This window comes from Bufo bufo, chromosome 8, assembly GCF_905171765.1.
Source record: "Bufo bufo chromosome 8, aBufBuf1.1, whole genome shotgun sequence".
Lineage (NCBI taxonomy): Eukaryota > Metazoa > Chordata > Amphibia > Anura > Bufonidae > Bufo > Bufo bufo.
In genome coordinates this window covers 121,675,668-121,747,756 of record NC_053396.1, presented here as the reverse complement: position 1 = coordinate 121,747,756, position 72,089 = coordinate 121,675,668, and the positions used below count along the sequence as shown (strand labels likewise).

At 42.8% G+C, this 72,089-nt stretch overlaps 1 long non-coding RNA gene across 1 annotated transcript; it reads left to right on the top strand.

The window, feature by feature from the left end:
- Nucleotides 1-16,639: 16,639 nt before the first annotated feature.
- On the top strand, nucleotides 16,640-37,948 carry LOC120977754. The gene is made up of 3 exons (XR_005773955.1): nucleotides 16,640-16,650; nucleotides 19,650-19,656; nucleotides 37,831-37,948. It is a non-coding gene; the product is annotated as an uncharacterized LOC120977754 (long non-coding RNA).
- The last annotated feature ends 34,141 nt before the right edge of the window (nucleotides 37,949-72,089 follow it).

Sequence of the window (72,089 nt, the reverse complement as noted above, 5' to 3'; positions counted from 1 at the left end):
CATTGCCAGCATTGTTTTTTCAAGGAGGCATAGAAGTGGGATAGTAACGCTGAGAACGGCATTATTGACACTGGCTATGTTGGTGGAGTACTCGAAACAGCGCAATAAGGAACACAGGTCTCGCATGGAGGCCCAGTCATTGGTGGTGAAGTAGTGCTGTTCCGCAGAGCGACTCACCCATGTGTGCTGCAGCTGAAACTCCACAATCGCCTGCTGCTGCTCGCACAGTCTGGCCAGAATGTGCAAGGTGGAGTTCCACCTTATGGGCACGTCGCATATAAGGAGGTGAGCGGGAAGGCCGAAGTCACGCTGCAGCGCTAACAGGCGAGCAGCAGCAGGGTGAGAACGCCAAAAGCGCGCATAGACGTCCCGCACTTTATGCAGCAGCTCTGACATATCGGGGTAATTTTTAAGGAATCTCTGCACCACCAAATTCAGCACATGTGCCAGGCAAGGGATGTGCATCAAACTGGCTAGTCCCAGAGCTGCTACGAGATTTCGCCCATTATCGCACACTACCAGGCCAGGCTTGAGGCTCACTGGCACCAACCACTCATCGGTCTGTTGTTCAAGGCCCGTCCAGAGCTTCTGCACGGTGTGGGGTTTGTCCCCCAAACAGATATGTTTTAAAACTGCCTGCTGTCATTTACCCCTGGCTGTGCTGAAGTTTGTGGTGAAGGTGTTACGCTGACCAGATGAGGAGGCGGTAGAGGATGAGGAAGCGGAGTAGGAGGAGGAAGCAACAGGAGGCAAACTGAAGCGCCCTGCAATCCTCGGTGGTGGAAGGACATGCGCCAAACTGCTTTCCTCCTCAGGCCCAGCCGCCACTGCATTTACCCAGTGTAATGTTATGGAGATATAACGGCTCTGACTGTGATTACTGGTCCACGTATCCGTAGTGAGCTGCACCTTGCCACAGATGGCGTTGTGCAGTGCACACCGGATTTTGTCCCCCACTTGGTGGTGCAGGGAAGGGATGGCTCGCCTGGAAAAGTAGTAGCAGCTGGGCACGACGTACTGTGGGACAGCCACCGCCATAAGGCCTTTAAAACTCTCCGTCTCCACCAGATGGAATGACAGCATTTCAAAGGCCAGTAATTAAAAAATGCAGGCATTCAGGGCAGGGGATCACGGGTGGGTAGGTACTTCCTCTTCCTCTCCAGTGTTTGGGAGATGGAGAGCTGAACGCTTCCGTGGGACATTGTGGAGATGCTTGGTGACCTAGGTGGTGGTGTTGCTGGCAGATCCTCTGCGTGGTAGGTGGCACTGTCACTCCAGAGGTGGATGAAGAGGCCGAGACTGCAGCAGAAGAGGAAGCAGGAGGAGCCAGAGACCTTTGTTGGATTTTAAGGTGTCTACTCCACTGCAGCTCGTGCTTTGCACTTAAATGCCTGGTCATGCAGGTTGTGCTCAGGTTGAGAACGTTTGTGCCTCACTTCAGGCTCTGATTGCACAGTGTGCAAACCACTCGTGTCTTGTCGTCAGCACATTTTCTGAAGAACTGCCATGCCAGGGAACTCCTTGGAGCTGGCTTTGGTGTGCTCGGTCCCTTGCTGCGGTGGGCAGTAGCAGGCGTACTGTCTAGGGGACGGCCGTTCTGCTTTTGCACCCTGCTCCCTCTTCTGCTGTGCTGGTGGCTCTGTGCGACCACAGCCTCTTTCTCCAAACTACATAGGTCACTCGCATGACCTTGATTCCATGTGGGGTCGAGGACCTCATCGTCCTCCACATCATCTACCACCCATTCTTCACCTTTGCCCTCCTTGTCAGTCTGCACACTTTCGAAAGTCCCAGCAGTTGGCACCTGTGTTTCGTCATCATCCGAGATGTGCTGCGATGGTCCTCCCATGTAATCATTTTAAAACATAAGTGGTTGGGTATCGGTGCACTCAATCTTTTCCACTTCTGAGGCAGGGATAGTTGGATGGCCCTGGAAAACACTGCTAACAGAGTCATCAAAAAGCAGAAGAGACTGCTGCATGACTTGGGGCTCAGACTGCTTGGCTGATTTGCAAGGTGGTGAGGTGAAAGACTGATGGACATCTGCTGCAGGTGCCAACTCTGATCTTTCAGCAGGAGACTGGGTGGGAGACAATGTGAAGGAACTGGAGGCACTGTCAGCAATCCAATCTACTATCGCCTGTACTTGTTCTGGCCTCACCATTCGTAGAGCCGCATTAGGCCTGACCAAATAACGTTACAGGTTCTTTAGCCTACTCACCTGAGGAAGGGGTTTCACTTGTACGTCTAGCTGGCACAGATCGACCACGTCCTCTCCCTGCAACAGGAGCTCCGCCAGCAGCACCACGACCTGGGCTACGTCCCTTATTTGACGCTCTCCTCTTATTTCTCAAATTTAGGATCTTGCCCTAAATGGGTGTTTAATTAATAGCAGAATAGAACCACAGTATGCAAAGGCTGTATCTCACACGTCCTGATACAGACTAGGCCGCAATTAAAGTTTTTTGCCCAAAATGGATGTCTGTTTAATAACTCAATAGAACCACAGTATGTAAAGGGTGTATCTCACACGTCCTGGTACAGAGTATGCTGCAATTAAAGTTTTTTTGCCCAAAATGGGTGTTTGTTTAATAACTGAAAAGAATCACAGTATGTAAAGGGTGTATCTCACAAGTCCTGATACAAACTAGGCCACAATTAAAGTTTTGTGCACAAAATGGCTGTTTTTCAAATATCTGAATAGAACCGCAGTATCTAAAGTGTGTATCTCACAATGACATATGCAGCAAATCTAAAAACTCAAGATGGTGGCTCACTTCAGGCAGGGTTCTGGATTCGGTGCTTCTAGCCCAGTATAGAGGAACACCCACCCTCTAGTAATAAATATAGCACAAATCAAAGTTAGGGCGAGCACTCAACACTTGGACCACAGTAGCAGTGTATTTAAAATTTAATTAAATCACAATAATACAACGCGTATATATTTATACCATAAAATCTACAATTGACATAAAATCTATAAGGTTAAAATAAATGATACTGAATTCCACAGATTGGAGTGGTTATATAGTGTCAATCCCTTGTATTCAAAAAACGCTGGAATGTAGATGTATCTGGATCATAAGATTTGTTAGTATTGTTGCGCTTCAGAGTCCAGTGCGCACACTTGAATTGTTAATGGAGTTACAGGCTCTTGTGCACTAGTCCAATGTTAATATAATCTGGCAACTGGCAAATGAACCATACAACTCCTGCTCATGTAACAGCACGTACCTCAATGTCCTTAGGTACAGGTTATAAAATGGAGTTGTCGCACTCGTTCGAGTAATAAGCCCGTCACATAACGTTCAAGCGAGACACCGGAAGCGTTCCACGTACGTTCCGCTTACCTACCTCTCACGTCCATAGAGGCGCTTACGAGATACATCGATGGGAAGGTAGGAAGACTCCGGTTGTGAACTTTATATGACGGGCTTATTACTCGAACGAGTGCGACAACTCCATTTTATTACCTGTACCTAAGGACATTGAGGTACGTGCTGTTACATGAGCAGGAGTTGTATGGTTCATTTGCCAGTTGCCAGATTATATTAACATTGGACTAGTGCGCAAGAGCCTGTAACTCCATTAACAATTCAAGTGTGCGCACTGGACTCTGAAGCGCAACAATACTAACAAATCTTATGATCCAGATACATCTACATTCCAGCGTTTTTTGAATACAAGGAATTGACACTATATAACCACTCCAATCTGTGGAATTCAGTATCATTTATTTTAACCTTATAGATTTTATGTCAATTGTAGATTTTATGGTATAAATATATACGTGTTGTATTATTGTGATTTAATTAAATTTTAAATACATATGCAGCAAAGGCTGCAAAATTAACTTTTTTGCCCAAAACTGGTGTTTTTTTAATAACTGAATATCACAGCAGTATATAACCCTTGAATTTCACACTTGTTGATGCAGCAAGGGCTGAAAATTTGTGTATTTTGGCCCAAAAGTGTGTTTTATTGATAGAAGAATGTAACCACAGTATCTAAAGGGTGTATCTCACACCGACTGATCCAGACTAGGCCGCAATTAAATTTGTTTGCCCAAAATGGCTGTTTTTCAAATAACTGATTAGAACTACAGAATCTAAAGGGTGTATGTAGTGTCCCACTAGGTAAGCGTGGGCACTACACAAGGGTCAATTGGTTCACGTGTTACTCCTACTCCTAAGGGACAGTGACATTATATTTAACTGTGCATTTTAATGTATTTTCTATGTGCTTTTGTATGCAATGTTTCCCCTGTGTCATACATAGCAGGCCTATGAGGGTGTAGTTAGGCATCCTAGACACTAGAGGGAGATAGGGAGCCCTTAGTATAAAGGTTCAGGCCCAGACAGGGAGGAGTTAGGTCATAGTCAGGAGTCTGTGGAGACAGAAGTGAGAAGGCACCAGCCAGAAATATGCTGAGGGCCTCCTCCTGACATGCAGCTGGATAGTCCAGGCTGTTAGCTACTACCAGGAGGCTAGTGAAGAACTCTAGCCTGCCTGTAGATAAAGTGAGCCTCAGTTAGCTCAGAAGATTACCTCAGTAGTAGGAATGAACCTCCTGGGAGAAACCTGCAGTTACCCTCAAACCAAGCAATGTCATTTCATCCGACTAAGATAAGTAACCTGATGAGCAGAAGTGCTATGAGTTAAAGTCAAGAGTCAATACTGGAGGAAGATTTATATACCAAGGATTAAAGCCAGCATTTAGGCATCCGGGCCTTGGGATCCAGCCAGCTAGAATAGCTGAAGGGGATAGTGCAGCATAGGTCTGCTAATCATTAACTGTTTACCCTCCAAGTATCTTGCAAGATTTATACCTGCCATATTGAGAAGTAAACCTGCTGTGGCATTTGTGATATAAGGGACTGCATCATTATCAACTGTAAACTGTCTGTACAAAGTTGGACTGTTTTCCAAAGTAAAGCAACGCTTGGTTCACTATACCACCTGTGTACCTCAATTACTGCTGCTAGAAAACCGGTGTGCCACCGTTACAGGCACTGGCGTCACGATCCTGAAAGGGACCTTGCCTCAGGCACTCAAAACACCTGCAACATCCAGGGCACCTCACCCAACATCAGGCCAGGTCTCTCCATACAGAGTGTGCCCCAGAGGAACTTGTGTCTACCTCTCCTTCACTGCCGTATGCCTGCTCAGGGTCCTCCAAAAAGTGAGTAACCCTCGATTGCCCATAACCGTGACCTCACTTCGCAATACCCTGCAGGTCTGGCGTGCTGCATGTATCTCACACGTCCTGAAACAAACTAGGCCGCATTTAAAGTTTTGTGCCCAAAATGGGCGTTTGTTTAATAACTGAATAGAACCACAGTATGTAAAGGGTGTATCTCACACGTCCAGATACAGACTAGGCCGCAATTAAAGTTTTTTGCCCAAAAAGGGTGTTTGTTTAATAACTGAATAGAACCACAGTATGTAAAGGGTGTATCTCACACGTCCTGATACAGATTAGGCCACAATTAAAGATTTTTGCCCAAAATGGGTGTTTGTTTATTAACTGAATAGAACCACAATATGTAAAGGGTGTATCTCACACGTCCTGATACAGACTAGGCCGCAATTAAAGTTTTGTGCACAAAATGGCTGTTTTTCAAATATCTGAATAGAACCACAGTATCTAAAGTGTGTATCTCACAATGACATTTGCAGCAAAGGTTGCAAAATTAAAATTTTTGCCCAAAACGGGTGTTTGTTTAATAACTGAATAGAACCACAGTATGTAAAGGGTGTATCTAACACGTCCTGATACAGACTAGGCCGTAATTAAAGTTTTGTGCACAAAATGGCTGTTTTTCAAATAACTGAATATAACCACAGTATATAAAGTGTGTATCTCACAATTACATATGCAGCAAAGGCTGCAAAATTTACTTTTTGCCCAAAACTGGTGTTTTTTTAATAACTGAATATCACAGCAGTATATAACCCTTGAATTTCACAAGTGCTGATGCAGCAAGGGCTGAAAATAAGGGCAGTATAAATACCCCACATGTGACCCTATTTTGGAAAGAAGACACCCCAAGGTATTCCGTGAGGGGTATGGCGAGTTCATAGAAGTTTTTTTTTTGGCACAAATTAGCGGAAATAGATTATTAATTTTTTTTCCTCACAAAGTCTCCCTTTCGGCTAACTTGTGACAAAAAGTTCAATCTTTCATGGACTCAATATGCCTCATCTCATCACCAGGCCTTTATTAGTCAAATGTATCGCCCACTGTCAGTCCCTTTGGGATCCATGCCTCATTCATCTTAATAAAGGTGAGGTAATCTAGACTTTTTTGACCTGACCTAGGCGACTTCTCTTCTCAGTGACAATACCTCCTGCTGCACTAAAGGTCCTTTCTGACAGGACACTTGAAGCAGGGCAGGCCAGAAGTTCTATCGCAAATTGGGATAGCTCAGGCCACACCCACACCCTGCACACCCAGTAGTCAAGGGGTTCATCGCTCCTCAGATTGTCAATATCTGCAGTTAAAGCGAGGTAGTCTGCTACCTTTCAGTCGAGTCGTTCTCTGAGGGTGGACCCCGAAGGGCTGTGGCGATGCGTAGGAGTTAAAAAGCTCTGCATGTCCTCCATCAACAACACGTCTGTAAAGCGTCCTGTCCTTGCCGGCGTGGTCGTGGTAGGAGGATTACTTTCACCTCTTCCCCTGTTAGATTCCCATTGTGCTGTGACATCACCCTTATACGCTGTGTAAAGCATACTTTTTAATTTATTTTGGAACTGCTGCATCCTTTCCGACTTGCGGTAATTCGGTAACATTTCAGGCACTTTCTCATTATACCGGGGGTCTAGTAGCATGGCCACCCAGTACATGTCGTTCTCCTTCAACCTTTTTATGCGAGGGTCCCTCAACAGGCACGACAGCATGAAAGACCCCATTTGCACAAGGTTGGATGCCGAGCTACTCATGTCCCGTTCCTCGTCCTCAGTGATCTCACTGAAAGTCTGTTCTTCCCTCCAGCCACGTACAATACCACGGGTACCAGATAGGTGACCACGAGCACCCTGGGATGCCTTCTGTGGTTGGTTTTCCTCCTCCTCCTCAAAGCCACATTCCTCCTCTGACTCCTCTTCCTCACACTCCTCTTCCAGCGTTGCCGCAGGTCCAGCAAGCGATGCTGATAAGGCTGTTTCTGGTGGTGATGGTGACCACAACTCTTCCTCTTCACGCTCATCTACGGCCTGATCCAGCACTCTTCGCAGGGAACGCTCTAGGAAGAAAACAAATAGGATGATGTCGCTGATGGTGCCTTCGGTGCGACTGACTAGGTTTGTCACCTCTTAAAAAGGACGCATGAGCCTACAGGCATTGCGCATGAGCGTCCAGTAACGTGGCAAAAAAATTCCCAGCTCCGCAGAGGCTGTCCTAGCACCCTGGTCATACAAATACTCGTTGGTGGCTTTTTCTTGTTGGAGCAGGCGGTCGAACATTAGAAGTGTTGAATTCCAACGTGTCGGGCTGTCGCAAATCAAACGCCTCACTGGCATGTTGTTCCGCCGCTGGATATCTGAAAAGTGCGCCATGGCCGTGTAGGAACGCCTGAAATGGCCAGTGGCCACACACCTTCCTGGCCTGCTTGAGGACGTCCTGTAAGCCTGGGTACTTATGCACAATGCGTTGTACAATCAGATTCAACACATGTACCATGCACGGCACAGTTGTCAACTTGCTCAAATTCAATGCCGCCAACAAATTGCTTCCGTTGTCACACACCACTTTGCCGATCTCCAGTTGGTGCAGAGTCAGCCACTGATCTACCTGTGCGTTCAGGGCGGACAGGAGTGCTGGTCCAGTGTGACTCTCTGCTTTCAGGCAAGTCAAACCCAAGACGGTGTGACACTGTCGTATCCGGGATGTGGAATAGCCCCTGGGGAGCTGGGGGGGTGCAGTTGATGTGGAGCAAGACGAAGCAGCAGAAGAGGACTCAGTCGAGGATGTAAGAGGATGGAGTAGGAGGAGTAGAGGAGGTGGCAGCAGGCCTGCCTGCAAGTTGTGGCGGTGTCACCAACTCCTCTGCAGAGCCACACATTACATGCTTGGCAGCCATCAGCAGGTTTACCCAATGCGCAGTGTAGGTGATATACCTGCCCTGACCGTGCTTTGCAGACCAGGTATCAGTGGTCAGATGGACCCTTGCCCCAACACTGTGTGCCAGACATGCCATGACTTCCTTTTGCGCAATCGAGTACAGGTTGGGGATTGCCTTTTGTGCAAATAAATTTCGGCCGGGTACCTTCCACTGCGGTGTCCCAATAGCTACAATTTTTTTGAAGGCCTCAGACTCCACCAGCATGTATGGTAAAAGCTGGCGGGCTAAGAGTTCCGACAAGCCAGCTGTCAGACGCCGGGCAAGATTACGATAGATAGCCGTAATCTCGCGAAGCGCGAGCTCGCACATGCACAGTTCTTTCCCTGAGGCTGATGCCCGCACAGGGAAGGAACACTATACCGGCACTGCGCATGAGCGAGCTCGCGCATCGCGAGATTACGGCTATCTATCGTTGAAAATAAGGAGGCTTGAAAATAAGGAGGCTTGCCTCCTCAGCACTCCCTCAGTGCGCCTGCGCCGATGACGTCTTCTCTTTCGGTGACATCATCGGCGCAGGCGCACTGAGGGAGTGCTGAGGAGGCGAGCCTCCTTATCTCAGAGCAAATACAAAAAACAGAAAGTCAGTCCTGTGTCCCAACACGGACAAGTTACTTGCGCTGCTGCAGGTCCCGAAGTAGTGTGGTAGGTCGTTCACACCGATATAAGCAATTCAAAAGGGTTTTGGAACCGCGCTGCTAGAGACTATGTCTCCCGGTCATCAGTGAATAAAAAAGGGTGTCAGCCCCTCTCCTCAATACCCGCCGGATCCAGTCCTCCCCAGAACTCTCTCACTGCAGGGTTGAAAGGAAATGGGCAGAATAGTGAAGCACCCTTTACACTCTTTTTATAAAAGGTTTTATTCTACTCACAAAGGTTCGTAGACAAAAGGCATAAAATCAATATCAGTCGTCACATTCCTGCCCGACCCGGGTTTCGCTACCTTGCTTCTTCAGGGGCGATAACTGCGCATGCTTGCAGTCAAGCCTCTTAAATAGCCCAGCTGATTAAATTACACAGGCCGGTCTAATTTCGGATCATCACATGATTCTAAAACATCATTAACATAACATGATCTAAAGGCATCACTCACAATTCATACATAATAAAAATACCATCAGTGATCCTTTGACACAATCACATTTCAAACATAAAAAGCATATACAATATAAAACTGCGAGAGGATTTTTTCTCTCTCTTACCAATTAATACACAAATACATATATCTCTCTACCCTTTCGGGTTACCGCAATTCCATATATTCAATCTATGTCTCTAGCCTCCTTATAGAAACTCTTATCCCATATTCTAATCATACCATCCAATATCTCAAATGTCATATATTAGGACCACAGTCTCGATATTATACCTTGATATCGGTCTGTTCTGAGGACATAGTTCCTATGTTCTCCACCCACCTCTGGGGCGTTTCTTCAGGTGTAATCCACCTACTCCCGTGGCGTCACTCGGGTGTTCCCGACCTCTCCTCCACCCAGACATCCACATCACAAGGCTCCACCGTTCAATCAGACAGTCAAGCCAAAGTGACGTCACTCGAAGGTCCTTAAGAGGTCAGGTAGGGAACAGCCAACTTCACCATCGGTGAGAACAATATTTCTCATGCATTTATCCCAATATAGGTGCCACTACTCCTTAGTTCCCCTCCCTCTCCTGGGGTACCACTTGGATGTCCTTCCCCATTATGTGTCACTCAGGTGTTCTCGACCCCGCCTCCACCCCGTCACCCACTTCACAAAGTTCCACCGTCCAATAGGACAGGCAGGCCAATACGACGTGGCTCAAGGTCCTTAAGGGGCCAGGTACAGAACAACCGGTTACTCCACTATTTGGGAACATTTTATACTAAACACTTTATACCAAACATGGTTTTAGGTCAAATTCGATGTTAAGACCACTGGGTTGTAGGGTCCCTAATTTATAGATCCACTCTACCTCTTTTTTGTTGATCTGTGCCAATGAATCCCCCCCACGCCAGTGCGGTTTAATTGTTTCCACACCAGCAAATTTTAAACCTTGCGGGCTTTTTCCGTGCACCAATTTAAAATGTGCTGATACGCTGTGGGTCATCAGGCCTTTCTTGATGTTCCGTAGGTGTTCTTGTACCCTAACCTTCAGCTTCCTGATAGTCCTACCCACGTACTGGAGCCCACAAGGGCACTCCAGTACATATATGATGCCCTCATTTTCACATGAGCAATTATTCCTTATGCGGAATTCGGCCCCTTTCTTTTTGGATACTATAGAGTTAATACTCCTCTGTCTTTCTTTTTGATTACGGTTTTTACAGCCTGCACAAAATCCGCACCAAGTGAATTTTCCTACTTCTTTTTTCACTTTTATATTTACAGGGGGAATGGCACTATGCACAAGTTTTTCTTTAATGCTAGCCGCTTTTTTGAAGATAAAAGGGGGGTTCACTGGTATTATTTTTCCTATTATCGGGTCGTTTCTTAATACTCCCCAGTTCTTTTTTACCATTTTCTTGATGTTACCAGACATGGAACAGAACTTGGTCACAAAGGAAAACCTATAATCCCTATCCTTCTTTTCCATTTTTTCTTTTGTGTGTTCCCTTCTTCCCTCTCTTTCTCTTTCCACATTTTGTATGCACATATCTAGATTGGCCTCATCATACCCTCTTTCCACAAACCTGTTTTTGAGTACCCCACATTGTGTTCTGTAGTCACTCACTTCTGTACAATTACGGGCCATTCTCTTGAACTGACCTTTCGGTATGTTCTTGAGCCATGGGCCGTAGTGACAGCTCTTCATATCAATGTAAGAGTTTACATCTGTTTCTTTGAAGTATGAAGTTGTTAAAAAGATACCATTTTCTATCCGAATACATAGATCCAAAAAGTTAATACTACTGTTGCTGATCTCTCCCACAAATCGTAGATTCCAATCATTGACATTCAGCTGGGAAATAAAGGACTCAAGTCCCTCTCTCTCCCCTTCCCACACTAGGAGACAGTCATCAATATACCTCCTCCAGAAGGTCAATTTGCCCCCTGGGGTATCTGCTCCTAGTGTGGGAAGGATCGAGTTTTCCTCCCAAGCCCCCATGAAAATATTAGCAAAACTGGGGGCGAATTTCGCCCCCATCGCCGTGCCAATGCACTGAACATAATGCGAGTCTTTAAACCAAAAATAATTGTAATCAAGGCAATAACTGAGGCACTCCAAAATAAAGGTTCCTTGCTGATCTCCTATTTTTTCATCCCTCATAATTCTGTTCTCCACCGCCTTCATTCCTAATTTTTTAGGGATAACTGTATATAAGGATGCCACATCGATTGTGGCCATCCATGTATTAACAGTAGGGGGATTCAGATCTTTAATAAGGCTTAGTACAGACCCGGTATCTTTTAAGTGTGAGGGATTCTGCAGAACATACCCCTGCAGGTAAAAATCGATATACTCCGTGATCCTACACGTCAGAGAGTTGAGCCCCGAAATAATTGGCCTCCCTGGGGGATCCAAAGGATTCTTATGGACCTTAGGTAGGTGGTATATCACCGGTACCAGGGGAAATGGAATAGTGAGATATTCATACTCTTTTTTGTTCAGTATTCCTTTCCTAAAACCCTCAGTTAATATACCATCTAGAATCCGTTTGTACTCCTGGGTGGGGTTGCTCTTTAGTTTTCTGTACGTTGTTGTATCAGAAACTAATCTTGACATTTCGGTCTCATATTTTTCTTTACTCATTACAACAACCCCCCCCCCTTTATCTGCCGGCTTTATAATAATATCCGGATTCCTTTCTAGGTCTTTAAGGGCTTTTCTCTCTTTATAGGTGAGATTGTACACCACCTTATCTACATCCATCTCCTCCAGCTCTTTTAATAACCCGGTTTTAAAAGCCTCTACGCATTCATTATTAGGGTTTTTCGGGAAGAATTTGGATTTTTCCTTCATTTTTGTGTGTAGGATCTCCTCTTTTGTGTTTGACCCATTAGTTATCACTGCAGGGTTAGTATTCTGTACTACCGGGTTATTAATCCAGTATTTCGCCATGTTTATTTTCCGGATAAATTTGTGTATGTCCTGAAATGCCTCAAATTTGTTAATTTTTTGACTTGGTGCATACTTTAGGCCCTTCTTTAGAACGTTCACTTCCCCTTCTGTTAAATTATGATCGCTCAGATTAAAGATTCCTTTTAGGTCTCCTTGCACCTTTTCATTTTTGGGCTTATTTTTCCTTTCTCCCCGTTTTCCTCTATCAGACTTCTTTTTTGTGGTGTCCTCGTTGCCTGTTCTTTTATTTCTCCCTCCCTCTGTACTCCTTTTATACTCTGATGGGGAAAATTCTGTTCACCTTGTTGTTTAAAATTTGGTCTATTTCCCTCACAGTTATCTCTTTTTAGATCTTCTCCATAACTACTATTTTCATATTGGGCCCCTTTCTCAGGATAGCTTGGACCATAATTCTCATTATAATTGAGAGAGTTCTGGGGAGGACTGGATCCGGCGGGTATTGAGGAGAGGGGCTGACACCCTTTTTTATTCACTGATGACCGGGAGACATAGTCTCTAGCAGCGCGGTTCCAAAACCCTTTTGAATTCCTTATCTCAGAGCGCCTGCGCCGAATCAACACAGGCGCGCGATTTTTGAAATGCTGACAGGGCTGGCCGGAGGAGGAGATCGCGGCTGGCCCTGTCAATCAACAGAAGGAGGGGGCGGTTTTCTGCGGCTGCTACCAGCAAGTAGACACCCTACTTGCTGGTAGACAGGTAATTAGCATATTATAAAAGTAAGTTTTTTGCTAAATCTACTGAACGAAAATGAATAATAACATAATGTTTGGCAATATGGCAGGATAGGGATTATAAGTACACAAAAAAAAAAAAAAAATGAGTTTAGTGGGGTGACAGAGGCCCTTTAAATGTAATCTACTGTGACACCAGATATGAGTTGTGCTGGTTACACTATGCACTTGCAGGGCCTGAAACACACACACACGTGCAGGCAACTGACTGCTATTATTTTACAGTCAAAATTGTTGTTTTTTTTTAAATGTAATCTACTGTGACACCAAATATGAGTTGTGCTGGTGACACTATGCACTTGCAGGGCCTTAAACACACACACACACACGTGCAGGCAACTGACTGCTATTATTTTACAGTCAAAATTGTTGTTTTTTTTTTAATGTAATCTACTGTGACACCAAATATGAGTTGCGCTGGTGACACTGTGCACTTGCAGGGCCTGTAAAAAAAAACGCATGCAGGCACGCAGAGCTCACAGCCTGGGAGGTTTTTTTCTCCCAGGCTGTGAGCTGTGCGCTGCGATTGGCCAGCGCTGCAGCCTAGGAGAAGGAGACGCCCACAGGACAAGGGAAGACCCGCCTACTATAACTTAAAAAGCAAAGGTACCGCCGCCTATAGCGGGAGAACGGAGCGGCGCCCGGGGATAATAGTAAGTGCAGTGAGATCCCCGGGCGCCGCTCTATATGGCAGCATACTCGGTTCACATAGTTTATACAGGTGAAAGGTCCTCTTTAAAAAAGAGAGGACTGCCAGGGTGGAGGACTTGCTTTCCAAAATACAACATCTAGAAAGATTCCATAAAAAATCCCTTCTTGATCCACCTGACTGAACTTACCGAATTGAGAGTCTCCTTAAAGAATCTCCTGAACGTAACTTCAGCCAAATACTACCTCCATTCACAATTTAAATACTTCGCCCCTGGAGACAAAGCCTTCAAATTTATGATGCAATGCATCAAACAGAGAAAGTCTCACAACTATATTCATAGAGTCAAAACCAATGAGGGCAAAGAGGTTTTTGCTACCCCCGATATTGCGCAACAATTCCAAAAATACTACTCCTCATTATACAACTTAAGAGAAGTTGGAGGTGAACTTCACCCCCCTCTCTCCACCAAAGACACAATAACATATTTTCTCACCTCTCTCTCACTACCCACCCTTTCAACACCACAAAAACAAGCCCTACAAAACCCATTTTCTATGGAGGAATTAGGAATGGCCATCAAATTGCTACCCAAAGGGAAAAGTCCAGGACCTAACGGTCTGCCATCCCTATACTACTGCACATTTTACAACGCTGGGTCCACACCTTCTATCACTGTGTAACAGCTCTCTTTCCGGAGACCCACTTTCTGGTGACACGACGAAGGCTCATACCACTTTGATCCCTAAGGAGGGAAAAGATGGTTCTCAATGTGCAAACTACCACCCAATTTCCATTTTAAACTTAGACCTAAAGCTACTAGCTAAGATGCTGGCCACTAGATTATCTAAACTCCTCCCACACCTAATTAATAGAGATCAGGTAGGTTTTGTTCAAGGCAGGGAGGGCAAGGAAAATACAACAAGAGTCTTGAATGCCATCTTCTATGCCAAAAAGACAAAACATCCTTTTGTGCTTATCAGTACCGACGCCGAAAAGGCTTTTGATAGAGTTAACTGGGACTACATGAGAGAAGTGTTGAAAGTGTTTGGCATTCCTGAACCATTTATTAAAGCCACTTTCTCCCTTTACACACATGCCTCAGCTTCAATCATTATAAATGAATCTTTATCCCCTTCCTTCACTATACGAAACGGCACTAGACAAGGCTGCCCCCTCTCGCCCTTACTTTTTATATTGGTGATAGAATCCCTGCTGCAAGTAATTAGGAGAAATAGAGAAATTGAAGGACTTCTCCTAGGACAACAGAACCATTAGGTCGCCGCTTTTGCGGACAATCTACTCATTATGACCACCAATCCAATCAAGGCCCAACCACACATTTACAATTGCCTTAACCGATTTAGCCTTCTTTCTGATTTTAAAGTTAATATGAACAAATCACACATACTAAGTATTAATTTCCTGGAATCAATTAAGACAAATCTAATGACCAATTCCCCGTTTAATTGGAATACACCTTACATTACCTATCTTGGTGTGAAGATAGGCCCAATTCCTTCCTCATTCTTGCAGCTCAATTACACCCCCCTCTTACACTCAATTGTAGACCAAATGTCCACCTTACATCACTTATAATTCCCAAACTGACGTACCTTCAACAGGTCCTACCAATTTCTATCCCGAGGTCTTATTACTCCACAGTGCGACGGAAGATTAGCATTTTTATTTGGGCTGGAAAAAGAGCGCGCCTAGCTTACTCCACCCTCAGTAGACCTAAACAACATGGTGGGATAGCCCTCCCGGATCCTGAATTATATGGCAGAGCTAGCCTTCTTAGAGATTGGTCTACTGGCTTGATACCTCAGAGGAGAAATCCTGGGTCTCTATGGAACAGACTGATCTGAATTTCCCTTTCTCAAGCCTACTAGTTGGCCCTGCCATTACTCGGAACCTGGACAAGCCACCCAACTCAACTATTAAAGTTACTCTATCAGCATGGAATTGGCTACAATCTTCCAAGCTTGCTATTCCCCTCCCATCACCTCTAATACAAATAATTTGCCTCCTCAACCTTATTAAAAAGTCTACCACAATCCATTTGAAATTCCCCAATGGGGGTAATATCGTTATACAATGACAAATTAGACCTCCTGAAGGGAGAAAAGATCTCACAACTTTTCCCAGAATGTAAGTTTCCTCCACCCCTGGTTTCATTCCTCAGATCATTTGTCATTAAAAATATCCCTAGAAGTGCGCTCCTACGACTTCTAACATGGTTCGAGAGTCTCATCTCAGACCACGCCAGAAGAGTTAAACTGAGATCCAAAATATATAAAAAATGGGGGCAGAGCCTGGCTGCTGGTGTGGATGGCTGTGTGAGAGAACTGCTCCTCCACGTCCTAACATCCTATAAACAGCGGTGACCGGACCAGAAATGGTCAAATATGGCAGAGATAGGGGACTAGACCCCCCAGATACCCCTCGGTCCCACAAAGGCCAGCAAGACATGCAAAAATTCTTGAAAAAGAGAAGTTCTCACTCACCGGGACCTGGCGCCAAAATGGCGTCGGCGCGCATGAAGGAGACGGAAGCTGAGGGGAAGACAGCGAACGCTGCGGCATAGCTGAAGAACAGGATCCGACACCAGTGACCAAATCTTTCCTCACTAAAGTCCTTAGCCAAGCGCTAGACAAAGCGCTAAGACCGGTCCTAACTGAATTGACGAACATTAAAACAGAGATATCTCAAGTGGGACACAGAGTAGAGGCTCTGGAGCAAGCGACACAAGATCTAAGATCGCATGCAAATGGAGTGGCCGAATGCCTCAACGGCCACACCGAAGAGCTTAATAGAGCCTTCTTATTATTAGAGGACCAAGAAAACCGTAGCAGACGGCACAACATTCGCATAAAAGGGCTCCCTGAATCTTGGGCGACTGAATCTCTACGTACAGTAGCCATGGAGATATTTGCAGACATATTGGAGTCTGACTCTGCTACATCAATCGTCATCGAACGTATTCACAGAGCACTAAGACCCCAGCTGAAACCGAATGAGAGGCCAAAAGATGTGGTCTGCGGCCTGCTGTCCTTCGTAGACACGGCGCGGGTCATGGAAGCAGCTCGTGCTAAGGGTCGGATTACATATGGCGACGCAGAAATTGCCCTATACCAAGAAATTGCTCCATCGACACTGGCGAAAAGGCACATACTGAAGCCCTTGCTGGATTCGCTGCGAAAGAAAAAGATCCCATATACCTGGATGTATCCGTTCGGACTTTCCATTAATAAGAATGGGAAACGCATCGTCATTCATACGCCGGAGGATTTGGATAAAGTGTGGGAGCACATAGATATACAGCCCATCGACATACCTACCTGGTTACCGGTGAACTACCCGACGACGCTTCCGAACCTGCTGCACCTGGAGCCTTGGAAAAGAGTCCATCGCCTCAAGCCCGGGAAAACATCCAAGCACCTGACGGGACCGGCAGATCTCCCACCCTGAGGACTTCCACACCGAGTTCGGGTCCAGTATTAATGGGACATGGGAGGGCTCTTGAAGTAGCCCTATCATGTTGATAATATGTACACCCTGATATACACTCACCTAAAGAATTATTAGGAACACCTGTTCTATTTCTCATTAATTCAATTCTCTAGTCAACCAATCACATGGCAGTTTCTTCAATGCATTTAGGGGTGTGGTCCTGGTCAAGACAATCTCCTGAACTCCAAACTGAATGTCAGAATGTGAAAGAAAGGTGATTTAAGCAATTTTGAGCGTGGCATGGTTGTTGGTGCCAGACGAGCCGGTCTGAGTATTTCACAATCTGCTCAGTTACTGGGATTTTCACGCACAACCATTTCTGGGGTTTACAAAGAATGGTGTGAAAAGGGAAAAACATCCAGTATGCGGCAGTTCTGTAGGCAAAAATGCCTTGTGGATGCTAGAGGTCAGAGGAGAATGGGCCGACTGATTCAAGCTGATAGAAGAGCAACGTTGACTGAAATAAGCACTCGTTACAACCGAGGTATGCAGCAAAGCATTTGTGAAGCCACAACACGCACAACCTTGAGGCGGATGGGCTACAACAGCAGAAGACCACACCGGGTACCACTTATCTGCACTACAAATAGGAAAAAGAGGCTACAATTTGCACAAGCTCACCAAAATTGGACTGTTGAAGACTGGAAAAATGTTGCCTGGTCTGATGAGTCTCGATTTCTGTTGAGACATTCAAATGGTAGAGTCCGAATTTGGCGTAAACAGAATGAGAACATGTATCCATCCTCTGATGGCTACTTCCAGCAGGATAATGCACCATGTCACAAAGCTCGAATAATTTCAAATTGGTTTCTTGAACATGACAATGAGTTCACTGTACTAAAATGGCCCCCACAGTCACCAGATCTCAACCCAATAGAGCATCTTTGGGATGTGGAGGAACGGGAGCTTCGTGCTCTGGATGTGCATCCCTCAAATCTCCATCAACTGCAAGATGCTATCCTATCAATATGGGCCAACATTTCTAAAGAATGCTATCAGCACCTTGTTGAATCAATGCCATGTAGAATTAAGGCAGTTCTGAAGGCAAAAGGGGGTCCAACACCGTATTAGTATGGTGTTCCTAATAATTCTTTAGGTGAGTGTATATATGTGTCGCACACTCTAGCGCGCATATTATACAGTGGAATGTTCTACCCCTTAAGAAGTAGATTATGCGATTAAATCATGATATACATCATGAGGCCCATGATAACCACTACTTCATATAAATGTTCCGGTACACTTTGTTCCCTGTTTTATTATAACTCTAAGTTAAAGTTTCTTGGCGAATCTTTGCACTACCTTGTACTGCTTGTTGATATGGAAAGTCGCACGCATGGAGTATGGGAGAATGTATTTTGGCTGGTAACCGCTGGAAGATCTGGAACAAAGAGCTAGCTAAGCCTTGCATTGTCCCTGAGCTCCATGTCTCCGACTCATTTAATATTTCTAGAAGCATTACCGCATTCAATATACTTGCTGTGTTCAATATAACAGGTATAGCCCGCAAAAGCAGTTTGTAGGATATGTAAGTGCTGGATATTAATGCTACTGTCTTTACCCTACCTGAGAAACTGAACTAGAAAATTGTCAGAGACAAGTCCTTATTTAAAGTCCTTTAAGTGCCGTCATCCAAAAACAATAGGCTGATGAGGAACCTTCTTAAATCGCGCTTAATGTCTCTCCCAGAGAATAATCGCTGAGGATTTGCATATAAGTATTTACTGGGCAATCAGTTATATTCGACCTTGATATTTCCCTATTTAATGCGCTCAGCACACTTACTATTAATGTGAATAAGTTCCCCCCCCCCTCCCCTCCCTCTTACCTACTGGCCTCTAGCCTTATTCCATTTACTTGCCTATACACGCAAATGTAATTGCAATAAGGACACCTCTTGGATAATTGCACTCAGTGCTCTCTGGAAGATCTTGATGGGTGGGTTTAATGAACAGTAGGTCATGTCTAATGCCAAACGTTTAGCACTTATGATATATATAACAAGCCCAATATATCCAACTGCTCTCAGGCTTCCCGCTTAACAGATATGCTCAGAAAAAGAGGATTTAATATGCATTTGCATAGAACCCCCCCCCCCCTTTTTCAACCCCACTTCACTGCCTCTGCCCATAAGGTCTATTAGTCAAGTATAGGATATAGGTCACCAAATACAGTATTATATTATTTAGCTGTGATGTCTAGGTAACACGTCCAGGCTAGAAATATATTTGTGTTCTACCCCCCTGCTATCTACACACATAACTGGTCACTCCTGTTGTGATAGTTCACTCACTGGATTTAATCCAGTAACAGTTTGGTTAACTGATTGTTGCTTTTTTTTTTGTTGTTTTTCCCCCCTCTCTTTTACTTTTCTCTATTTCTTTTCTCTTTAGCTTTTCTCTCCCATCCTCTCCCCCTTATCCCCACCAATTGATATCCCTTTTAGATTAATAAAAAGTCTCATAAGAGGATAAAGCAGGTCCTAATTCTGCACTAGAAAGAAATAACTTATCTGCTAGGATGACTGATATAAAGGTCTCGACATTTAATGTAAAAGGTTTAAACTCACCACAGAAACGAGGTCAAGTTATGCTGGCTCTTAAGAAAATGGGCTCTCAGATAGTGTTTCTTCAGGAAACCCACCTACGCCAGAAGAGAATGCCAAGGCTACCAAAACGTCCATTCACCCACTGGTTTCATAGTGTACAACCAACTTCTGCCTCCAAAGGAGTAGCTATAGCAGTCCACCAATCCATTCCATTCACTGTATTACAGCAACACAAAGATGCAGATGGTCGCCTGCTTCTAGTCAAGGGCTTAATAGCAACTCGCAAATTCACTTTAGCAAACCTATATGTCCCGAATAAGTCCCCTGTGCATTGGCTTTTACAAGCTCTAGACACGCTTAAAATCTTTGCCGAAGGACAGATAATTCTAGGTGCTGATCTAAACTTAGTATTGGACCCCGCCATTGACTCATCTTCAGCTAAATCCCGAGTAACACAAAAACTTCTCAGCAAACTACATAAGAAACTTCACGAATTGCGTTTGATAAATGTATGGCGTAGGACTTCTCTTTCTACTCATAAACCAACACTGTTTCCTTATTTTAAATAAGTAAATGATCCATAATCACTCATTACAAAACCAATAAAAGATATATGGATCTATAGGTACCAAATCACAACTCAAGCAATGAAATTTTATACAAAATCACAGATGTTTTTATTGGTACAAAATAGAGTTGTGACCACTGGCCACACAGACATTTAAGAACACTTAAAATGCCATACAGACCGCAGATATGTGGTAGTTACAATGATTATGCGTAAAGTGCAAGTGCTAAAATTACTTTACAGCAAAGGAGATTGGTCAGTGCCTAACACCGAGTTTGGTCCTGTCTATACTATATTGCAAAAGGTCAAAAAATGGACCGTAGACTAAAAGGACCTGATACTCACATCAATGACTCTAAACAAATAATAACATAAATGAGAAAGCATACTGACCAAAATCTCTACCACGGCACTGACAGTCTGTGCCCCGACGCGCGTTTCGCCGTCAGCTTTTTCAAGGGGTAATGACAAACAGCTTCCTAGCCGGGTATATATGGTTCACATAGTGGGCGGACACATATTCACCTAACCTATAGATGAAGGGCACACTGATAAGGAGGCAGGTTCCACAAAGTTCCTCACCTGCATAGTATATTGTGCTCGTCTCGTGTGTTATGGCGCACGAACCGCCGCACACCGCCGATGCCCGCGTACCCGGCCGTAGCAATGACGCAGGACGGCTACGCTCACCAGAGCACAGAACGTCCTACGTCAGAGACAGGGCCGCGTCAGCGCGCCCGCGGCTGCGCAGAGGGACGTGCGCACTACGAGCTCCATGCAGGTTAAGGGCAAAACAATGTCATAGATCTATTACTCCAACAGTGCGCTCTCCATCCTAAAACATACATATATACGTATGTGGTTATGTTATTTTCTTTTTCTCCCTACAAATGTTTAGTTCATCATGTATCTCTAAAAACATATACATCAACATAGATATGCATAAATGTCACACATTATAGATTGAATTCTAAAAGAACCTCCCACATTAGAAATATAAGAACCCACAATAACAGTGATTAGTGTCACTAGTGATAGTGCTATAGACAGCATATATATATATATATATATATATATATATAAAATACACATATGTTGTGAAAACATTTATTATTATGTAGACAAATATACAAATCAATATCTGCATGATTACCATTCCAAAGGACATGATTACCATTCCACAAAAATACAGTTTGACTTGATTAAATAAATAAATAACATCGTGCAAAAATACAAATAAACATGATCATAATATTAATAATTGTCTTGTGCACAAATACATATAATAAAAATAGATATATTGTCATGCATGCCTTATCAAGGTACAACAACACCGGCATGAACGAACAATACATGTGTTATAAAGATGAAGGAAAGACATGTATTTAAAAAAAAAAATATATATATATAAAAAAATATATTAATAATAGGAGCACATGATTACACCAACACGTGTCTATAATATACAGGCATTTCATGACATGATGTATATACATGACCCATTGATCGCAGTTCACCAAAAGATCCAATGGTTTGTAGGCCCTATCTATGTTTATTCTTATGGAGAAAAAGATTTTCCGATTCCACAACCACAGTATATATATATCCTACATGTGTAGACAAAAAAGAGATCAAATTAGTGGACATAGTTCATACATCACACCATGGGAACCCGGCTAGAGATAACCTAAAAACATAGACATCCTAACTATCTAAAACACCACACATCAGGGATGATGCTGCACCCTACAAAAACGAGGCAAATGGAATTTTATCATTCAGGCCAAATGGCACCTGAGTGTTCAATTTCACAATCCACTTGCTTTCAACCTGCTCCAACCGTTTAAACAAATCTCCGCCACGCGCACCAAGGGAGACCCTATCTATCCCCCTGAATTTTAAGTCCTGCCAACAGTTATTATGTTTCTGACGGAAATGTTTTGCAATAGGTTTTAATTTTACAAGTTTGTCTCTTTCTCCATCCGCAATTTTGGCAGCTGCCCGAATGTCTTTCTGATGTTCCTGTATGCGAACCCGAAATTCACGAGTCGTCATACCAATATATATCAGGCCACATGGACATGTGGCGTGATATATAATTCCTGTGACACTACAATTGATGAAATGAACAATATTGTAGCTCATTTTACCTGAGGAGTCTTCAAAAGTCTTGGTTTTAGTAATTGCTCTACATGTGGTACAATGACCACATGGTACGCAACCCCATTTGGGTCCTTTGGATTCAAAGATGAATCCAGATTTAGATGGTATATAATGGCTCCTCACCAGAATATCCCTGAGATTCTTGCTACGTTTGGCCACAAATTGGGGAGTAGAGGTAATTATTTTCCCCAAGTCCACATCCGATTTAGGATGGGCCAAAATCTTTTGAAGATTTCTCTCATATTGTACCATTGAGTATTGTAGTTGGTTATCATACGTGTGACAGGAGTTTCTGGGTTGACCTGAGCCTTGGGAGATAATAGGGATTCCCTTGATGCGGCGGCGGCACGCGTATAACCACGTTGTATATCACTCTGATTGTAACCCCGTTGTGTAAATCGGTTTTTTAAGGTTTCAGATTCCCTTTCAAATTCGCCTCTTGATGTGCAGATCCGTCTTGCCCTCAAGAATTGACCAATCGGTATTGAGTTTTTTTGATATTTGGGGTGGAATGAAGTCGCATGAAGCAAAGAGTTAACGGCAGTTGATTTCCTATGGATCGAGGTTTCAAGGTCACCATTAGTTGTTACTTTAATGTTGATGTCTAGGAAATCAATTTCTTTCTGACTTACCACTTTGGTTAGAGTGATGTTCCAATTGTTCGCATTTAGTTTCTCCAAAAATAAATCCAAAGACACCCGTGACCCCTGCCATATAAACAAAACATCGTCAATAAACCTCATCCATGATATTACCTCCCCATCAACTTCATCCATGGATGACTGCACACACTGTCGCTCCCAATTGCCCAAAAATAAATTTGCATACGAGGGTGCGCATTTCGCACCCATCGCCACTCCTCGTAGTTGTAAATAGTGTTGGTCTTTAAACAAAAAATAATTATGCCTCAATATGTAGTCTAGAAGTTTCATCAAGAGATCAATCAGATCCTGTGGAAGATTTCTTGTGCGTAAAAAGAAAAGAGAGGATTCCAAGCCTATATCGTGTGCAATACACGTATACAGCGATTCCACATCACATGTTATTAAAAACATGTTATCCTCCATTTTGACATTCTCCAGTAGATATAAGGTCGGAATAACCGGATGTTTAATTAAAAGGCTCTGATATACCGATTTGGTAATAATGTTGTCTTCCACCCCTCTTTATAGGATGTCCTCCAATTGGAGTTTAAAACCAATGGTTGGATTGGTTGACAAACGTTCATAGCACATCCTATCCCGCAGTTGCCTATATACTTCAGTTTCATACATATCCGTAGGCCAGACAACCACGTTTCCACCCTTTTCAGCTGGTTTAATCACCACATTTTTCATATTCTTTAATTCTGTTATGGCCAGTCGCTGATTTTTCGACACATTGTCATATGGCCTCCTCGCTGGTAGTCTGTACAACTCCTGCACCACCATCTTGACAAAAGTCTCGATGGCGGAATTACATGACAAGGGTGGAAACGTGGTCGCCCGACCACGGGTAAAGGGCGGGAATTTGGGCATGCCTACCTCTTGTTCCAGAAGCAGAGATTCTAGCGCTCGAAGCACCTCCAATTCCTCCGGGGCTGAAAAGACATCAAGATCATTTTTAGAGAAGTGTTTTTTATATATTAGTTTACGTGCAAAAAGGAAAGTATCCTTTATTGCCGTAAAATTGTCATAGGTGGACACCGGACTAAAGGTTAGTCCGAATGATAACACCTCAATCTGTGCCACAGTAAGTGGTATGTCAGACAAGTTAATTACCTTTAGTTCCCCACCGTGGTTCTCCTCAGGGTTGTATTTACGTTTCACAGGTGTTCGTGTATGGTATTGTCTTGACACATCCTGGGGTGGAATGTCTGATCTTTGTCCATCCTGTGATCTTGTTTGAGATCTCGTTTGGGATCGATGGGATTGTTGAGATATCCCACTATGATTGGATGCTGAGGAACTATTGCCAGAGGCTCCAAAACTACGTTTATATTGCCAGCGGAACACTCTGCTTTGCTGGTGATCCGCAATATCCCGCTGGAATTTCTTGGCCTTCATATCCTGAATTTCCTTATCCCAACGTGCATGGTCAGAATTCAGTTCTTGTTCAGGAAACCCACCTACGCCAGAAGAGAATGCCAAGGCTACCAAAACGTCCATTCACCCACTGGTTTCATAGTGTACAACCAACTTCTGCCTCCAAAGGAGTAGCTATAGCAGTCCACCAATCCATTCCATTCACTGTATTACAGCAACACAAAGATGCAGATGGTCGCCTGCTTCTAGTCAAGGGCTTAATAGCAACTCGCAAATTCACTTTAGCAAACCTATATGTCCCGAATAAGTCCCCTGTGCATTGGCTTTTACAAGCTCTAGACACGCTTAAAATCTTTGCCGAAGGACAGATAATTCTAGGTGCTGATCTAAACTTAGTATTGGACCCCGCCATTGACTCATCTTCAGCTAAATCCCGAGTAACACAAAAACTTCTCAGCAAACTACATAAGAAACTTCACGAATTGCGTTTGATAAATGTATGGCGTAGCCTTCATCCCACAGTTAAGGACTTCTCTTTCTACTCAGTTCCACATGGAACGTACCAAAGGCTAGACCACATTTTGACCTCTGCATCTCTTCTTCCCTCCTTCAGATCAGCGGAAATAGGAAATATCACCTTATCTGATCATGCTCTATGCTTGGCGACCTTCACCCTGGCCTCTCTACCGCAAAGGAACTGGAGTTGGAAGTTAAACGAATCTCTGCTGAACAACCAATTACATGTGGATCAGGTCAGGACTCAGTTGACAGAGTACTTTGCACTTAACTCCTCCACACACAGCTCACAACCTATTGTCTGGGAGGCTCACCAAGCATTTATTAGAGGTTGCTTCATCTCCCTAGGCTCCAGGGTAAAAGGAAACAGCAGCAGGCAATTGATACGCTCTACAGCAGCAGGCAATTGATACGCTCTTAGCAGACATAGCGACAATTGAGAGAAAACATAAGGCTTCACTGCGCAATGAGCACCAAAAAGCGCTGATAGAACTCAGACTTAAACTCAGAGACCTTCTTAACCATAGGGTAGCGAAGCAAATGATGAATTTTCAACATAAGGTATACGCTCATGGAGACAAAGGAGGAAAGTTGATGTCATCCTTGCTTAAGAAAGCTAAGAATGTCACCCATATCTCCTCTATAAAACAGCTAAATGGTAACGTGACTAATGACACCCCGGAAATAGCTGATGAGGAACTCCGAAGAGAGAGCCACATCAGAGACTTTTTAGATTCCCTACATCTCCCAAATATAACACCAGAAGACTCAAAATACCTCATTAAACCAGTGTCACCCGATGAAGTAATTGGTACTCTCAAAACCTTCCCACCTGGAAAAAGTCCGGGACCTGACGGTTTACCCTTACTATATTATAAAAAACTCCAAGATATTCTCATCCCTAGGTTTACAGAGGTCTGTAATGCACTCATGCAAGGGGACTCCCTACCTAAACAGACGCTCAAATCTCACGTCACCCTGATCCCTAAAGAAGGGAAAGACCCCCTTAGTTGCGGCAGTTATCGCCCGATTTCCCTCTTGAACCTGGACTTAAAATGGTGGGCTAAGATTTTGGCCTGTAGACTAGGCAAGTTCCTACCAGACCTGATAGGCCATGAACAATCGGGGTTTGTCCAGGGCCGAGAGGGAAAAGACAATTCCCACAGGATATTCCATGCTATACACATAGCACATAGGAAAAAGATACCTCTAGCTCTACTAAGTATAGACACCGAAAAGGCGTTTGACAGTCAACTGGCTATTCATGAAGTTGACTCTGCAACGCTTCGCCTTTCCAGACAATTTCACGAGGGCAATATTTACTTTTTACCAAAACCCATACACCAGACTAAAAGTTAATGGTACGCTATCACCATCTTTCAATATAACAAACGGAACCAGGCAGGGATGCCCCCTGTCCCCCTCACTCTTTATTTCAGTAATAGAGACGCTATTACAATTAATTAGGCAATCCCCAGATATACCAGGAGTTCAGTATGACGGAAAAGAACTAAAATGTACTGCGTTTGCAGATGACTTATTGTTCTTGGTGGTAGACCTGGAGAAGGGACTAGACCCACTAGTAAAATGCATAGGCAAATATAGTTCTTTATCAGACTTCAAAGTCAACCACACCAAATCGGATATATTGAATATTTCCCTACCGGAACCCAAGGTTGCCCCCTTACGAGCCCGATTTCCATTTCATTGGGCTAAAGGGCCTATTAAATACCTAGGAATCTCAATTCCTAGTGATACTAATGACCTATACCAGCACAATTACACCCCCCTTTTAGGAGATTTACAACGCATATTACAAACATATAATCTCCCCTATCTGTCTTGGATGGGACGTAAAAATATTTTGAAGGTCTATGTAATGCCAAAAGTTCTCTATGTTATGCAGTTAGTCCCGATATGGCTCCCCAAGACTTTTTTCAAGAGCGTCAAGAGTATGTTCTCTAGATACTTGTGGAATAGCAAGAAACCCAGGATATCTCATGAAACCTTAATTAGAGGTAAAGAGAAAGGAGGACTAGGCCTGCCGGACGTATCTAGATATTACAGAGCAATACAGCTTAATAGGTGGCTTGAAATGGTAGATCCAAAAAGACGCCCAGATGTTCAGGCCATCTGCCGTCACAGTATAGGAAAACACTTTCAGAAACACTTATGGCTCCCTGACAGGTTTATACATAGGGACATAGTTATAGACCCATTATTGCGTGGCTTAGGAGAGGTATGGAGGGAAATGCGGAAAACGTTAGCACCTGAACCATCCCCTCTGCTGCCAGTGAGCCTACTACCAGACCTCCTAAACCATGATACTTTTGTCAAACCACATTTGTGGAACTCCTTAACATCGGTAAAACTCGGGGAAATCACCCCTAATATGGAGTCCTCCATTATAGAGGCACTCCCAATCTCAATCACAAAATCTCCAGGGTTTTTCCTTGCAAAACCTCATATTAGAGCTGTGTGTGGGGAGTTGAAAGTAAAGTATCCTCTCCAGAGGCCCTTGACTGATTGCGAGAAATTAATCCTATCGCCACTCATCGCTGCTAAAAAAGTGTCAAAGCTCTACCCAATGGTGGGAGGCGAGGGTGAATCTCTGAAGCCTATGTAGGGAGTGGGAAAAAGAGTTGGATAGGACTATAACTGACACTGAAGTGAAGCAAATACTGAGAAGTTCACATGGCTTCTCCCGCTGCATTCGTCTACAGGAGAATCATTACAAACTGCTGACAAGGTTGTATAAAACTCCAGACTTTCTCTACAAGAGGGGTCTAGCATCTACGAGGGAATGCTGGAGATGTGGAATTGGCGTGGGTTCCTTATCACATATCTGGTGGCATTGCTCTCAGATTAAGCCCTACTGGAAGGGAATTGAAGAGTTGATTCAAAAACTAACGATCCCCGACTTTAAATTAACAGTAGAGATAGTGGTACTTGCGCTTCCAACCCCTCAATATCTCCCTTCAAAAAAGAACTTGATTTTATATATCATAGCTTCAGCTAAAGCATTAATCCCTTTACATTGGCTAGATGTTAACCCCCCTACTATACAAGAAATGAAAGCTAAGACGACACAAATTTGCAGGTTTGAAGAAATGACTAGCTGGATTGATAGGACTCATGATAAATTCATCAAGATATGGAGCCCCTGGAGATCTCTGACGTAGATGTATCCTAGCTAAATAATAGCAATGATACCTAAACTTGAGACTTAAATATATCTACGCACACCTCCTCCCCCCCACCCCACCCTCTCTCTTCCTCTACTTATTCTTCTTTTTCTGCTTATATTTCTAATTTTTGTTTACTTCTTTCTTCCTCCTTTATTATATTCACTCATAATATTGTGACATATACGAGATCAGTCTAGAGAACGTTGTAAACGGTCTTGGGGAAAGAATCTCCTATGCTCTTTTACATCTCCCTAACTACAAAAAAAAAAAAAAAAAAAAGAAGCTACACTGATAAAGACAACCGTTATATACCTATGTCTAATATTATTTGACTTTGGATGCTAGCATTATTATGTTCCTTTTACATTTATGTAACATCCTAATGCTTCTTTGTTACATGACTATACAAAAAAAAAAGAAAAATAAAGAATTTACAAAATATATAAAAAACTAATTACCCCAACACTTTTGCCTAAACCAGCATACATTGGTCTCTGTGAGAGAGACTTGGGGACCTCTTTTACCCACACAAACTTATCACAACTCCTTTTCACACCTCACAAGTCGTCTAGATGTGTACGAACACAGGAGAACGGATACAAAATCCTAACCCACTGGTACAAGACCCCAGTATTAACGTGCCTCTATAACTAAGATAACTCGAACTGCTGTTGGAGATATCTGACCCAGAGAGGAACCTATTTTCACATTTGGTGGACCTGCCCCTCCATACAATCCTGGTGGTCGGAGATTTTCAGTAGAGCTAACAGTATTTGCAATCTTAATATCAAGATGACACCTCATCTGGCCCTACTAGGCACCCCTCCTGGAGACGACTCAGGAAACCCCCCACCTCTTTATCAGTCCCTATTAAGTGCTTCTCATTTACTATTTCCCCAGATTTGGCTGTCCACTGACCTCCACTCTATAACCCAATGGATCAGCAAAGTGGACCAACTATATAGATTCGAGGAAATAGCTGCCTGGGAAGATCGCAAGATCCATCAGTTTAGATCCCTCTGGTAAAAATGGGTCATTTACAGAAAACTTTGACAGAAATTAAGAGTTTATCCCTTCCTCCCATTTACAAGCTGAACAAGCTCAACAATTCAGGTACCCTCGCTTAATACCTCCTGAGTGTTACAATGACACTAGCATAGAATCTGGGCTTCTGTCTGTGTTAACTCAAATTTTTAGAGTTATATACTGTTTGCATATGCATTGGCAATGTGTTAACTGCTCATTACATCATGTATGTATACTTTAGACTTTATTCTCGAATAAAGAAATAAATAAAAAATAATAATAAAAAAATAAAATAAAAAAAGAAGCAGGCATGGATCCCACAGGACTTGTCCATACCTTGTGTTGAGTAGACAAGTATACCGGCCGCACCCACACCAGCAAACGTTCTCTTTGCGTTCTCTTTTATATTTCTAAATGTTTTAAAAAATAAAGGAAAAAAAATCTAAATAAAAAAACAACAAAAACAGTGTTGGCTACCTCCACCGCCGCTTCCACCTACCGCCACGTCGACCGCCTCCTCAACCTCCTACTCCACTTTCCACCTCCGCCTCCTAGTTTTTTATTGTTTTCTATTCTATGCTATTTTAAGTCATTTCCCTATCCACATTTGTTTGCAGGGCAACTGTCCTGCTCCTAATCCCATTTCTCAGCCCTCTAGCCCTTACTACGACTATTTTACAGCCATTTTAATGCACCAAAGTTCAGGTCTTCAATTGGGGTTCTGGTTCGACTTCAGGACTTCAATGGGGTTCTGGTTCGAGTTCGGGTCAAGTTCGGGTCTCGGACCTGAACTTTGACCACGAAGTTCGTCAGAACCCGGTGAACTTGAACATCCACGGGTCCTCTCATCCCTAAAACAGAGCTTTACCTTTATTGGAGTCTAAAGCAGTAAATTGTGCAATTAAAGCCCTATCAACTTATGATGGCAGTTCAGTCCTTTCATAGCAGTTTTCTATGCATTGCATTCCACTCTTACTCTCTGAATTATTCCAAATCACAAAACTGGATAAACATATCCACTTTACTTGTAAAGTAAGACCTTCTTTATATAATGATCTCTTTAGCTGGAGATAAAAGGAGTGGGATTTGATTCTGTATGAGATTTGTGTGCCATGGCTATCATCTGCCTGTAAAATTAGAGGCTAATGTACTAATGGGTTCTTGTTGAAGGAAAAGTAACCATGACATTTAGAAATTGGTTGAAAATAATTTACCTTAATGTTACTTCAGTGCTAAAAGGTCACAAGATAATCATTTCTGCAAGTAAAATGAAGCTTTTGTTTAAAAAATATGTTGATCCAGTTGCATTCTGTATTCCTCTGCCTGTTATGCAACAGATTGTTTCATTATCCAGCAGTGCCATTAATCTTTTTTATTAGCACCTAAAAAATAAACAAACAGTAATTTGGTGATGTTTGACACAAGAAGAACATTTTAATTTTGTGGTCCTGCAGCACAAATTGAAAATTTATAAATAACTAATGCAGCAGTTCTGGCGGAAATATTACATTCTGGTTCCTGCAAATATGAAAATGCCATTCAAAAATGCAGAAATATAATAACATCTGCCTCGCATATTCAATTAAGCACAATATTACCATACCATTTATGTGCCACAAAACATGTATTGAAAGAAATTGTTAATTAAGGATGAAAAATTGTGATCATTCATAATTCCCCATGTCATTAACAAATGCAAATATTGCAGTTTAACTATTGAAATGAATTTGACACAAAAAGCAATATTTTAATGGATTGCTTTGTTTTACAACCAGGTTCAATTAGAGTTGTTGTTTTTGTGCTTCTTGATTAGTTAACATGGCAATCATATTAGTGAAGACTTTCAGTCTTTTGCAACTTATCTTGGCTTTACCCATAGAAAAATAACTCCTTACTGGCCTCAGGCCAATGTTGAAGTGGAAGGGTTCATGAAAATGAAACCAAAAAATTCCTTGGATTGCGACAATGGAGGGCAAGGATTTACAACATGAATGATACAGATTCCTTAGACAGTAGAGAACTACGCCACACTCCACAACAGGAACTCTGCCTGCTACTGTGCTTTTTAACAGACCTTTTCTCATCAAGCCTCTGAACTTCCTGGTAGTTTCTGATCACACACCATTTGTTCTCAATTATTACATCTCAAATGAAAAGATGAATAGTGTTGATCGCGAATATTCTAATCGCAAATTTCTATCGTGAATAACCTCACTTTGAGAATTTGCGAAGATCTAGAATATAGTGCTATTTCTTCATAATCGCAAATATTCTAGTTTTTTTTTATCAGTACCCTCCTGCTTCTTGCTTGTGGGCCAATGAGAAGGCTACAATATCTTTGTCTGAGCTTAGCAACATCCCTAGCAACCAATAGGAAAGTTGCCTACTAGCATTAGTTGAGTACCAAAGTGCTCATGTGCTCTGGTGCTTGAGTAGAACACTTTCCCGATGCTCGGGTGCTCTACAGAGCACCCAAGCACAATGGAAGTAAATAGGAGAACCTGAGCATTAAACCAGGCACCCCCTGCTCTGAAGACTCTAGTTCGGCTTAGGAGTCCCTGCTCTGACTACATTACAGCCAAGAATTTTAACCACTACACTTTAGAGCTGCATGGCCAGTTACAAAAAAAAAAAAAAGAGACTTCTGCTGTATAGGAATACTTAAGTATTCCTATACAGCAGAAGTCTCATATTTTTTTTTTTTAGTAACTGGCCATGCAGTTCTATAGTGTAGTGGTTAACATTCTGGGTTGTAATGTAGAAGGTTGTGAGTTTGAATCCCGTCATAAACTTTTAAGAAATAGAGACAAAATTTAATTTAAACATATATATACGTTTTTAGCCATAATATATTTACATATATTATTATATATTTAGAATATATAACCTATTATAATATATGTAAATATATTATGGCTAAAACATCAGTAGTAGTTTCCCACATATTATGCATTCATATATATCAGAAGTATGATTTTATCTATCTATCTATCTATCTATCTATCTATCTATCTATATATATATATACACTCACCTAAAGAATTATTAGGAACACAATACTAATACGGTGTTGGACCCCCTTTTGCCTTCAGAACTGCCTTAATTCTACGTAGCATTGATTCAACAAGGTGCTGATAGCATTCTTTAGAAATGTTGGCCCATATTGATAGGATAGCATCTTGCAGTTGATGGAGATTTGAGGGATGCACATCCAGGGCACGAAGCTCCCATTCCACCACATCCCAAAGATGCTCTATTGGGTTGAGATCTGGTGACTGTGGGGGCCATTTTAGTACAGTGAACTCATTGTCATGTTCAAGAAATCAATTTGAAATGATTCGAGCTTTGTGACATGGTGCATTATCCTGCTGGAAGTAGCCATCAGAGGATGCATAGATGTTCTCATTCTGTTTACGCCAAATTCGGACTCTACCATTTGAATGTCTCAACAGAAATCGAGACTCATCAGACCAGGCAACATTTTTCCAGTCTTCAACAGTCCAATTTTGGTGAGCTCGTGCAAATTGTAGCCTCTTTTTCCTATTTGTAGTGGAGATGAGTGGTACCCGGTGGGGTCTTCTGCTGTTGTAGCCCATCCGCCTCAAGGTTGTGCGTGTTGTGGCTTCACAAATGCTTTGCTGCATACCTCGGTTGTAACGAGTGGTTATTTCAGTCAACGTTGCTCTTCTATCAGCTTGAATCAGTCGGCCCATTCTCCTCTGACCTCTAGCATCCACAAGGCATTTTTGCCCACAGGACTGCCGCATATTGGATGTTTTTCCCTTTTCACACCATTCTTTGTAAACCCTAGAAATGGTTGTGCGTGAAAATCCCAGTAACTGAGCAGATTGTGAAATACTCAGACCGGCCCGTCTGGCACCAACAACCATGCCACGCTCAAAATTGCTTAAATCACCTTTCTTTCCCATTCTGACATTCAGTTTGGAGTTCAGGAGATTGTCTTGACCAGGACCACACCCCTAAATGCATTGAAGCAACTGCCATGTGATTGGTTGACTAGATAATTGCATTAATGAGAAATAGAACAGGCGTTCCTAATAATTCTTTAGGTGAGTGTATATATATATACACACAATTTTTTTTGGTAATTACACATTTTTTACAAGTACTAAAAAAAATATAAAATATATAAATTTAATTTAGCCTCTATTTCTGAAAAGTTTCTGACGGGATTCAAACTCACAACCTTCTACATTATAGCCCAGAATGTTAACCACTACACGGAATATTTACTACTAGTAAGTATTCCTATACAGCAGAAGTCTCATATATATTTTTTTTTAAACAACTGTCCATGCAGCTCTATAGTGTAGTGGTTAACATTTTTGGCTGTAATGTAGATGGTTGTGAGTTCAAATCCTGCCAGAAACTTTTCCGAAATAGAGGCTAAATTAGATTTAAATACACTGACTCGAGCATTGCGCTTGAGCACACGTGATATTCGGCCGAATACCACGATGTGCCGAGTATAGCAATGCTCGAGGCGAACTGGTGTTCGGCCGAGCATTCTCGCCCAACACTATTACCTACCCCTTACTATATAGGAAACTCCCCAGCAGCCATTTTCTGCTGATTTTTGCATTTCTGATAGAGAGAGCAGTATTATTGCTGTGCTCTGTACTTTGCTGAGTCATATTGATCTTTATTCAATTACATTAGATAGTTAATTAGTTAGCTCATATATATATAATACAGAAAGTTAGTGGGAGATAGTAGTGTAGGTTAGATAGTGAAATAGTATAGCTGATACAGTGCAGAGTGTTAGGTAGTGTGATAGCAATTACTGTGCTGTGATAGGGATTAGATTCCTCCTGTCTTAGGAAACTTCTAGCAGCTTAAAAAATGGAGCAAAAGTGAGACAAACCTCTATTGCGTGCGCAATACGCGCATATTACATTGCTGATTTTCGCAATTGAAGGAAATAATGACTGGAGCTCACAAATTCTAGAATTTATGGCGAATATTAGGCCAAAAATTAGCGAAATATCGCGAAAACAAATATATTGCCGATGCTGCTCATCACTAAAGATGAAGAGATATGCGGATAAGGGCAGCCATCAATGAAAACAGCTGGAAGAGGGGGATTGGGTCCTTGTTAAAATGTTGAGACATAGTGACAAATTATCATCACCATACAATACTGAACAAGAAATGTTTCCAATTTTAAAAAGCTTTGTAGATATAATCCAGGTACAACCAATACAGATGAAGTAAATTAGAATGAAATCCTGACAGATACAACAGGTTCAGCAACACCAACAAGGGATAACTCAGATAATTCAAAGACTTTATCTTTAGAGATGAGCGATTCGAAGTTGATGAAGTGGAATTCGATCCAAATTTCAGGAAAGATTTGATTCGCAACTAATGCGATCGCGCTTTGTGGTAACGAATTGCAATTTTCCTAAAATGGCAGCTACACGTGTGAGGACATGGGGCAAGGAACTCTGGGAAGGCGGGATCACCCAGATTGACATGCCTGCATGCAGCCAATCAGCAGATGAAAGCAGGTTCACACTGAGCACATGTGACAGACGTGACAGAGTCTGGAGACGCCGTGGAGAACGTTCTGCTGCCTGCAACATCCTCCATTTCTTTGGAGGGCAGAGGTAGCCTGACTGCCATTAGGTACCGAGATGAGATCCTCAGACCCCTTGTGAGACCATATGCTGGTGCGGTTGGCCCTGGGTTCCTCCTAATGCAAGACAATGCTAGACCTCATGTGGCTGGAGTGTGTCAGCAGTTCCTGCAAGACGAAGGCATTGATGCTATGGACTTGCCCGCTCGTTCCCCAGACCTGAATCCAATTGAGCACATCTGGGACATCATGTCTCGCTCTATCCACCAACGTCACGTTGCACCACAGACTGTCCAGGAGTTGGCAGATGTTTTAGTCCAGGTCTGGGAGGAGATCCCTCAGGAGACCGTCCGCCACCTCATCAGGAGCATGCACAGGCGTTGTAGGGAGGTCATACAGGCACGTGGAGGCCACACACACTACTGAGCCTCATTTTGACTTGTTTTAAGAACATTACATCAAAGTTGGATCAGCCTGTAGTGTGTTTTTCCACTTTAATTTTGAGTGTGACTCCAAATCCAGACCTCCATGGGTTGAAAAATTTAATTTCCATTTTTTATTTTTGTGTAATTTTGTTGTCAGCACATTCAACTATGTAAAGAACAAAGTATTTGAGAAGAATATTTAATTAACTCAGATCTAGGATGTGTTATTTTTGTGTTCCCTTTATTTTTTTGAGCAGTGTATATACACACTGCACTGTTGCAGTTATTTCTGGTGAAAGCGTATAAGGGCGTATTACAGTAAAAAAAGAAAAATATATACACACTGCACTGTTGCAGTTATTTCTGGTGAAAGCGTTTAGGGGAGTATTTCAGTCCAACAAGAAAAATATATACGCACTGCACTGTTGCAGTTATTGATGGTCAAAGGGTATAGGGGCGTATTTCAGTACTACAAGAAAAATATATTCTCAGTGCATTTCTGCAGTTATTTCTGTTGAAAGCGTATAGGGGCGTATTACAGTAAAAGAAGAAAAATATATATGCACTGCACTGTTGCAGTTATTTCTGGTGAAAGTATTTCTGCATTTCTGCAGTTAATTCTGGTGAAAGCGTATAGTGGCCTATTTTAGTCCAACAAGAAAAGTATATTCTCATTTTACTTCTGCAGTTATTTCGGTTAAAAGCGTATAGGGGCGAATTACAGTAAAAAAAGAAAAATATATACGCACTGCACTGTTGCAGTTATTTATGGTGAAAGCATATAGGGGTGTATTACAGTAAAAAAATAAAAAATATATATGCATTTCACTGGTGCACTTATTTGTGGCAAAAGCGTTGAGGGGCCTATTTCTGTACAGAAAGAAAAAATATATGCACATTTCACTGGTGCATTTATTTATGCTGGAAGCGTTAACTGGCCTATTTCAGTACAAAAAGATAAATATATTCTCAGTTCACGTCGGCGGTTATATGTGTTGAAAGCATGGCTGGGAGTCAACAGGGTGGCAGCAGTGGGAGGTCGGGAGCCAAACATGCCCGGGGTAGAGCACCTGCTTTGCAGCTGCCTATTAGTGATGAGCGATATATTTTTTTTTTTTTGCGATATTTCGCGAATATTCAATTGAATATTCGCCTTATATTCGTCAAAATCGAATATTCGTCATTATTCCATTTATCGCGAATAATATGCGATTTAATTAATCGCGTATTGCGATTTTTCTTTTGACAGTATAAGGCAATGTTCCTATGACTAATTGACTATGGCTAGGCTAATATGTGTATTTTACGAATATTCTTAATATTGCTCTAACTTCGTGTTTTTGAATATTCGTAATATTCTAAAAGACGAAGTTAGAGCAATATTACGAATACTCGTAAAATATATACACATATAGATTGTAATTTAGCTAATATAGTGCTATAATCTTTTTTTTTTTGTCAATTTATTTTTGCCTCTTCTGAACTTCAGTTTTGGAAAATATGTACACTATTAAAAAAATTACTATAGCACTATATTAGCTAAATTGCAGTCTATATGTGTATTTTACGAATATTCTTAATATTGCTCTAACTTCATCTTTTAGAATATTCGTAATATTCTAAAAGACGAAGTTAGAGCAATATTACGAATATTCTAAAAGACGAAGTTAGAGCAATATTAAGAATACATTCGTTATTTAGAATATTCGTCTTTTTTTTTTTCCAATGTGTAGTTATTCCACTTTGGCATACTGCTCCCCGATAAGCGTCCCCGTAACCATGGCAACGCCTGTGGGTTAGAATATACCATCGGATTTGAGTTTTTACGATCTCAGGGAAAACTCAGATCCGATGGTATTTTCTAACCCACAGGCGTTCCCATGGTGACGGGACGCTTGTCGGGGAGGTGTATGCCGAAGTTGATTAAATAACGAATATATTCACTATATTGCTATGTATTCGTTTTTTCGAATATTCGTGAAATAATCAAAATCTTGATTTCGATTTTTTTTTTCAAATAATATTAGATTTTTTATTTATTTATTTGATTTTTTTATTTTAATTTTATTATTTGCTATCGCTGTCCCTAATTTAAATAAAGCGGGTAAAGTAAACGTGCGTGAAAAAGCGTATGACGTACTTTACAGTACTAGAACCGCCCAGTGACTGTGACCAGTGTCTATAAAGCATTCATCATCACTATTTGAACTTTACAACTGAACGACTACAATGGCTACTGGAAGTACGTCAAAGTTCAGACACATACTTGAGAAAGATGAGGACGACATCATATTAACTGTAAGTAATATTCAGTTAAAGCATATATATGTTGTTTGTGTAGATATTGCTTGCAGCACAATGATTGTTCTGTAGATCACAAATTCTGAAATATTCGTAGATGCGATTATTATCTATATTGATACGATTTTATTTTTTTGACTGTATGTCTCGTAGGGCATACGGTGGTGTGCAAGTGGCGTAAGTGTCTAAAATAGCTAATAAATATAACTACCCAAAAAAATAACATTAACTGTATCCGAACTATCTCTAATCTAAAAAACACTATAATGACCATAAACATGTGTAACTTTTGGATTTAGAGGTAAATCTTAAGTGTTTATACACCTACTCCACACAATGCACTAATTCTCTGATAAACTAAATTGCATTAATATTTTCTTTTCTTTTAAACATATAGTAATCAATAAATGCCATAAACGAATGGACAAGTACCAGAAGGAGCAGGAAAAGGATCGATTGGCTCTACATAAGCTGCTGCGGTGGGTTTCAAAAAAGGTTCGGAGGATGGATCAGAGGAACCGTAAAATAATAAAACATATGCATTTCATGAAAAAAAATAAAAAATAAGCCAAAAATGACTGTTATTGTTAAAATGTTATTAAAAACATTTATCTGCCACAGACTTGATGTGTCCGATCTTGAAAGTTCTCTCAGTCAATGGAATGTGTCGTGTCATGTGTAGCTAATTTTTTACTTCTTTTTCTTGTTGTTTAAAAAAATTATTTTTTATTTAAACAAAAATTTTAGAAAGTCAAATAGTGCAATTTTTTTCATGTTAGCCGATTCCTGCTGCACACTTACAACATGATGCTGTCAGAGGTGTATTGGTTTATTTTTGGTGTTGTCCTGGTCTGGTAAGGGCCCATTCCTGTGAACAAATTCCTGCTGCACACTTCGAACGTGCTGCTGACTGTCGTACAGAGTTAGGCCGAGCTATGTGTAGGCCTTATACTGGACCCTTAACATCTACCTGCTGCGGATGATGAAGTCTGTCCTGACCATGATACCTTATGTGTGGGCCTTATACTCCACCGTTACCGATACTTGCTGTTGCAGGTCCTGACACTGCTGATTTATGTGTGGGGCGTATACTACAGTGTTACCGTGTACCTAATGCTGTCTGTTCTGCAGTCTGTCCTGAACCTGGGATAAAGGGGCCTTACAACAAATGTCTAAAATTACACCGTAACATTACATAAAAAAAAAAAAAAACACACGTTATCAAACTGTAAAAAATGTATTTATTATAACAAAAATAATAAAGCAAGCCTCTATGGCAACTTTTTTTAGCTCCAATAATATTTTGTTGAGTTTTCGGAGCTGGTGAAGGTTTTTTTCCTCCATTTGCTGCATCCTCTTATTAAAGCGATGCTGCATTTTCTTGAGCTTCGCAACATCTTTACTAAATTCCTTTTTGGTGGCCTCCAATTCTCTTATAGCCATGTTGACTACTGGTAAACCAAACAACAGTTCGGAAATTAGATAAGGGGTTATTGGATGGTGTTATGTTGGGTATATAATTTTTTTGTGGCTGCCAGCGTTAGACTGTCTGCTAAGCCGCATTTTGAAGATCTGCAGCCAAACCGCCCTCCCTCCCTGTTGATTTAGTTGTCAAGGTAACTTTATAATTAGAAGGAGGCTTAAAGTCTCCCCTTTAAGTGTCACTTTGATGGTGACCGCCCCTTTAACAGTGACTTTGATGGTGACCGGCCCTAATACACAGTGACTTTCACGGTGAACGCCCCTTTAACTGTGAACTCCACAGCTCCCGTCAATTGGCAGTTAGGATTGAAGTGAAAGGCTGGCAGGCTTGTATTGGATAATACAGGTAATTTTTTGGGAATATCTCGTGTACGTCGTAGAGAGCCGAGACCCTGCAAGATTTCTTTCCAGGTAGCAAGGGATGTGTCTACCAAGTTTCGTTTAAATCGATGGTTGCGTTTTTAAGTTTTTGCGGAACATACATACATATATATAATCTTGAATCCCATGCAAATTAAGTGGGGGATGTATGTAATGGTCATGGACGTTGACCGGAATGCTGAATGATGTTTGCAGTTTATGTAGATATAAACGTGTGAAACGTATGAAATCATCCGGTGAGATCATACATCTGTACCGCGCTGTGTGTATAACAATATATATACAATCTCAGCGAGGTAGAGATGTATGATGTAACCAGAAGATTTTGTACATGTCACAACAGGTATTAAGTAATAATTTGACAAGGGATGAAATACGGATGTAGTAGAGTTAACACACATGCTTTATGAGATGTGTTATGCAACTTAATGCAATTAAATACGTTAAGATATTTTAAAAATGCCTTTTGTTTCAAGATTACGTGATGAGTTAAGAAATTTGAGTTAAGAGGTTGTGTGTTAAGGGTACTTTCACACTTGCTTTCGGTGCGGATCCGTCTGGTATCTGCACAGACGGATCCGCACCTATAATGCAAACGATGGTATCCGTTCAGAACGGATCCGTTTGCATTATATTTAAGAACAAATATAAGTCTAATTGTTAGTCAGACGGATCCGTCCTGACTTTGCATTGAAAGTCAATGGGGGACGGATCCCTTTGAAATTGCACCATATTGTGTCAACGACAAATGGATCCGTCCCCATTGACTTGCATTGTAAGTCTGAACGGATCCGTTTGGCTCCGCACGGCCAGGCGGACACCCGAACGCTGCAAGCTGCGTTCGGGTGTCCACCTGCTGAGCGGAACGGAGGCGAAACTGAGCCAAACTGATGCATTCGGAGCGTTCGGGGGCGCTTGTGATAGCCTTCAAACGGAACTCACAAGCGGAACCCCGAACGCAAGTGTGAAAGTAGCCTTAGCAGCATAACTGAATATATACATTACTGAGTGTTGTAGAGAGAAATACAAAAATCATGTAAGCATTGTACCTGGGCATAATCGCCGACTATACTCATCGACCTGCTTTGGGTGTAGGCGCTTCAGGTCACAATACTTTTTTTGAATGGCCTTGTGGTCGTGCAATATGCCACTTTTTAATTTTAATTCGGTCCGAACAGACCGTACGATGGCCAGTTTTTTGACCCTTTTGCTGGTCCAAGGGTATCCCCGCTCCAGAAAGTGCTGAAGGATAAAGATGAAAGCATATAATCACAATTTTTTTATTATACAAATATTCAAAGAAATATCCCCAAAAAAAAATTATCAAAAAGTAGTTACGCCTTTAACCCCTTCACACATTATCACGTAAAGGTATGTCATTGCGTGACAGGGGATGTATGGAGCGGGCCTCTGCAGTGAGCCGCTCCATACGCACAATCTGCCGGCTGTATGATACAGCCAACATCCGGCCGCACTAACAGGAAGCGGCGATCGCGCCGCCCCTGCCATTCAACACCTCAGGTGCCGCGATTAAGGCTCATCGCGGCACCTGTGACGTGATGCGCCTCCATCTTCCTTCCAATCGGAGCCCCTGCAGTGAAATTGCGGGGCTCCGATCGGTTGCCATGGCAGCCTGGACGCTGCTGAAGCTATTCAGGCCTGCCATGGATTTCTCCATACTGAGCTATGCACGAGGCGTAGCGCAGAATGGAGTGTGTAAAAATCCTATTCACCGTAATAGATCTCTATTATCGTGAATAGGAGACGGGATCAAAAGATCCCATGTACGAGGCCCCTATGGGGGCTAATTGCTGTAAAAAAAAAGTTAAATAAAGTTTAAATAAACACCACTATATTAAAAGTTTAAATCACAGAGGAACAACTCAAAGATGTGGTCATGCATAGTCTTGGCAGCGATAATTTCTCCTCTATGTTTCAAATAGAAAGAGCCCACTGAATCCCAGGAGGGAAACCTACTCCAGGGAGGCCGCCGCGTGCAATTTTAATGAAATTATTATTGTCCGTTGACAGAGACATGATATTGAGAAGAGCAAGAGAATGTACACCCATTGAATATCAGGGTACTAAATTGCTCTTCTTTCCTGATTTTGCGCGGCAGACCCAGGAAAAAAGAAGAAATTTCATAGAGATAAAGAAACGCTTGGCGGCTAAGGAGATTAAATATTCTCTACAGTATCCAGCAAAACTAAGAGTGATTCACAACGGGACTCCCCTTTTTTTTGAGACACCACAACAAGCGTTAGATTGGATGGACCAAATGGGCATTTGAAATTGTGCACCATCATGATTGAAGGGATGGATGGGAGGCGGGGCTAGGATGGGGGAGAACGGCCGGAGGTTAGAGGTTCGCTGATTAGATCGGGCGGATCAATGGAGAGGGGGGGTGGGAGGGAAGGGGGGTGAGGGAACCCACCTTGCAGGTATGTTTTTTTTTTTTCTTTTGTCGTGATTGATGTCCACTAGAATGGTATCTTGGAATGTCAGAGGGCTCGGGGAAAGGGTTAAAAGGCAAGCGATTATGGATGCATTAAAAAGATATCTTCCAGCAACTATTTGTATAGTAGAAACTCATCTAACTAAAGAAACCTTGTCCCGTCTGACAACGGGATGGCAGTCTCAATCTTATCACTCTACCTTCAGCGGCTCCTCTAGGGGCGTCTCAGTTCTTATTCATAACTCCATAGACTTCACCCTTATAAAATCCCACATAGATGATCAGGGTAGATTCATTTTCTTGCATGGTAAGCTGTATGGCTACAGCTATATCCTCGCTTTTTTTTATATACCCCCGCCATTTTCAATGTACCCACTGATCCAGTTAATGCTTTTTTTGAAAAGAGACCAGAATGTCGGTTAATCTTGATGGGGGATTTTAACGCGGTTATGGACCCCAACAAAGATAGATTCACATCAGATGCAGAAAGGGGGAGGAATTCTTGCAATTCCCCGCTGTCCCAGTTCTGTTCGGAGGTGGGAGTGGTGGATATATGGGAACATCTTGGCGGAGGAAAGAGAGTATATTCCTGTGTTAGCAGGGGCGGCAGAGCAATGTCTAGGATCGATCTAGCATTCACCAACGAGAGCAACTTGAACAATATCCGGAAGATGCGATACGGAGTAAGAACAGTTTCGGACCACTCACCCGTACTAGTCGAGGTTCGCACCGGGGAGAATAAAGATACTAGGGGGCTAGGATTTAAGTTGAATCCATACTGGCTCACTATTATGGACAATATTCAGTCTATCAAACTACTGATATCATCCTTTTGGGAGGTGAATCTACCCTCTGCTAACATCAATATAGTATGGGATGCTTTGAAAGCATACCTGAGGGGGGTTTTTATAAGTGAGATTGCTGCAGCAAAGAGAACATTTAAGAAGAAAGAGGAGGAATTGGCCAAGATTGCTGCATCTACAACTGAGCGATTTACCAGTCAACCCACTGAGTATAACAGGGAAGAGATGCAGAAGGCTAGCTGTTCTTTGGAGAAATATGTAACAGAGAAAGCAAACCACAGGGTATTCTTTAGGGGGCTCAACTATTTTTTCGAGTCTGGACGTCCGGGTAAGCTTTTAGCTAGAATAATTACACAACAAGACAAGAAAAACCAATCTATTATCTCGATCCGTAACGCAGAGGGGGAAACTATAACAGATTCAGAAGGAATTAGGAATACCTTTCTACAATACTTTGCTCAGATATATAGATCCTCTCCTGGTCTGTCATCTGAACTGGCGATGCGGTTCTTGGAGAAAATTCCACTCTCTACCTTAAATGAAGCTCAAATAGAATATCTGGAAGAGGAATTGTCTCTCTCGGAGCTGCAGGAGGCCCTTGGGTCCATCTCGGGGAACTCATCGCCAGGACTAGATGGCCTTCCATACGAGGTTTATCGCAAGTATAGCGATGTGATTCTCCCTCAGTTGTTAGAGGTTTTCTCCCAAGCAATACAGGGAGGGGGATTACCATACTCTATGATGGAGGCTCTCATTGTTTTAATTCTAAAAAAGGATAAAGACCCGGCAGAATTGAGCTCCTATAGACCAATCTCCTTAGTAACACTGATGCTAAGTTACTTTCAAAAGTTCTGGCTAGGAGGCTTTCGCGGGTTATATCCACCATTATCCACCCAGATCAAAATGGCTTCATGCCAAAAAGGGGTACCCATCACAATTTGCACAGGCTATTTATGAATATTCAGTCCCCGGGGTGTGGCGCCCGCTCCATCCTGTCGCTGGACGCTACTAAAGCCTTCGACAGGGTGGAGTGGACTTTTCTCTGGGAGGTAATGAAAAAAATGGGCTTTGGCCCAAGATTTATGGCGATGGTCCAGCTACTATACAACTCTCCAGCTGCCAGGATTAGGATCAACGATACGACGACAGAGAGTTTTACTCTAGGAAGAGGCACCCGTCAAGGCTGTCCCCTTTCCCCCCTTTTATTTAATATTTACATTGAACCTTTAGCGGCTAGTATAAGGCAGGACCCGAAGGTGGTCGGTTTTGGCATAATGGGGAAGCATGATCGTGTATCCCTTTACGCAGATGACATCCTGGTTTTCATTCATCAAACAGACACCACTCTCCCTCGCATAATGGACCTGGTTGGTCTTTTTTCCGATCCGTCTGGCTTGGAGATCAACTGGGAGAAGACCAGTTAACGATCTCTGACTCAATAAAGTACCTGGGGATAACAGTTTCTGCCAAACCTCAGGAATATTTACAACTCAATCTGATTCCCTTGCTGATGAAGTTGAGGGCTAAAATTAAGATATGGCAAAAAAATTCTACCTGCTAGAGCGGACAGAATTTCATTAATAAAAATGGTAGTGCTGACCCAGGTTCTTTATGTCCTGCGCAACTCGCCTGTATGGATCGCAGATAAGTACTTTAGATTGATAGAGCGGATGCTCAATGATTTATTATGGGGGAGGAAGCGCGTGAGACTGAAGGTACTCTATTTTTCTATGCCCTACAATCGGGGAGGTCTCAACCTCCCCTATTTTAGGGGCTACTTTGTGGCCTCCGAACTCTGCCTTTTTAACGACTGGGAAAATAGCCCTTTCTGCAGCAAAGTGGTGAAAGATTCAGGTTTCTCGGATTTTTTTACCGTACTGGAATCTGACTGTTTATCAAATACACTGAGTGGGTACACACTTTTCTGCAGAATGGCTACAAAGACTTGGCTGGCTATAAGGAGTTGGTGCGGAGTTAAGGCATCACTCATCTGCACCCCATTATGGCATAACTCAAAGCTTTTTAACTTAAATGATTTAAGCTGCTGCCAGTATTGGAGGACCAAAAATGTTCAGTACCTACATCAAGTGGTCAGTGGTGGACAAATTTTGCCCCTCATGGAATTAAAGCAAAGGGCAAATTTAGGTGAGGTGGCTTGGTATGCATACTTTCAATTGAGGTCAGCACTCTCTAGCACCTTTTTATTATAGATACTCCTGTATTTTTACATGATTTAATTTGTAAGAAAATTGTCACGAGAATTAAAGTATCACATTGTTATAGACACTTAATGAACAATTTTTTTTTGGATGTTCTCTCTCCAGGACAGAGAGCCTGGTCTTCTCTACTTTCAGAGGGGGGCCCTCCAAACTGGGAGAACATAGGGGAAAGCTTAAAGTTGGTTTCACACAATTTCAACCACACTGTCGTACAATTTAGCATTTTGCACAAAATTTATGTGACACCCATATGGCTACATAGAAGAGGATTTAGGGCCTCCTCTGACTGCCCACGTTGTGGTGAATCCGAGGCAGATCACTTACATCTGTTTTGGGACTGCCCAATGGTGAGTAGGTATTGGAGTCTGGTCCAAAATAACCTGGCTCGTAAACTTAACATTGTTGTCCCATTGTCCCCCAGGATATGGGTCCTGGGAGATCTATCAGAGGTTAATTATCAGCCTATAAAATGCCGATTGCTGATCAAGGTGATGTTCTTGGCTAGGCTCCTTATCTCTAGATCATGGTTTTGCTCTTCCGCTCCAGACTGTAATAATTGGCTGGGCTTGGTTGAGAAAGTGAAAAGCTACGAGAAGATTCTGTACAAACAAAGAGGATCCTACTTAAGGTGGAATAAATTGTGGAAAGATTAGGAAACGGTTAATTAATCAGGACCCCCCCCCCTTTTTTTTTTCCTGCAAGGTGGGGGGGAGGGTAGGCGGGGTGGGTTGGGGAAGATCTTATTTGTCTGGTCTCTTCTATATGTATTGTATCGGTGAAGAATGTGAAGTTATACTGGAGCACTGGAGTATCCCTAGGAATGTTGGAGGATGGCAGGACTTTCCGGCATTAATAATGGCAAAAATTTTGATCTATTCACAATATTGAGCGATACATGGGCGGGGGACCGGGGCTCGGGACTTCGGGGCGTCCGGGCATCGGGCGCGACCTGAGGTGCGGCTCTTCCTTTCAGACATGAGGTTCGACTGCGGGCAGTGATATGACACATGTGTGGTATGGGTCCTACTATGTGTTCTTTTAATGGGACAGAGTCGATCTCTGGCTGTGTTTTTGTCTACATCCTCTTCAATTGCCGGTGACTGCCGAGCGATACTCGATTCGAGTCCTTTGGCACATGAGATACCAATGTGAATACATGTGAGGTACGGTTAATCACGGCATTAATATTTAATTTAACCACATGGGGATGAGGCAGTAAAATATGCGAGTGGGTTCTCTACCACTGCGATAGAAGACTGCTGGACCCCCTTTTTCTGTTTTACGAAATGTTTTCGATTAAAGATCACCGTAAGCCCGCCTCGTACGGTGCATGTGAGCACCAGGTGATTGGCCACATGAGTGTTAATCCGGCCGATTGTGCTTACCCATGTTTGGGGGAGGGCGTACGCGATACGCGCTCGCCGCCTGGCGGCCGTCTGGGCTGCGGGCCTCTGATCCCTGCCCCTTATAGATAATATTACGCTAAATGAGATGCTTCGTCCATCCGCTTTATTAAGCTTTGGATGTCGGGTGAATCCTGCTATCCTCCCCAGCAAGAGATCTCCACTTGATTTTTAAGGCTCACATAATTATGGACACTTGTATGAAATTATTGTCAATCATGTTCACAAATCAGAATTGACGGACTTATGGATTTTATAATATCACAAATGTAATATGGATACAAATTTTTGTATTATAATAATAAAATATTTAATAATAAAAAAAAAAGTTTAAATCACCACCCTTTCCCAATTTTACATATAATTTTTTTTTTCTAATACAGAACATGGTAAATTAAATGGTGGCATTAAAAAATGCATCTTGTCCCTCAAAAAAAAAGGCCTCATATAGCTATGTGAATGGAAAAATAAAAAAGTTATGGCTTTTGGAACATGACGGAGGACAAAACAAAAATGTAAAAATGAAAATAGGCCTGGTCTTGAAGGGGTTAAAGGGGAAATATTAGATTTAAAGTTACCGATATAAGATCGGATTGTATTGCGATTATATGTATGTGAGGTCTGAGCAATCAGATATTGGCCAGCCAAGCTGCGATGTACCTGTCTAGTTAAGTGATGGTACGGTATTGGGTGTACTGCTGGTTTGCATCCCCGTGGTGCACGTTGGGTAACGCTAAATGAACCAGCAAATACTGGCGGTCTGACAAAAAAAAAAGATCATGGACATAAATTTAAATCTATATATATTGTGTGTATGGTATATAGTGTGTGGTATATATTGCATGGCAGGAAAACTGACGTGCTATGTGCACCATTATCTGTTGTCCATACATACATGCTACTGACATAGTGCTGCAAAGTAACAAGAATACTCAGTGCACCAATCAGTAGTATCTGCTACTGGGGGGGCGGGCGGGCGGCGGAGGAAAAAAAAATAATTGCATACACTAATATTTAGCAACACTCAATCTACATATAAATAATTTAGGCTACTTTCACACTTGCGTTCGGAGCGGATCCGTCTGGTGTCTGCACAGACGGATCCGCTCCTATAATGCAGATGATGAGATCCATTCAGAACGGATCCGTCTGCATTATATTAGAAAAAATTCTAAGTGTGAAAGTTAGTCAAACGGATCCGTCCAGACTTTACATTGAAAGTCAATGGGGGACGGATCCGTTTGAAACTGAGCCATATTGTGTCAACTTCAAACGGATCCGTCCCCATTGACTTACATTGTAAGTCTAGACGGATCCGTTTGACTCCGCACGGCCAGGCCAAGCTGCGTTCGGGTGTCCACCTGCTGAGCGGAACGGAGGCCAAACGGTGCCAGACTGAGGCATTCTGAGCGGATCCGCATCCACTCAGAATGCATTGGGGCCGTACGGATGCGCTCGGGGCCGCTTGTGAGAGCCTTCAAACGGAACTCACAAGCGTAGCCCGAACGCAAGTGTGAAAGTAGCCTAAGTCAATGGGGACGGATCCATTTGACGTTGACACAATATGGAGCAATTTCAAAAGGATCCGTCCCCCATTGACTTTCAATGCAAAGTCAGGACGGATCCGTCTGAATAACTTTTACACTTAGATTTTTTTCTGAAATATAATGCAGACGGATCCGTTCTGAACGGATCCCATCGTTTGCATTATAGGAGCAGAAACCAGACGGATCCGCACCGAACGCAAGTGTGATAGCCTTAGGCTACTTTCACACTTGCGTTCGGGGTTCCGCTTGTGAGTTCCATTTGAACGCTCTCACAAGTGGCCCCGAACGGATCCGTAGAGCCCCAATGCATTCTGAGTGGATGCGGATCTGCTTAGAATGCATCAGGATGGCTCCGCTTGGCCTCCGTTCCGCTCAGCAGGCGGACATCCGAACGCAGCTTGCAGCGTTCGGGTGTCCGCCTGGCCATGCGGAGGCAAACGGATCCGTCCATCCTAATGCATTCTGAGCAGATCCGCATCCACTCAGAATGCATTGGGGCTCTATGGATCTGTTCGGGGCCACTTTTGAGAGCCTTCAAACGGAACTCACAAGCAGAACCCCGAACGCTAGTGTAAAAGTAGCCTAAGTCAATGGGGACGGATCCGTTTGAAGTTGACACAATATAGTGCAATTTCAAACTGCTCCGTCCCCCATTGACTTTCAATGTAAAGTCTGGACGGATCCGTCTGAATAACTTTCACACTTAGAATTTTTTCTGAACTATAATGCAAACGGATCCATTCTGAACGGATCCGAACGTTTGCATTATAGGGCGGATCCGTCTGTGCAGACACCAGACGGATCCGCTCTGAACGCAAGTGTGAAAGTAGCCTTAGATGTAGGTCGAGTGTTGCTAATGCTAAATATTGTTCTGACATGCATGCAATATGAAATAAAATACAGTGCTGTAATACAATATTACTTACAGTGAGAAGAATTTCTTCTTCCTTTTGAAATGGAATTTTGCCCATTTTTGATCGCCGATTTTAAGACAGAATGCACGCCAAACTCCACTGGAAGCAATGCAAAACCGAAACCAGGGCACATGTCACGTGACACAGTTACGTCACTCATAAGATCGATTCCTCACGTGATCATTCATAACATTCCCGCTTTTCGGGTAAAAATCGGGAATTCGAATAACAAGATCGATTCCACCCTGCTTCTTGCAATATAGCGAATATTCGAAAAAATTATTTAGAATCGATTGATTTAGCTAATATAGTGGTATAATCTTATTTGTGGGCCAATGAAAAATTCGCAATTCGAATATTTGCGCTCAACAATACTGCCTATGTACCCGGGAAGTAGTGGTGCAGAGGTTCACGGAAGTAACGGCGGTAGCAGTCAGTCAGTGCAGAGGTTATATGTGTTATTTTGTATTTCAGTACAAAAAGAAAAATGCATTCTCAGTTCAATTCGATGACGGTTATATGTCTTGAAAGCGTTTAGTGGCCTATTTCAGTACAAAAAGAAAAATACATTCTCAGTTCACGTTGGCGGTTATATGTGTTGAAAGCAGGGTGGCTGCAGTTGGAGGTCAGGAGCCAAACGTGCCCTGGTTAGAGCACCTGCTTAGCAGCAGCCTACCTACCCGGGAATTAGTGATACAGGGGTTCACGGAAGTAGCGGCAGTAGCACTCAGTCAGTACGGCTATTATATGTGGAAAAATCTTTATTGAAGTATTTCAGCATTCAGCGGTGCAGTTATATGCGTTAAAATCTTTTGGGACTTATTTTGGTGGAAAAAAAAATTGTATTCAGCTTTCAGCACTGCACTTATATGCGGTCAAATCTTTTGTGAATTATTTCAGTGGAAAAACAAATTTCATTCAGCGTTCAGCGCTGCAGTTTGATGCTGTAAAATCTTTAGTGGCTTTTTTCGGTGTAAAAAGAAATTGTATTCAGCGTTCATCGCTGCACTTATATGCGGTAACATTTTTTGTGACTTATTTTGGTGTAAAAAAATTTCATTTAGCGTTCAGCACTGCAATTATATGCGGTAAAATCTTTTGGGACTTATTTCGGTGGAAAAAGAAATTGTATTCAGCGTTCAGCGCTGCAGTTATATGCGGTAAAATCTTTTGGGAATAGATTTGCCGTAAAAAATAATTGTGTTCAGCGCTGCAGTTATATGCGGTAAAATCTTTTGGGACTTAGTTTGCTGTTACAAAAAAATTGTATTCTGCGTTCAGCGCTGCAGTTTTATGCGGTCAAATCTTTTGCAAATTATTTGGGTGGAAAAACTAATTTCATTCACCGTTCAGTGCTGCAGTTATATGTGGTAAAATGTTTTGTGACTTATTTCGGTGGAAAAAAAAATTGGATTCAGCGTTAAGCGCTGCACTTATATGCGGTAAATTCTTTTGTGAATTATTTCAGTTGAAAAATAAATTTCCACCTCCTCCATTAACTTCATTCTCTCTTCATTCTCATCCTCAACACACACACTGACTTTACACCCCCATCCCCAGCTATATACAGTATATAAGGGCAAATAAAGGTAAATGACACTGCCAGCCTGTTAAAGGGAATTACAGCATGATACCACAATACATTTGATATGACATTTAGCAAGAGTTTATAGTGCCCACATATAGCACACAGTGGGACACTGCATCAAGATGAATCAGGCGTGGATCAGCCAGGATTTCCACACACCAATGCCTGATGCATCAGACTAGATCATCCATGGTGCCACACCAACAATTTGACAAAAGAGACCGATTTCGTCTGGCTACCTGCCTCAGCTACTATTCTGATTCTGTTACCCGCCTAATGCCACACATCTGATGCTAAGTGTTCCTTCTTTCACCCACAATCTTCAGCGAGTACTGGTATTGCCACCCACCTCCACAGTATGTCACCTTGCCACTCTGTGGCATCTTGATGCTGCCGCCACCACCAGACTCTGTCATTGTGCCGCTTTGTGGTCTCCTCATGCTGCTGCCACCTCCAGACTGTCATTGTGCCACTCTATGTGCCTCCTCCTGATGCTGCTGCTGATGCAGCCAACTCCAGACTCAGTCATTGTGCCACTCTCTGGGCTACTCATGTTGCTGCCACCTCCAGACTGTCATTGTGCTGCTCTGTGGTCTCCTCATGCTGCTGCCACTCCAGACTCTGTCATTGTGCCGCTCTGTGGTCTCCTCATTTTGCTGTCACCTCTAGACTCTGTCATTGTGGCACTTTGTGGCCTACTCATGCTGCTGCCACCTCCACACTATGTCATTGTGCCACTCTGTGGCCTCCTCCTGATGCTGCTGCCGCCACCTCCAGACACTGTCATTGTGCCACTCTGTGGTCTCATCATGCTGCTGCCACCTCCAGACTCTGTCATTGTGCAACTCTCTGGTTTCCTCATGCTGCTGCCACCTCCAGACTCTGTCATTGTTCCGCTCTGTGGTCTCCTCATGCTGCTGCCACCTACAGACTTGGTCATTGTGCCACTCGGTGGCCTCCTCATACTGCCACCACCTACAGACTCTTTTACTGTGCCACTAAGTAGCCTTCTCCTAATGTTGCTGCCGCCACCTATAGACTCTGTCATTGTTGCCTACTCATACTGCTTCCACCTCCAGACCCTGTTATTGGGCCACTCTGTGTTCTCCTCATGCTGCTTTCACCTCACAACTATGTCATAGGTCCACTCTGTGGACTTCTCATGCTGTTCCCACCCTCCCCACTTCATGACTGGTCCACTATTTTGGCTTTTGGCCTGGCTGACATCATCATTTATTTGATACTTCTGATCTTTCAGAAAGAAGGAAAAATTAGACGCACAACGGATCCTGTCTGTGTAGCAGCTTTAGGGCCTGTATGGTCCCATCAGAATTGGCTTATGATTTGGTAGCCAAAAGCAGGAGTGGGTAGAAAACACAGAAGACATGCAAGTATTCCATTCACATGTCATCTCTGTTTTAGATCCATTCCATTTTTGTCTTTAGCAATACTGATAGATTATTGAGCAAATGCTGACCGAGTGAAGGCATATGCTCTACAGACAGGATCAGTTTTTTCTGGGTAATTGTTCTGATGGATTAGAGTATGGGAAAAATTAATCAGTGATGTCGACACAAACTTACTGCTGACACCCTCTCCACTCTGTCGGGAGGGCTCTACTTGTATAAGCGTTTAATAGAACAGGTTCTGTAGACATCTATGTGGAATCAGCTGGCGACAGTGTAAAAGGAGTGACCTTCTTATTGACGCTAACATCTACCTGTAACGCTGAGTTGATACTTGAGTTATTTGGTCAGTTTTGGCCCCATGACCGCCCAAATAAGTGAAGTATGCAGTGATTCTAAGAGCGACGCCTGTCATCTGCATGTCATACGGGCTCACAGGTTTATTTCACTACTAAAGCAGACTTCCTATGCATGTTACTGCAAGACACAGTGTTCTACACCACTATAAAGGCTCTCAGCAGCCAGGAAATAGCAATTTTTTAACGCGATTCAGATCGAAGCAAATTTTTTCGAAAAGTTCGGCTAACCGACCGAATCGAATCTTAGAAAAATTTGCTTATCTCTATTTATCTTGTAACAAGATATTTTACCGTAATCTGATAAGGACAAGTCGGAGGCCATCGGCTCAACTCATGGACTATATTTTTCATTAAAACTTTTCTATTAATGTAGACTTTTGTTTTGTAGTCCATTTTTTATGTTTTATTTTCTATTTGTAAAGAAGGGGAGAGATGTGATGTAGTTATATCTGTTCTGCAAGTTTGAATGTTTAATAATTTTGCTATATACCTAGCAACAGTGAGGTATAAGAGTGAAGGAGCTGGGTTAGCTAGGGGCAGAGGCTAGACACATTGCCAGAGAGAAAGCATGGAATAAAGTGTTCAGATCCTGCAAGTCAGTATCACAGAGTGAACCTGAATCCCCACTACAACACTACAGTGAACTCCGGCAGTCTGTTTCTTTGACAGTACAGACTGCAAGGGTTCATAACATATACAGGGAGTGCAGAATTATTAGGCAAGTTGTATTTTTGAGGATTAATTTTATTATTGAACAACAACCATGTTCTCAATGAACCCAAAAAACTCATTAATATCAAAGCTGAATATTTTTGGAAGTAGTTTTTAGTTTGTTTTTCAGTTTTAGCTATTTTAGGGGGATATCTGTGTGTGCAGGTGACTATTACTGTGCATAATTATTAGGCAACTTAACAAAAAACAAATATATACCCATTTCAATTATTTATTTTTACCAGTGAAACCAATATAACATCTCAACATTCACAAATATACATTTCTGACATTCAAAAACAAAACAAAAACAAATCAGTGACCAATATAGCCACCTTTCTTTGCAAGGAGACTCAAAAGCCTGCCATCCATGGATTCTGTCAGTGTTTTGATCTGTTCACCATCAACATTGCGTGCAGCAGCAACCACAGCCTCCCAGACACTGTTCAGAGAGGTGTACTGTTTTCCCTCCTTGTAAATCTCACATTTGATGATGGACCACAGGTTCTCAATGGGGTTCAGATCAGGTGAACAAGGAAGCCATGTCATTAGATTTTCTTCTTTTATACCCTTTCTTGCCAGCCACGCTGTGGAGTACTTGGACGCGTGTGATGGAGCATTGTCCTGCATGAAAATCATGTTTTTCTTGAAGGATGCAGACTTCTTCCTGTACCACTGCTTGAAGAAGGTGTCTTCCAGAAACTGGCAGTAGGACTGGGAGTTGAGCTTGACTCCATCCTCAACCAGAAAAGGCCTCACAAGCTCATCTTTGATGATACCAGCCCAAACCAGTACTCCACCTCCACCTTGCTGGCGTCTGAGTCGGACTGGAGCTCTCTGCCCTTTACCAATCCAGCCACGGGCCCATCCATCTGGCCCATCAAGACTCACTCTCATTTCATCAGTCCATAAAACCTTAGAAAAATCAGTCTTGAGATATTTCTTGGCCCAGTCTTGACGTTTCAGCTTGTGTGTCTTGTTCAGTGGTGGTCGTCTTTCAGCCTTTCTTACCTTGGCCATGTCTCTGAGTATTGCACACCTTGTGCTTTTGGGCACTCCAGTGATGTTGCAGCTCTGAAATATGGCCAAACTGGTGGCAAGTGGCATCTTGGCAGCTGCACGCTTGACTTTTCTCAGTTCATGGGCAGTTATTTTGCGCCTTGGTTTTTCCACACGCTTCTTGCGACCCTGTTGACTATTTTGAATGAAACGCTTGATTGTTCGATGATCACGCTTCAGAAGCTTTGCAATTTTAAGAGTGCTGCATCCCTCTGCAAGATATCTCACTATTTTTGACTTTTCTGAGCCTGTCAAGTCCTTCTTTTGACCCATTTTGCCAAAGGAAAGGAAGTTGCCTAATAATTATGCACACCTAATATAGGGTGTTGATGTCATTAGACCACACCCCTTCTCATTACAGAGATGCACATCACCTAATATGCTTAATTGGTAGTAGGCTTTCGAGCCTATACAGCTTGGAGTAAGACAACATGCATAAAGAGGATGATGTGGTCAAAATACTCATTTGCCTAATAATTCTGCACGCAGTGTATATGTAAACCTAGCCTTATGTATGTTTAATGTTTGTTTTTCCATTGTTACTGAATTATGTATGTTATCTACTTTATAATGTTATCTTTGCATAGCTCAGTATGAATTGACAGACTTAGGCTACTTTCACACTTGCGTTCGAGGCTCCGCTTGTGAGCTCCGTTTGAAGGGGCTCACAAGCGGCCCCGAACGCAACCGTCCAGCCCTAATGCATTCTCAGTGGACGCGGATCTGCTCAGAATGCATCAGTCTTCCAGCGTTCAGCCTCCGCTCAGCGAGCGGACACCTGAACGCTGCTTGCAGCGTTCGGGTGTCCGCCTGGCCGTGCGGAGGCAAGCGGATCCGTCCAGACTTACAATGTAAGTCAATGGGGGCGGATCCGTTTGAAGATGACACCATATGGCTCAATCTTCAAACGGATCCGTCCCCCATTGACTTTCAATGTAAAGTCTGGACGGATCCATTCAGGCTACTTTCACACTTAGAATTTTTTTCAAACTATAATGCAGACGGATCCGTTCTGATCGGATACAAACGTCTGCATTATAGGAGCGGATCCGTCTGAGCAGACATCAGACGGACTCGCCCTGAACGGTAGTGTGAAAGTAGCCTTACTTGTATAATGGGTATTGTTCATGTGTCTCTATATTTAACAGTTTTAACACTTCTTATCTTACTAATCTAAGAGTTAAGATTTCCTATCCTTTATGTAGCTATACAAATATATTGTTTTCTTTGAGTCAGTCTGTATTTAGCCTGAACCTTTTTTCTCTTTTATATAAAGTAATTGTGGCGCACAATAGTGACCAGAATATTGGTATTTAAAAGCAACCTAAAGCTTGTTTACTCAGCAGATTAGTTGCAGATTTATGTAGGGGAACAGCCACACATTTAGCTTTCCTGATGAAGTTTTGAAAGGCAAAATCAGGAGTAGACCATAAACGTAGAGAACGTATAAAGGATATATATAACATCTCTTCTTTTTTAGATTTCACTCTTGGTTTTACAAGTGCAGCAGCATAATTAAAAGTTTGGCTGTACCCTTGATGAAAATTCAGCTTAATGTTTTTTTTTTCTATAGCATGAACATGGAAATTAAGAAAACCCCATTTAAATGTATGAAAAAGTGATTAAAATATTTTCAAAAAAGAAAATCTGCATATACTATTACTATAACTAATAATGGAATTATGGAGTGAAAAACATTTTTTTTTACAATTTTGGTACAGAATTTTGTATTTTTTTGTTATTATTGAAATATGATTAAATAAGAAGAGTAAAGAAATATATTACTAGCTACTGTTGGTGTTAATCAGTAATGGTGTTACTCTTTAATGGTGTCTATAGCCAAACAAAATGACATTGCATTACACACCTTTTAATTAAGTGAAAATTAAACTGAAATTAATTGAATATTTTTGTTTGACATTAACAGAAAACAAAAGTAGAGGTCTGTCATTCTGTTCCTCCTTTAGTGATGCATAAATATACTGACATGATCTGACATGTTTTCCGTTTGGATCAAATGATGTCTGTGTTGTTTCTGATGATGTCTGTGTTGTTTCTTCTTTCCCCAGGTGTGACTATTAGGGTCATTTAACCTTCTCATTTTAAAGTTGCTTCTCCCATAATGCTGTGCGGTTTATAGCTTCTGTTTGGACCTTTGAACAGATTGTGGTTGGATCTCGGCTGAGATCCTGGTGTTTCCATTGCTCCTTTGAAGTTAAGTCTTTCCTTTCCCTTTTCTATTTTTTTGGGTTCTGTGTGTTGCATTTCCCTATTGTTTGCATTAGGCCTGAAGAAGACTCCTGTTCGTCCTTTCTTTTGGAGGAACAGGTAGTCTCGTCCCTGCCATTAGTACCAGGGTCCTATAGTGCTTGATAGGACCCTATGTATTCCTGCGTGTGAACTCTCCTTTGAGGTCTGTTCATACTAGTAATCAGTCAGGATTTTGGTTAGGGTTTTCACTAGGAGGTGTCCATTTTCCTTCCCTAGTTCTTAGGCCTGATTCCCTGTTCCCCCTTTCCCTCCTATGCTCGGTGTGGTGTTTCCCTCCCACACTGAAGAGTGACAGTTATGTGCTTTCATCTCCATTACTTTCCCAGCATCCTCCTGGAGACAATGGGAGTTATATTTTAACTCTAGAAAATTGGTAATGATAAATTCCTAAATTAGTATGGCAGCAGCCCTAACATGTTCAATAAGAAACCCCTGCCGAATTTACTGGTCAAGATGCTGATAAGTTTAGTAAATTGAACTTGAGCTCTCTGCAACCCTTACAAGTTAAGGGTAAAAATGGCTTTTTATCTTTGGGATTTTTTTCTGTGAAAATTCTGTTCGTTATGCCTTATGCTGCTCTAAAAATGACATCTGTTCACAGTTATACTCTGCACAGAAGCTGACATCTTGCTTGTTTGTCTGTTTACCCCAAACTCTAATTCCAATGGCACCTTACAGATAATTTGTGCTTTTCCATTCCCGCCTGTCACAAGTTACAGGGCATTATGCATCTGCCTGTGAAACTAATACTTCTGCTCCACTTTGCTGTGCAATTCGCCACATTAATACAATAAACAGAATAGACTGAGACACAGCTGAACGGGGATTCAAAAGCCATAACTGGCTCAGTACAAATTACACGTATTCTGCTGATATAAGAAATGTTATTCAACACAATATATATGTATCTATTGTAATTATCCTTTGTAAAATTGACCAAAATATTCAATATATTAAACTATAAATTATCTTTTAATATTTGCTTTGTAAAAATGCTATCATAAAATGAAATGTTTGTACACTTTTTGTTTTAAATGTATTTTTATGACCCTGACCATTTTCCCTTATTACTGTGTCACGAGGGTGTCAAGAACCACGCCTGACGCCGTTATACCCGGGGTCAGGAAGTCGCAGCGGTTGGCTGCACGCTCTATGTAAGATAGGGCTGTTTCCTTATGGTAGCTTTCTGGGTTTGCTTTGCAACCCTTTTGGCTCACTCAGGGATCCGTAGCTCCTTCTCCTCAGCTGTTCCTTGTCCAGCACTCCCAACCTCCTTATATTCCCCTCTCACACTTCTCTGGTTGCCAGATATAGAGCTTCCTGCCTGGACATCTATTCTGACCTTCTGGAGCTGTGTTGCTGCGTTCTCTGGTTGTTGGTCCAGAACGCTACCCTCCGGATCCCTGTTGGACCCTTGTGGTCTGCTGTGGTCGCCCACCTGGGTGTATGTGTTTGTCTGTATTGTCTGTCCTCTCCCTGGTGTTTCCCTCTTAGTGTCAGTGGTGCGGACTAGCGATCCCACCGGCCCGTTCACTACCTAGGGCTCATTTTAGGGAAAGCCAGGGTTTAGGCACGTGATCGCCGCACGGGTGAGGAACCCGTCTAGGGACGTCAGGGCAGCCAGGTGCCAGCCGCAAGGTGAGTCAGGGGTCACCACCTTTCCCTCTCCCTTGGGCAGGGCTTTCCCTTTTCCCTCCCTGTGCGTGACGCCGGTCATTACATACTGTCAATAAAAAAGAAGAAATATGAAATATTATTAAATATCAAATACTATCAACTTGCCTTGATAGCTGCAATTTAAACTAATAATACTCTAAATAATATGAGGTGCAAATATGATTATAAAAATTAAGTTCACAACATCAAACCAATATGGCTAACCTGTTGCAAACAGTAATGTGTGTGAGGAGCCACTAGGGCAGCGATACCCACAGATTTATATGGAATATAGTGACGCCTGATCAGATTTTTACAGATGTGTGCATAGTTTAGTACAGGAAAACAGGATTAAAGATAAACCAGTGTAATCAGACACTGGAAGTTGAAAGCGATGTGATTATATAGGGCAGAAATTACTGATAATGGCCATAGATCATATACAATCCTTTATCTAATCAATGGATGCAGGAAATACTAATATTGGCCACAGACCAAAAGGTCACTTCTATCATTTTTTGTAAATCTCTTTTTAACTTTAAAACTCTTTTTAATCTCTTTTTTGTAAATCTCTTTTCAACTGTTATAATTTTTTTTTTTTATAAAAAGAATCCTGCCAAATGATTTTCTGGATAAGGCTCTTTACCATCCTATTTCTAATTATTATTTGAATAAATAATACTTTGTGTAAATAATAGACCCCAAACATTACAGAGGAGATAGAAGTTCATCTATATAACCAAACAGAGAGGACTGGTACCTTTCCAGATATTAATTCGGGTCATGGTTCTGCCTCAACTGCAAAGAAGAAAAAATCTGTCAACTTTGTATAGGACCATTTTATGGGCTAGTTTGTAGAATGTCCCACTAGCGGCAATGCTCTGCTGGATCTGGTAAATTTTAATGGTGTAGAGCTTGATGGAAATGTTATTGTTTGTGAAACACTAGGGAATAGTGACCACAATATTATTATATTCTCCATGAACAAAAAGTAAACTGTGGTTGGGAGGGCAAAACAACTTACTGTATTTTTCGCCCTATAAGACGCACCGGCCTTTAAGACGCACCTAGGTTTTTGAGGAGGAAAATAAGAAAAAAAAAATTTTAACCAAAAGGTGTGCTTTTGGTGGGCTTTGAACTAATGGTAGCCTGTGAATTACACTATTATGGGGGTCTGCGCCGCCTGCTTCATTCATAAAGTGGGCGGAGAAGGCACGTGACGTAGGAAGTTACGCTGCCAGTGCCCGCCCGCCCAGCCTCCTGCCTCCAGCCTGCTATGATCGTAAGTACCGGCTGCTCAGTGCTGGATCGAACATATCTATAGTTAACCATTGCATGCCTGCAGTTACAGTAGATACCATTAGTACAGTGAGCGGGGCCCGGTGCAATAGAATACAGTGACTGCACCGGGCCCCGCTGCCATTACAAAACTAAAGGCCGGCCCCCAGACCCTCCTCGCTGATACACACACCGGCCGCGCTGTGCAACTTGCGGTCGGCGGTGTATCAGTGTAAAAATGGCTGTCTTCCCCCCATAAGACGCACTGCCATTTTCCTCCCACTTTTGAAGGGGGGGGGAGAGCGTCTTGTAGGGCGAAAAATACTGTAATTTTAAAAAGGTCAATTCCCCTGGGTTGAGAGAAGCATTTTAGGGCATAGACTGAGAGTATCTATTATCACATAGTAGTACAGAGGATAAATGAGAGAGCTTCAAATCTATATTGGGTAATTAATTCCTATAGGTAACAAGCATAAACGGCTAAAAGTAAACCCCACATGGTTTAAAACTATTACATTAAAAGGGAATAAATGAAAAAAAGGACATTTAAAAAAAATACCAATCTGAAGTGTCAGCTATAGCCTTTGAAATTTGCAAAGAGCTTAATAAAATTTCGAAAAAAGAGATATCATCTACAAAAATACAAAATGAACAGCAGATAATGAAATATAGCAAAACAAATACCCCAAAATTATTTAAATATATAAATACTAAAAAAGCAAGGTCTAACCAGGTAGTTTCCCTAAATAATCGTAAAGAGGGGTTGGTCACTGAATATAAGGAAAAGGAACAGCTACTAAATGTTTTTTTTAGGTCTGCATATACAAAATAAGACAAAGGAGCTAATGTAGGTGGTGCCAGGGCTGTTAGTACATCCTGTAATATACTTAATTGCTTAACTATAGATATGGACCAAGCTAAGGTAAATAAGTTAAATGTGAAGAAGGCTGTAGGTTCAGATGGATTACACCCACAAGTTCTAAATGTTTTGATATTTTCTATGGAATGGTAAAGTGCCAAGTGACTGTTGCCATGCAAATATAATGCCCATATTTAAATAGGGCTATAGGACTTCCATAGGCAATTATATATGAGTAAGCTTAACTTATATTGTAGGAAAAATGTTTGAATGACACTTAGCGGACTATATACAGGAGTATGTGTAAATAATATCATCAAGTTATGACCAGCATGGGTTTACCAAGGACAGAAGTTGTCAGACTAACCTACAAAGTTGTATGATGAGGTCAGGCGGCACTGCGTGCTGGTCGGTGGGTGCTCGGTTTATGCGGATGTAATCCCGAGATCAACAAAGTAGAAAAGAAGCGGCACTCCAGTAATCTTTGCTTTTAAGGAATTTATTGGTCACTCATATTTAGGTGACGCACGTTTCGGCACACACAGGTGCCTTTTTCAAACAGAGAGTGAGCAGCTGGTGTGAGTGGAAGAACAAACAAACAGGTTAAAATAGCCCGCCCCTAGTCATGTGATGATGACATCACGTTGCCGGGGATACACGTAAACAACAGTGTAGGTGGACGCCTCCTGTTAAATCTTCACAGAGGTCATGCCCTAGAAGGTAAGTTTCAATTGCATTGTGGAAAAAGAACAATGTTGCGAATGAATGACATACATTATACAAGAGAGTATATCATTGTGACCACATTCACTAATTACTGCATATTGCAACAGTGCACAGCCAGGAGAGAGAGAGGCAAGATATAAAATAAAAGGGTCTTATAAGAAGCTGTTAATGGCATAGTCCTGATTTAACCCCTTAGGGGCCAATGTCTGTAGCCGATGGATCCAGAATGCTTTGCGTCTGAGCAACATTTCTGCCCGGCTCCCACCCCGTCTAGGTAAGATAACTTCTTCAATGATCAGGAACCAGAGTTGTGAGGCATTGTGTCGCTGCTGGTGAAAGGGTTGAGTGGATTGAGTAGTGGATTCTCGTTACCTATGGTGGATTTATGTTTCCCAAAGCGTTCCTTCATGCGCATAGTGGTTTCACCCACGTAGCACAGACCACAAGGGCATTTCAACAGGTAGACAACAAACGTGCTGTCACATGTGAAGTGTCCCCTGATCGGGATTTGTTCACCTGTGTGGGGATGTGAGACATATGCCCCTTTAATGACACTTGAGCAGTGGATGCAATTGAGACATGGGAAGGTGCCCTTTCTGACAGTGGCAAGTGTCCTTTGTCTGATACTTGTTTTGTTGCTGCCTATGTCGGCCATGATGACCATGTCCCTCATGTTTTTTGCCCTTTTGTAACAGATCATTGGAGGGTTCTGGAGTTCTGCGACAGTAGGGTAAGAGGACTTGACTATATTCCAGTGTTTGTACATGACAGATCTGATGCGATTGATCCATGGATTGTATTTTACTACAAATGGAATTCTTTTTGGATTGGGTTTTCTTTGTATTGTTTCAGTACTGTGAATTTTTGCCCTTTGTTGTAGTAGTATAGAACTGGGGTATCCTCTTTGTTTGAACTTGTCAGTCATCTCACTCAATCGTGTTTCACGGGTTGTGGGATCACTGGCAATTCTGTTAACTCTTTTGAATTGGGAGTATGGTAAGGACTTCTTGACTGCAGGTGGATGGTTACTGTCATAGTTAAGTAGGCTGTTACAGGCAGTCTCCTTGGTGTAGAGATCTGTTATGCATCTGCCGTCAGTACCCTTTGTAACCCAGGTATCTAAGAAGGATATTTTTTGGGGATCCCAGTTGAGTGTGAACTTCAATTCAGGCCAGATGTTGTTGATGTAGTGGGTACATTTTTGTAGGTTTTCTAAGCCGCCCGCCATATGTGAAATATATCATCTATGAATCTTTTCCTGAAGACACAGTTTTGATGAAAGATGAGATTTGGGTATATATGGTCTTTCTCCAATTGAGCTATGTACGTATTTGCATATGGCGGTGCGGCATTAGATCCCATCGCGGTCCCGCAGCACTGTTGGTAATATGTGTCTTGGAATCAAAAAATATTTTTTTTCCAGCACGATGGTTAGAAGTGAGATGAAGACATTTTTCTGGTCTGTGTTGTAGTTACTGCTGTATTGTAAGGTTTTAACTGCCGCTATCCCCTTTGCATGAGTTATAGATGTATATAAACTAGATACATCATATGTGACCAGTAGACATTCTTCTCCTACATGTACCTGGCTAAGCTCTTCCAGGAAATGTTGTGTGTCCTTTAAGTACTAGGGGGTTCTTTATGTGAGGGGCGTCAGTAACTTGTCCAATAATATGGCTGGGGGGGAGAGTATGGAATCTGATGCTGCCACTATTGGTCTTCCTGGGGGGCGTTCCATAGATTTGTGCACTTTGGGCAGGGTGTAAAACACCGGTGTGATGGGTTGTTGTTTTATGAGAAATTCTGCCATTTTTTGATCTATGATTTTTTGTTCTAAACTGTCCTGTACCAAGATTTGCAGTTCTCTTTTGATATCATACACTGGGTCTCGTGGTAGAATCGCATATGTGTTGGTATCTGACAGTTGGGAACACATTGACGCCGGCTGATCCGCTAATAGGTCAAGTCCTCTATTTAGTTGAGAGGCTTTGTAGTATATGCGGATGTCAGGGAGTCCAAAGCCACCAAATCTTTTTTCCCTAATAAGGGTCGAGTAAGCTATCCTGGCCAATTTACCTTTCCAGATAAAAGACGAGAACAGTCTTTTTATTTCTGTAAAGTAAGAGTTAGGTAGCCATACTGTGAGCGTTTGTAAGAGATATATAAACTTGGGGACAATAAATGTCTTCAGATAGTTCTTTCCCCCTATCCAGGATATGAACGGCAATTTCAACGTTTGTAGATGGAGTCTAACATCTTTGATTAGCGGGAGATAGTTTAGGCTAAATAGCTCGTTCACCTTAGCTGAAATGTGTATTCCCAGATACTAAATTGAATGTGGGGCCCAGGTAAATGGGGTGGATCGCTTAAGTGTGTTGGCAGCAGCAGGAGGGCAGGTTATATTAAGGGCTTGGGATTTATTGTAGTTTATTTTAAAATTAGATAGGGATCCAAACTCTTTAAAAGGACAGTAATTTGGGGAAGGAGGTTAGAGGGTTGGACGTCATGATCAGTACGGTCTCCGCAAAGGCTGCAGTGAGGTGGGTCTGGTTACCTATTGTGAGTCCTTGGATCTCAGGATCTTGGCGGATACGGCACAGGAGGGTTTCCATTACCATGATGAACAATGCTGGGGACAGGGGGCAGCCCTGCCTAGTGCCATTAGAAATGAGGAAGGGTGGGGAGAGGGAACCATTGTCCTTGACCCTGGCAGAGGGTCCGAGTAGAGTGTTAGGATTGCCGTAATCAACTGAGTCTGGAGTGCATCTGCAGCAGAGGAATCTGTGAACGATCGCCGTCTGGAGGATCATGGAGAGATCTGGAACAGCAGGCTACATCTTGGAGTCCGCGCAACAGATCAGGACAGGAGCGTGGACAAGCGGCTTCTTCTCATGCGGTCCGGCTTCCCATGAGATATCTTCTGCCACAGGACCACTCTGGAAGAAAGCGGAGGGAGGCTGCCCTGGTCCACGGGCATCCAGGAGGGTAAGTCCAGGGGAAAGTATGCCAAGGAGGTCCCACAAAGCCTTAAAGTCTTGGGGGTCCGGATCGTAATCTGCCGGCCATTCTTAGTAATTGCTAGGCCAAATGGAAGATCCATCGGAAGGGGGTGGCCGAAGCTCTCAGGGCCTCCAGCAGTAGTCTCAGTAGGCACCGTTTGGCCAAGGTTGAAGTGGTCAAATCTTGAAATATCTGGATGGCCGTGTTTTCAAATGTTAGGGAGTCAGCTTCCTTGCACTTTCTCAGGATCTCGGCCATATCCACATAACTTAGAAGCCCGCATATGACATCCCACGGGGGTTGCGTGGGTTTGGGTCTAGGGTGCAGAGCCCTGTGTATTCTTTCCACTACTACCAGCGTGGCTCTTTCAGGGCCTAGAAGGGAAGAGAACAACTCTCGTGCCATATTTGGGAGCGCTTCTGCCGCTACCGATTCGGGCAGGACCGATCTTCGAACCATATGAATGCATCATTCAGGAGGTCTTGGTGCACGGTAAAAGTCTCGCTGGACTTCTCCTGGAACTTCATGATGTCTTCCTGCGTGTTTTCTAGCTCCATCACTCTGTGGCCCAGGTTTCGAAGGTCTTCATTGATGTCTGACAGGTCCTTTTTAAGGGGTGTCAGGGCTATGTCCATTATTTCTCTGAAGACTGAAGTGGAGATGGTGGGATCACTATGTCAGGTCTCTGAGATATCTGAGCAACTGCCTGCATCTGACAAGTCTCCCGCGTCTGAGTCGGGTGCTTGGCTCGTTGCCATTTTAAGCTTGGACGAGGCAGCAGGCCTCGGGGTCTATTTCAGAAATTTTTCCATCTCTGGCTGCTTGGTGCGGCCCTGGGAGAGACCGAAGGTGTCCTTGGGTTTATCTTTCCCAGTTTTCCCCATGCTAATGTAGCTAAGGAGCAAGTTAGGTTAGTTGCCGATGTGCTGGAGGAGCTCAGACAAACGCGGCCATTCAGCAGCTCAGTCAGGCTCCGCCCCCCAGCAAGAGGAAACTTGATAAAAAATTTAATAGACTGATAATATAAATCATAATCAAAGAACCCAGAACAAGTTTGAAAGAGATTAGATCAAGGAACATCAGTATCCAGGGGCATAGCTAAAGGCTCATGGGCCCTGGTGTAACAGTTCAGCTTGGGACTCCCCTCCCCCTTCACTCCGCGCTGGTGCACCTAGCTTTTCTGCTGCCCAAGGCAAATATTGAAATGCCCCCCTACCCCTTCCCTCCAGTCCTACTGTAAAGGAGTTGTCCTCTTTTTACTACTAGGTTCCTCGGGAGTATAATGGAAATCTGAAGAGGGGAGCGTGCCTGGTTCATAGGAAAAGATCAGAAATTGATGGAAACACCACCAAAATGGTAGAGGAACAGCATGGAGAGGATGTCTGGATGCATCTTGGACTCCCAGGTCGCTGCTGGGAACAATGTTGTCCGAGTAGTACACCACTTTTACAGACTGACAATAACACGCACAAAACCAAAGATAAAATCGATTTTAGAGGAAAAATGTATAGGAAACATTATTTCCTGTATATTTACTTGTATATAAAGTGCTGCCAAAAATTACAAGGAAGAAGCACTCCGATACAAACTGTATATCACATAAAGGAGGGCCTCATTCACATTGTGGTACAAATGTTCATGCAGTGTGACTACTACACTCATAAAGCCTATGCACTAAGTGAAAGGGCTGCCAAAAATTACAAGGAACTGGCACTCCAATACACCCTTTGTTACACATTAAGGAGGGCATCATACGCAGCCTTGAAAAATTATGATTGATGGCCTGCTGGTGACCCTCAAAAACATTTGGAGCAAGGGCATGTTGATCTGACCATCTGAAACATTATGGGCGAGGGCCTGCTGCCGCTTTGGTGACTCTAGATAACCTGGGGCCGATCGCATGTCCCCGTAAACCGCGACGATCTATTCAGATGTCTGCCCTATCAACTTTCGATGTTATTTTCAGTTCAAACCATGGTGACCATGGGTAATGGTGAATCAGTGTTCGATTCTGGAGAGGGAGCATGAGAAACGGCTACGTCTACCAAATCCAAGCAAGGCAGCATGCGCACAAATTACCTATTAGGTATAATTAGGTGAGGGCCTGCAGGTGAGCTGACCCTGTAAAAGATTTTAGGTGCAGGCCTGCAGGTGAGGTGACCCTGTAAAAGATTTTAGGTGCAGGCCTGCAGGTGAGCTGACCCTGTAAAAGATTTTAGCAGCGGGCCTGCTGGTGAGTTGACCCTGTAAAAGATTGTAGGTGAGGGCCTGCTGGTGAGCTGACCCTGTAAAAAATGATATGCGAGGGTCTACTGGTGAGCTGATCCTCTAAAAGGTTGTAGGTTAGGGCCTGCAGGTGAGCTGACCCTCTAAAAAATTATATGCAAGGGCCTTCAGGTGAGCTGACGCTGTAAAAGATTGTAGATGAAGGCCTACTGGTGAGCTGACCCTGTAAAAAATTATATGCAAGCGCCTTAAGGTGAGCTGACCCTGTAAAAGATTGTAGGTGAAGGACTGCTGGTGAGCTGACCCTGTAAAAAATTATATGTGAGGGTCTGCTGGTGAGCTGACCCTGTAAAAATTTATATGCGAGCGCCTTAAGGTGAGCTGACCCTGTAAAAGATTGTAGGTGAAGGACTGCTGGTGAGCTGACCCTGTAAAAAATTATATGTGAGGGCCTGCTGGTGAGTTGACCCTGTAAAACATTGTAGGTGAGAGCCTGCTGGTGAGCTGACCCGGTAAAACATTTTATAAGAGGGCCTGCTGGTGAGCTTACCCTTTAAAAAGTTATATACGAGGGCCTGCAGCTGAGCTGACCCTGTAAAACATTATATGCGAAGGGCATATACGGGAGGGCATCATATGCGACAAATAAGCATGTTGATATGATGGAAGAGGAGAAGGAGGATGAGAAAAGGAAGATTCAACCATTTTCCCTTGTTTGTGGTGGAAAGGGTGCATGGGAATATACTGTAGTGTATTTAGTACATTATTAACAACAAATTTAACGTGCCTTTATGTTCATCAGCATTCCTCTGGTGGAGTCGAGAAGTCATGATCAATCCAGGCCTTGTTCATTTTTATAAGAGTCAACCTGTCCGCAGTTGACAGGCGGATACGCTTATCTGTTATAATGCCACCAGCAGAACGAAATACCCGCTCAGACAAAACGCTGGCGGCAGTGCAGGCCAGCACCTCCAAGGTGTAGAACGCCAGTTCGTGCCACGTGGTGATGCACGTGGATAATTCTGAGGTGGAAGTGGAGGAGGAGATGGAGGAGGAGAATTGGGGGTTGGAGCCACTAACGTAGGTGGTGGCAGAAACCCTGATGGAATTAGGGCCCGCAATCCTTGGCGTCAGTAGCACCTGTGCCATACCTAGGTATGACTCACTCCCGGCCTCCACAACATTCACCCAGTGTGCCGTTAGGGAAATGTAGCGTTCCTGGCCGAATGCACTTGTCCATGTGTCCGTGGTTAAGTGGACCTTCCCATTAACTGCATTGGTCAGGGCATGTGTAGTGTTACGGGACACATGTTGGTGTAAAGCGGGCACCGCACACCTTGAAAAATAGTGGCGGCTGAGGACTGCTTAATGCGGGACAGCCGCCGACATCAGGCTGCGGAAGGCCTCAGTGTCCACAAGCCTAAATGGCAACATTTCCAGGGCCAGTAATTTGGAAAGCTGCACATTTAGTGCTATGGCTTGTGGGTGGGAGGCTGGGTATTTGCGCTTGAATTCAAATGCCTGGGGTAATGACATTTGGACATTGGGCTGGGACACGGAAGTGGATGTGGTCGCTGATGGTGCTTGCGGAGGTCCAGGTGCAGGGCAGAAGGCATCCGGACCTGCGCCTTTGACAGGGTATTGGAGAGCACGTAACACAGGGGAAGAGGAGGCAGTGGTATGACCCGCAGACACTGATTGTGGTCCCAGGCATTCTTCCCACGTATTACGGTGCTTGGATGCCATGTGGCGGATCATGCTGGTGGTGGTGAGGTTCCTAGTGTTGACACCCGGCCATTTTGGTACTACACAGTTTGCAAACTACTATTATTTTGTCGTCCGCACTTTTCTCAAAAAAGCGCCATACTGCGGAACATCTACCAGTTGGCAAGGGAGGTTTCCTCTAGGGGGTGCTCCGTGTAACAGTTGTGGGCCTGTTTGGTGTGGCCCACCTTCTCCCTTTTGCCACTCCACTGCGTCTTCCAGCCTGTTGCGGTGTAGCAGATCCCTCCCCCTCTGTATTGCTGTCCTCACTCGGCTTTCCACCTTCCCATGTTGGGTCAGTGACTTCATCGTCCACCACCTCCTCTTCCACTTCCTCACTCTGCTCATCCTCCTGACATGTTTACCTAACCACTACCTCAGTGATTGAAAACTGTGTCTCATCCTCTTCATCAACCTCTTGAGACAGTAATTGCCGTTGAGTTATTGGCAACTGTGTCTCATCATCATCCATCTCATTAAACAGTAATTGCCATTCCCCACTGTCATCTTCTTGTGATTGTGGATGCTCAAGAGTTTGGGAATCAGGGCACAAGATCTTTCCCTCTCCAAGCGTGCTTTGCGAGACGGACAAATCAAGGAATTGCGCTGAAAAGAGCTCCTCGGAATATTCGAGTGTGGGAGAAAGAAGGATCAGGGTGAGAGTTGGGTTGAGCAGACTCTTGGCTACTGAGACTGGACTTGGTGGAAGACAGGGTGGTACTTAACCAACTGGAAGCATTATCTGCTGCAATCCAACCGACCACCTGGTCGCACTGGTCTGACTTCAAAAGAGGTGTCCTTTACCGCCCTGCAAACTGGAACATGAAGCTAGGTATTGTAGATGATTGTTTTTCTTGTGCTCTGGCAGCAAGCACAGTTTCACCCCGCCCAGGTCCACGGCCTCTGTGTGCACCATCAGCATCATGGCCACTGTCACGTCCCTTACTACTTGCCTTCTTCATATTAAATGCTATATATGATTGACTGTCACATATACAGTAGAGTAGGAAGTGTATGCACAAACAAATTTTAAAATGTATTTGGGAAGTGGAAACGTCACACAGGAGATATCCCGCAGGTAATGTCAATGCTATCACCAGCGGCCAATGAAAAATTACAGCGAATGTCACAGGTATTTGGGATAAGGAAACGTTATACAGGAGAGGTACCACCGGTAATTCAGTGTCTGCAGCTTCTATGCAAAAAAGTACACTGTATGTCACAGATACATTTTTGAAGCACACATGTTATACTGCAGATGTGGCCCTCGTAATGTCACTGTTAGAAGTGGACACCGTCTATTGACAAAGTATACTGTATGTTACAGATATTTTTTGGATGTGCAAACTTTACACGGGGGATGTGGCGCAGCTAATGTCACTGTCCGCAGCGGACACCGTCCATGGAAAAAGTACACTGGATGTCAGATATTTATTGGATGCGCACACTGTACACTGGAGATGTGGCGCAGCTAATGTCACTGTCTGCAGCAAACACTGTCTACGGAAAAAGGACACTGTATGTCACAGATCAATTTTTTCAGCGCACACGTTACACTGCAGATGTGGCACTGGTTATGTCACTGTCAGAAGCGGACACCGTCTATTGACAAAGTACACTGTATGTCACAGATATTTTTTGGATGCGGACACTTTACACAGGAGATGTGGTGCAGCTAATGTCCCTGTCTGCAGCGGACACTGTCTACGGAAAAAGTACACTGTATGTCACAGATAAAAAAATTCAGCGCACACGTTACACTGCAGATGTCACACTGGTTATGTCACTAGCAGAATCGGACACCATCTACAGAAAAAGTACACTGGATGTCAGATATTTTTTGGATGCGCACACTTTACACAGGAGATGTGGCGCAGCTAATGTCCCTGTCTGCAGCGGACACCGACTACAGAAAAAGTACACTGGATGTCACAGATATTTTTTGGATGTGCACACTTTACACAGGACATGTGCTGCAGCTAATGTCACTGTCCGCAGCGGACACTGTCTACGGAAAAAGTACACTGTATGTCACAGATAATAAAAATTCAGCGCACACTTTACACTGCAGATGTCACACTGGTTATGTCACTAGCAGAATCGGACACCATCTATTCACAAAGTACACTGTATGTCACAGATATTTTCTGGATGTGCACACTTCACACAGGAGATGTGGCGCAGCTAATGTCACTGTCCGCAGCGGACACCATCTACAGAAAAAGTACACTGTTTGTCACAGATACATTTTTTCAGCGCACACGTTACACTGCAGATGTGGCACTGGTTATGTCACTGTCTGACCTCTCCAGACCCCCTAGTCAGACCTCCAGACCCCCTGTCAGACCTACAGACCCTCCTATTAGACCACTTCAGATCCACAGTCAGACCTCCAGTCAGACCTCCAGACCCCCTAGCCAGACCTCCAGACACCCATAGACCTCCATATCAGACCTCAGATCAGATTGTAAAATTATAAAGTAACTTACCTCTCCTATCGCCACTCTCTTTGTCTTGGCTGTCTTCTCTTCTCAGGGCCCACACTGCAGTCATCTGACCTCCTGCAGCGTCAGGTCAGAGTGAGCTCTGTATGTCCTGACGCTGCAGGCAGCCAGAACACAGCAGCACGGGCCCTGAGAAGAGCAAGCAGGAGGAGGGGTAAGTACTGTACAGCTTTTCTCCACCTCCTCCTGCAGACTAGTGAGCGCTTCCATTATGGCCTTCTGGCTTAGGGACCCAGTAGCAAACACTGCGAACCCTATAGCTACACCAGTGTCAGTATCTGTAAAAAGACCAAGGAGAAAAAAAGTGAGAATGGAATTTGCAGAAAATGCTTATTGACAAGTCACAAAGCTTTTGGGAGAATATCCTTTGGACAGATTAGACAAAACATGAGCTTTTTGGCAAGTTACATCAGCTCTATGTTCACGGATGCAAAATGAAGCATACAAAGAAAAGAACATTGTATCTCCTCAGGAGGCTCAGTTATGTTTTGGGGCTGCTTTGCTGCATCTAGCACAGGGTATCTCAAATCTGTGCAGGGTACAATGAAATCTCAAGGCATTCTGGAAAGAAATGTGATGCCTGCTGTCAGAAAGCTTGGTCTCAGTCGCATGTCATGGGTCCTTCAACAGGATAATAATCCAAAACACACCACTAAAAAATCCAAGAATGGCTAAGATCAAAGTATCCGACTTTCTGTATCATGAGTTTTGTCCAGGCCAGTTTCATTAGTTTTTTTTTACTTTTTTTTTAACTTTTATTATTCTGTTGAATCACAATTCAAAAGCAATGTCTTATTTTCATTAGTTGATTTCCAGTATTACTTTTAGCAATTTCAAGTTATTTCAGTGACCAGTCATGTTAGTGTGTGTGTGTGTGTATATATATATATATATATATATATATATATATACCGTATATAACATTTACCTTTATCATTATCTCACTGTTTTGTCAGCTCTAATTTGTTTAGAAATGTGTCATAGTATTCAATTATTAAATATATTGCTGCAGCTAATATAAGCTTATATTACACTGGTTAACACTTTTTTTGACAATGTTTTGAGATAATAGTAAGTCTTTTTATTTAATATATATTCACTCTACTCAAACTAGGACCCTTAAAATATACCTTTTATTATTTATCGTTAAAAAATATGCCCCGTTTTGGTGGCTGATATTACACACAAGTGCAGACCTTGAGCCGGCTACTTTAATACTACACGTACTGCAACCACCACAATTGTGACGAATACTACAACGATACACAAAAGAATATAAAATAGATAGATAGATATATAGAAGGGAAGGTCATACCATACTTAGGTGGGGTGGCTAGTATCCTTCTATGTGGGGAACCTTTCCCTAATGCAATCCTCCTCTAGCCTTTGCCCAAGGACCACCCCTGATGGTGGGGTTTCCCTGTCCTCGTGCCTTCCCTACTTATATTACACTGGCCGATTGCCAGTCGGAACATTCGTAGGAACGCACGTTAACTGGCATTGTAATGTTGGCGCCAATTACCCAATGAATGAGCAAACTCTCGTTTATCAGGCAATCAGAATTTCTCTACTCGCTGCTGGCACACAATGATTCAGTATACGGATGAGCGATGGCATTAGTGATCGTTCCTCCCCATACTGTGGAGAAGATTGCTGAATGTAATAGTAGAGGTCTTCTGACAAGCAGGCAATTGCCGGGAAGGAGCGCTGCCTTCCCAACAATTGTCTGACTAATATGCTAGTGTAATACTTGGCATAGCCTCAACATATTGACTGGTGTATCTTGACTAATGCAAGGAAAATCCCAGCAGCGCTTTTTGCAATCTTCAATCATTTTTTTTTTCTTCTCATGCAAAAATGCATACAGGACGCATTTTGGCCTATTCAATCCTTGACCTAGTCCAAGTCTTTGCCAAGGCTTGGACAGGATGAAACACATCCTGTATACATTTTTGCATGAGATTAAATAAAAAAATAATTGAAGATTGCAATAGCTCTGCTGAGATTTTCATTGCATTGTACAAACAAAGTTTTCCGGCTGCAGC